The 72,089-nt window shown below is 38.7% G+C and overlaps 2 protein-coding genes and 1 long non-coding RNA gene across 6 annotated transcripts; all 3 read left to right on the forward strand.

Moving 5' to 3' along the window:
- The first annotated feature begins 5,171 nt into the window (after positions 1–5,171).
- Positions 5,172–39,391, forward strand: LOC131229577 (uncharacterized). 4 transcript variants are annotated; one of them, XM_058225577.1, is made up of 13 exons: positions 5,173–5,425; positions 8,970–9,159; positions 9,238–9,312; positions 13,014–13,120; positions 15,785–15,845; positions 19,730–19,789; positions 19,883–19,957; positions 21,852–22,004; positions 24,174–24,228; positions 25,958–26,080; positions 27,690–27,815; positions 36,849–37,087; positions 39,030–39,391. In XM_058225577.1, exons 1-13 carry the CDS (start codon positions 5,361–5,363, stop codon positions 39,051–39,053), a joined length of 1,353 nt encoding a protein of 450 aa, XP_058081560.1. In that variant the 5' UTR covers positions 5,173–5,360; the 3' UTR covers positions 39,054–39,391. The 4 variants fall into 4 exon arrangements, with proteins under 4 accessions (XP_058081562.1, XP_058081563.1, XP_058081561.1 ...); XM_058225579.1 differs by lacking the exon at positions 27,690–27,815 and having other exon boundaries at positions 5,172–5,425; XM_058225580.1 differs by lacking the exon at positions 21,852–22,004 and having other exon boundaries at positions 5,172–5,425.
- Positions 32,890–34,507, forward strand: LOC131229579 (uncharacterized). The gene is made up of 2 exons (XR_009163451.1): positions 32,890–33,755; positions 34,066–34,507. It is a non-coding gene; the product is annotated as an uncharacterized LOC131229579 (long non-coding RNA).
- A 19,867-nt stretch (positions 39,392–59,258) lies between the features above and the next one.
- Positions 59,259–60,183, forward strand: LOC131229394 (basic leucine zipper 4-like). The gene has a single exon (XM_058225335.1). The coding sequence runs from the start codon at positions 59,288–59,290 to the stop codon at positions 59,771–59,773; it is 486 nt and encodes a 161-aa protein (XP_058081318.1). The 5' UTR covers positions 59,259–59,287; the 3' UTR covers positions 59,774–60,183.
- The last annotated feature ends 11,906 nt before the right edge of the window (positions 60,184–72,089 follow it).

Genomic DNA, 72,089 nt, shown 5'->3' on the forward strand with positions numbered 1-72,089 from the left:
TTCCATCTTGCTAGACTAAGATGTTTTAGCCTGAAAACTTAATGATAGTGTAATTACCATATTACAATCCAATATAACGGGTGAAAGTGATCCAAACTGAATTACTAAATTCGAACATTGCCCCCCAGGCATTTTTGAATTCGTTCGCTCTTCAGCGCTCTCGATTGTAAGTAAATAGTATGTAGTATCTTTTATCATAACTTCTCTCTTTCCGTCAAAGTTGATCGAGGTTTCTTCTTCACAAATTTGCTTTTGCGAGGAATTCCTCAATCAACAAATCATCACCTAAAAAGCATTCATCGTTAAGATACTCGGTTGATTCTTCATTGTTAAGTGGCTGGCTCTCTTTAAGCGACTTGTGTTTCATAGCTAAATCAATTATGTTGACTGTTGTATGTTAATCTTATGGCTGTAAAATCATCGACATCAGCAATGATCATTATATTATTTTATGAGACTTTTTTCTTATAACGGTTAATTCTCTCTGTTTGGCAGTTTGTTGCCTTTGCCAAGAATGTTTATAGGTATGAGTCATCCCTTCCGATATGTCTGGAAATTTAGGGTGCCTAACTTTTCTCCAGATTCCTTCCTAAGTAGGAAGAGGTTTAACCATTCTTTGTCTTAGTGTTGGAGCCGGTCGAGGGTGGTTAGTACAGTGTTAAAATGTTTTTTGCTAACATGAATTTTTTTCTTTCATCTTTTTCTTAAGCCATGGTTTGGTTCGGTCATTCGCTTGGGTATTCAGCTGGAAAAATTGCCTGGTCAGCCGAATTGGCCTTGCGCATCGATCACATAAACATGGCTTATGGTAAATTAATGACGTTGTTTTCGGTTGTACTTTTGTGCTCATAGCTATTTACTATGTCATCTTGAATTCTCTTTTGGATCGTTATACCATATCCCGATCGTTACTGGGGCCCAAGGCCAACTTTTGTCGCATTTGAGACAACTTATAAGGATTAACCGTGGTCATGTTAATCTTCATATTAACCGAAAAATGAATAAATATCAATTAATGGAGCCTTTTTTTTTTCCAGAGGATTTTAATAATCATCAGCCAATGTTGACACATTTATTAGTATAATGAGACTGCGTTCTATGCCACTTACAATACTCAGTCCTTTTCAACTCTTCAACTGTAGGTATTCTATGATTGACAGAGATTTTAATAAACTCACCGGTCAACATTATATCAACGATCTCATCGGCATATGTGAGATCAAATGTATATGTCCTTTGATCTTTATGTGTGGTTGATGCGTCTGCTTCTGCTTTGACCAACGCTGAACAAACGAATGGCTGTTTAGCTACTAGGTCACTGCCATGTCGTAGTTAGGATTATAGTAACATATTTCGACATGTGAGTTTTTATACATTATTCCCTTCTAAAGAAGGGCTTCGTATGAAAATATCTTTCTAGTTAAATTATAAAGATTGGCAAACTCTGTCATGATAAATTTTTTTACGAAGTTTGAATTCAAGACCATCTTGGGCCAGTTGTACAAATTCGGCCTCATCGTGATTATTTTCCATCTGATTTTTGCCCTTTTAAACCAAGCGATATAATTTTTGGTGACTATTTAGGTAATTGCCGAAAATAGGCAACGTCGGCCATAGAAATCTCCATATCCCTGTAAAAGAACTGGGCATGAAACTTTTCATCCATTTCTTATCAGGTTTGAATGAAATTTGATAATAAATTAAAGACCACGTGAAAGCCACTACAATTAACGAATGACCAAATAATTGTAACTTATAATAATCATTATTAATAAGTTTACCATATTGCATGGCAAATCGACCTATATGTTATGTGGTTGATTGACTGGTATCACCTGTAAGTAGTGAAAAATTCGGTCAGTAATTCATTGATAATAAATATTACTTAATGAACGATTCAATCATGATATGGTTTATGATAAACACGAGTTGTAATACGGCCGAGAACCTCCTCGAGTAGTTGCAAAATTTCGTCACGGTCTACATAACGAGGTTCAACTATTAGAGGTGGCTCAGGACCTACCAGATATTGTTCCCCATTATGAGGAATATTCCTAAGGAAAGGCTGCCCCTCGGGTATTTTCTGATTCCTGACCTCAGGAACAAACTTCTTGTTTTCCTATTCAAACCATTTGGTCTCGACAGGAGTGGGAACATTCTGCACTTCCTACATTGGAGTAAGATGTATGTTTCGTTATAAAAGATGTGTTGTTGGTACTGGCTGTGATGGCGTTAAGTTTCTGACCGAGTTTATCTCAATAATTTGTTGAGGGGAAATTGACTAAGGCATCGTTTACTGAGGCACAGTGGGTGCTCTTTTAGCAAAAATGACTATTATCTGATTCAAGCTTTTAGTTTGATTGGTCATCGACATGTTGAAAGTTTTAGCCTGAATTCAAGACTGATCAACTTGAGTTCATAACTATTCTTCAATATGTTGAATCTCCATTTGCATATCGTGTAACCCAACCAATATTATTTCAAGAGGGTCTGTCCGAGATGAGGATGCCTTGTCCTAGTTTGGAGGATTGGGTACCGGGTTTAACAATAGCTCGGGCACTAGTTGCACCACACCTGCATTTCCTCATTTGGTGCATGAGCTTCGTTAGTGCCAGAAGCATTACGTCTTCTTTAAGTCATATTTCGCCGGTATGGATAATACAATAGCCGGTCACTAGCTATTTATGGTAACCATATAATGTTTTGTCTCACTGAGCATGCCAAAATTTGTCGGCACTTGATTTGATTTTGGTCACTTGTGGTATGTGTAGGCTTGGTAGAACTGATTGCGTGACTTGATTCAAACTGAACAACTTGACTCCAAGCGTCAAGATAGGAAAATATATTAAATGTGAGCATATATAATCAATATCTGAGAAGATTGGTTGCCTGTTCAGCTACTCGTGATGAAATTGTAAAATAATCAGGCGATATTCAGAGATTGAAATTCTTCCTTTTATGATGGGTTGCTTTTTATCTTCTGTACGAAAGGACTTTAATATAATACTACAATCGGAAAAAATGAAAATACTTATATTCGGTGGCAGGGAACAACTTTAAGAAGCTTTTCTGAAAGATGAACTTATATTATTAATGGAAACAGTCCACTGTAAAAGCATAGATTTGAATTATAGCTAAAGATTACCACTACTAGATCATTGTCACTCATAGGATAGCGCTAAATTATAATAAGGAAAGATAAAAATAATTTGTTTGGTTTGTTGGATTGATATGAAATGGTTTGTTTTGTTATTTTTTTATTCTATTTATAAGCTTCTCAGCTATGCAGATATTATGTATTTGTTTCTGTTCTTTACTTCAGCTGTTACGGCAATTGCCATGTTAGTCTTTTAGATCCTTTAATCTTTTTGTATTATTCTAATAATTTACCATCTCTTAACCGCTTTGTCCCTTGAATTTTTTTACCATGTCTTGTCACTAGGTGACGTATACTGAGTGCTCCAAAATATTGAAGATATTTTGGCATCCTATATTCTCTTTGTGCAATAACACTGTCATTTTTTAATTGACTATTTAAAAAATGTCCAAAAATAAAGTACAACACACTAAGCCTTGGAATTTTTATATTCATTTTTGGGCTTATATAATATGAAAAAAATGAATGGGCAGTGTTAATTAACCCATCCATCAAAGTAGCCCAAGAACCTTAACCTGTCTGAGCTCGGGACAAGGGCTAGTACCTAATTTGGATGCTTTTTAGGTACTGCCCGTCTTAGGACAGGATAAGACAGGGCTCTCAGGGACCATCGTGATGTATAGGTTTTATCAACATTGTTCATTTACTTTTTTTATTTTCATTCCATGTTAGGCTATCGGTCCAAAAATGTAGCATATCCATATAATGTTGATATATGTATTTTCTCTTCATCAAGGTATATATGACTTTGTGAATAGGTTAGATGGTAAATGAACATCGCAACAGGCCTTAAGAAGGTTTCAACAGTTGCCGTCATTAGCAACTCCGCTTACTATAATGTAGTCCACCTGAGCCTTTGATTTGCCTCTTTTTGGACTCCAGTTGCCCTCAAGAGCCCCAGCCTACCCGAGCTCGTAAGAGACGGGAGTGATACCTAATCCGTGTCCCGTTACGAGCGCTCTTCTCACCTTTCTCTGCGGACCCTTGCACGTGTCATCCTCCCCGCTCACATCTAACGCGAAGTATCATGCATGAGGCCCTCGAGCACCACGAGGCATGCTATCATGCTCCGGCAGAATGTCGTCTGCACGCAACGCGCTTTTTGTACAAGTGGGGCCATCCTCCACCCATCCAAACCGTTGATATTATGGACCGTACTGCAGATGGTTGATGAACCTAAAGTCTACAAGATAGGAAAATCCCAGCCCTAGAAAAGATGGCCCAAAAATAGACGGTTATGAGAAAAGATACGAAAAAGTTCACATTCAACCAACAAAGTGTGCCCAGTTCTGAGTTTGGTGCATGCCCATCTACGGTGAGGTCCATCATATTAACGGTGTGGATCACTGCTCCATGCTCCACTCCCAAAAGTAACGTCCTAAACTCCTAGCCCGAGCATTGCATAAAAAAACTCATCACGTGCATACACGTGGCTATTTCTGTTTACCAACGAAGACGAAACGAGGACGCGGCTTCAGTGGATCCTCGGATGCACCAATGTGGGTGGATCGCTATCTGTGGAGCCCACATTGATGTATGAAACTTACATCTGCTTTGTCCATCTGTTTTAATATATCATTTTAGGGGTGATACCAAAAAAATAAGAATCCAAATATTAAATGGATCACACCACAGGAAAAGTTGTGATTGAATATCCACCATTAAAAACATCCTGGAGGCCATCAGAATTTTTATTTTCCATCCAACCTGTTGATAAGGTCACAAAGAACCGGATGAAGAGACCACAAAAATATCAGCTTGATGCAAAACGTTTTTATCCCATAGAAAGTTTTTAATGGTCAATCACCACTTTTTCTTGTGGTGTGGTCGACCTGAGAATGGATATTCTTCATTGTTAAGATAATTCACTGAAATGAGCTTTTAAAACTGATGGACAGAGTGGATTCTAGTAAAATACATTGATGTGGGCTCCAAAGTCAGTGATACACACTCCTCAGTGTATCCGGGGATCCACCGAAGCCGCTCCCACGAAACCAAAGCTACACGAAACGGCAAAACAGTTTCGTTTCATCTCGTCGTTCTTCCTCTCATTTCCCCTTTCCGGCCCAGTGAGGCTTTTCATCAGTCAGTTGTAATTCCATTTATTATTATTGCACGCAGAGAATAGAAAAACCCCCACACGCGTTACAATCCAGAAATCGAAATCGATTTCGATCGCAAAATTTATAGAAAGAAGAAGAAAATGCATGGAGACGGAAGAGGAGAAATAAGCTCGTGTGAATTTCCACACGGAGAAACCCCCTCCAGGTAGCTATCCTTCTCATCTTTTTTCCCCAATTTTCTTGCATTTCTTTCTAATTGCTATTCCAATTTCATGAAATTTCGGACATGGGTCTTCGTAATTTTATAAAATAGGGGCGGAGGAAAGGAAAATGTATTGATTTAAATATAAAATTCTTAGTAACTGGGCGTAAAGTCAGAATGTTAAAGGTAATTCTTGCTAAATTAGGGCAATTTTGAAACTCTGGGCCTATCAATCAAACAAGAATTTATGAATTTTGTGAAAATGGGTAGACGAAATCTAAAATGAGTGGCAACGCATAGATGATTTTGGAGCATTGGATATTCGACTTCCTGTAGTACTTGAATCTAGTCAACAACTAATATGCTTTGGCCATAAAAGAAACTTTGTTCTGACACTATTTAAGGGGTTCAATCTTAAGGGTGGGATTAGAGGCACCGTTTTGCCATTTTTTAAATTTATTTATAGTTTTACTATCTTTAGGAATTTGGGTTTAAGATAGTTTTCTAGAAGCAATGATCACCTACGGCTGGCTACTGTGAGGATGAGATAATGGCATTTACTTATGTTGGGTGTTGGGTGTAGCTGATTCCATTCCCACTCCCATATCCATTGCTTTTCATGTCAATTTTCATATTTTGGCTCGGTTGGCTTGATATGGCCATGGGGTTATGGTGCCGGCCCTAATTCCTGCTTCAACTCGGTCCCTGGCTTGGATAAGTTGCACGAAATTCGCATTTGGATGCGAGACGAGGTATCTAGAGATGCTAGGGTGTGAGGAATGTAGGATCATGGAAATTTGTTCCCCTTCATGCATCTAGGTTCTCATTCGAGCTTCCATGGCTCTCTATCATCCATTGTAATCAGAAAAGTTTCATCATGTCTTTGCGTCAGTAGCTAGTTGCATTGCTTGGCGCTCGCACATGAACTTCACATACAACCCATCTCACATGCCAATTTGTCACATTTATAGGACATCTGAGCTATTGTAGACACCCCCAGGGCAAATAGCTGATGTGTATGCTACTAAAGCCCAAACCAAAGCCCAGACCAAAGCCCAAGCCCAAGCCCGCCTATCAGAACGACCCCAACAACCCAGAAATAAGGAGCCTAGAGGGGTAACCAGACCTCACCCAAGTTCCCGGTGAAATCTGGGCCTCATCCACCTGCCACGTGGATCACCTCGAAATTTGATCCAAGATTAGGTAGAGGAGAGAGAAACCAAACCCCACCTCGAGAGTAATCCAAGAAGCCTCAATCTACGTGATCATACGCTTTTTCGATATCCAACTTGCAAATAATATTCCTGGACCCAGATTTAAGGCTAGAGTGCAAGCATTCATTTGCTATCAGGGCACAATCGATGATTTGCCTTCCAGGAATGAAGGCACTTTGATTGCCTGAGATGATCTTGCCTATCACCTTCTTGAGCCGAGAAGTTAAAACTTTGGCGAGGATTTTGTAGGTGCCCCTTACCAGACTGATCGGCCTGAATTCTTGGAATGTGACTGCCCCAGCTTTCTTTGGAATCAGAGCTATGAATGTGGCCCCCAGCCCTGTGGACAGCTTAGATCTGCTATGAAATTCGTTGCAGAATTCCAGCAAGTCTGATTTGATGATCTCCCAAAAGTGATGAAAGAACAAAAGGGGAAATCCATCAGGGCCTGGGGCCTGTCATTCCCTAAGTCTTCAATTGCCTGCCAGATTTCCTCCACACTGAAGAGAGCTTCGAGCTGAGATTCGTCTTCAGAGGAGATGGACTCCATCGGTAGGTGATCCAGCCGAGGCCTATGCCATTGTTCTTCCTTGAGAAGCGAAGAGAAATGCGAAATGGCCTCCTTCGATATTCTGTTTTTATCTTCTATCCTTTCGCCATTGACCACGATACTGCATATTTTGTCGATTCTGGAGCGCATGTTTGCAATGTTGTGGAAGTATGGAGTGTTCCTGTCTCCCTCCTTAATCCATTTTGCTTGGGATTTTTGCTTCCAAGAAGTTTCCTTTTCGTAGGCCCTCGTAGATATGGATTGGATCAGTTGGATTCTTCTGGTCAGCATATCGGAAGACATTGGAGAGGATTCTGCTTTTGCATCGATCTTCCGCAGCTTTGATAGGAGGGAGTCTGTCTCCATTTCCTTAGCTCTGAGATCCCTCTGCTTCCACCGCTTCAAATAGGTCTTCAGCTCTTTGAGTTTGGAGGATAATTTGTAGCCTGCGAAGCCCTGAACCTGGAAACTAAACCACCAATCAGAGACCATTTGGTGAAAACCATCAATAAGCAGCCAAGAAGAGTCGAATCTGAAAGGTTTCGGGCCCCAATTCTGTTCATCAATGGAGAGAAGAACAGGATTGTGGTCTGACGTGACTCTAGGGAGGATAGACTGGAAGGTAGATGGGAAGGAGTCCTGCCAATATGGAGAGATCAGGAATCTATCTAGACGGGATTGGATAGGGGAGGCTCTCCCATTGGTCCAAGTGAATTTGGACTTGATCAACGGGAGATCTAGTAACTCGAGATCGTCGATCCTGTTTAAGAACGCAGCCATCGCAGGAGAGATCGAATTTCCCCGGGATTTTTCCTCAACGCGTCTAATGACGTTGAAGTCTCCCGCAAAGCAGCAAGGGCCAACAAAGCTCTGATGAACATGTGTCTTTTTACATCTTCTGAAGTTTCACTACAAAATTCCACCTTTTCCCCAATGTTTCCCCAACGTTTCCCTTAGGCAATGATATTTTTCCAAGTATCAACGATAATGTCGATGATACCGATACATGTTTTCATATACCCAGTCATTGTTACATGTAATGATACCGACACTCTGAGCACTGCTTTAAGGTGCTTTGAGTGAGAAGCGGATAAATCCTTGTATCCTATTATGTGGGGAGAAACACAAAAAAATGATGAGTATCCTGTGTATGAGCCCCCACTGCATACGGAATCTTTCAAAAACAAGTTTAAAAAAATTTCCAGTCCCCACAGCACCTAAGAGTTGTCAGTGTGACTACAACACATTTAACTCATAGAACTGTGTCAAGATTTAAAAATGATTTAAGCAGCTGGATCTTCTGCTCATAAACACAAATCCCAACATATTAATTTTCACATTTTTGGAGTGTTGCTCTACATATTCTAGGGGTCGATAATCATATAGTGTATAGGCGTGATACAGCCCTGCCAGGATTGAGTTAATTGACTCGTTTCTTCCTTTTTACCCCCTTGGTGAAGTATACTCTCTCTCTCTCTCTCTCTCTCTCTCTTTGTTGTAATGAGGTTGCTATCTGTTAGAGCTTGGATTATATCGCTAGCACCTTTTGTCATTATTTTTAAGATAACTATTTTTGTTTTTTGTTTTTATTAAAGATAAAAGCTGAAAGAAAGATACTAAGGGAGGGAAATGGAGGAACTAATATTGCTCGATGGAATTTACTGTCTCTTACCTCCCTCTCTTCCCTTGTCACAACTATCTTCAAAGCTTAAATATTTGCTTCATTGTAAATTTGCAAATGGATAAATTTTTTTTTTTTTTGTTTGTACTGTTTGTTTGGTAGGTATGAATTATTGAGTATGGTGAGGAAACATTCCAACTGGTTGGGGAAAATAGAAAATGAGGAGCAAGATGCTACAGATGTTGAAATGGATTCACGCTTTTGGAATGAAGTGCTGGATTTGTATTTCATTTGTGGTAGGGAGTCAAAGGGACGGCAAGATGACGATCTCATCTTTTTCGTGAGAAACACGGTACTGGTTTCTATGCCCGTCATCCCTCTGTTGCTTAAACTATCCTTACAGCTGACTTTGCGAATTATGTTCTTGCAGAATCTGCATGGATATGGCTTCAACGATAATATGGAGGGGATTCCTCCTTATTTTGTTCGCAGGTGGGCACCTAAGGTAAAACACAACGACAACGAATTTACAAGATTACTATAGATGTTTGCACTTTGGGTTTTGCACTTATTTATACTAACACCAATGGGTTTTCATTGCTCATGTCAAATCAAATCCTCACAATTTACTTCTCTGAATCATTTTCTTTTTAAGAATGTGAACATTTAGGACAAATGAAAAGCACAAATCTAATGCTGCCAAACTTCTCTTGACAATAAAGCATGATCAACCAACTTCTGATTGTACCATTCACTTCTGTGGCTTGGTGAATCCTTAAGAAATTATAGCACATACAGCTAAGAATGTCTGACCGAAAATTGAGCCTAAAATAAATTCCAGTATATGTTTTTGGATAGAAGCTTTGGGCAATGAGCTTGATGACCAGGGGTTATAGACTTATAGTTTAGAGTTTCCAGCAGGTTTCTAGCAACAATAGTAATTCAGATCTGCAATTCCAACAGCAATATTTGGTTCCCACATCTTTAGTCAACAAGGACTAGAAGAGTTCCACTTCTAGAAAGAGGATTCCTGTTGCAGGAAACAAAGAAAGAAGAACCTTTTATTCAATTTATGTCTCTTTTGCTCCATATATATATATATATATATATATATATATATATATATCTATATCTCAATGTTTTCAGAAGTGTTGTAGCGTACACTGCGCAGCGTACACAAGTAGCATAATTCCCTGGTAGCGTAAGCTACAATGCATGTAGCATGGATAGCGTAAGCTACTTGAAATCTCATTTTTTCAAGTGTTTTTTCTATGTTAGTTAAACACCTATTTTAAAATGGTAATGACTTGTACCTGTGACACATTTCACTACATTAAACTAATCCGGACCATCCAAATTGTGGTCCATATTGTAGATAGAGCACTCAAATCAATCCGGACCATCCAAATTGTGGTTTATATCATGAATTTGTGATGTTTCAATAAATAAAAAAGAAGAAGTCATACTTAGAGATGTCTAAAAGCAAAGAGAGAGAGAGAGAGAGAGAGAGAGAGAGAGAGAGAGAGAGAGAGAGAGAGAGAGAGAGAGAGAGAGAGAGAGAGAGAGAGAGAGAGAGAGAGAGAGAGAGAGAGAGAGAGAGAGAGAGAGAGAGAGAGAGAGAGAGAGAGAGAGAGAGAGAGAGGGATTTTGCATGGAAATAAGTGGTTGATGATCCAGATTCGTAGTCAAGAACTCATAGAAATTATGCATTTTGTAAAATTTATCATATGTTCTATTATTTTAATTAAAAATATTTAGGATTGTGTAGCTTACGCTACACGCTAGAGGGCCAAATGCCACGCTATACGCTACATGCTATTTAAAACTATATATATATATATATATATATATATATATATATATATATAATCTTAACTGTTGGGTCCTTAATGAAGTAACACCTTTCTAAAACAGGAAACTAAGAAACTACCTCATACATATCTCTCAAAAGAAAAAAGAAAAAGAAAACTGCCTTATACATATCTAGGAACTAGGTTGCTTTGCTAACAAGTAGTTAGAGCTTGACCCTCAAAAGAAAAAGAAAGGAGAAATGGAAACAAATTTCTCTAGAAATATCCAAATATGAAGGAGTTGAGCAATTTAAATTTGGCAGAAAGGGAAGAAAGAGAAGGCGTGAAAATAGAACATTAGTTGGTTCTTAAAAGGGAGGAGGCATCATGGAGACAAAAGTCTAGAGTGATATTGTTGAAGGAAGAGAATTTAAATGCTGTTTTTTCCCCACAAGATTGCTAACAGCAGACAAAAACAATCACTTTCACAAAATCGAAGTTAATGACACCCTTGTGGAAGATCGATCTCTCACAAAGAGATTATTGTTGATTTTTATGTTCCCTTGTATGCTAAGGAATTCTTAGACCAAGGATTGATGGCATTCAATTTAGGCAGGTCTTGATATGTCGGAGCGGTTGGAGAAAGATTTCGAGGAAGAGGAATTTCGCTTCGCTGTGAAAGGTGTTGCTAGAGACAAAGCACTGGCTGGTGGTTTTTCCATGACTTTCTTTCAAGATTTTTGGGGGATTATTAAGATGATGTCATGCGTGTCATTGAGGAGTTACAAGAAAGACCTGTCCTGAGTATTGGGATTAATGTTTTGCTCGTCCCAAAGTTGAAGATGCAGTATGCCTTTGATTTTGGTTGATAAGTCTAGTTTGAAATGTGGATGAAATAATTGCTAAACATCTATTTGGCTTAGGGAGGCAGCGAGTCAGGTGATCTCGACATCTCAAGGGACTGTTGTCAAGGAAAGGTAAATTTTGGACAGAATGTTAGTATCTAATGAGTTCATTGATTTGTGAAAGAGGTCAGGTGAGTGAACCAGGTATTTTGTGTAAGTTTGAAGTGGAGAAGTCATATAACCATGTTTTGGGATTTTTTGCTATAGTCTCTTAAGCATATGGGTTTTGGGGATGGATAAAATGGGTTTACTGATGCAATTCCTTGACTTCCTTCTCCGTGCTAATCAATGGGTCTCTCTTCCATTTCTTTTCGAGTGCTTGAGGACTGAGCAAGGAGATCCTCTCTCTCCTTTTCTGTTCTTGATAGTTCATAGTTGTGAAAGCCTAAATTGGGAAGAGCTTCTGAGTTAAGTCTCGTCAAGGGCTTTGCAGTTGGCAACTTGAGATGGTGATTAATCATCTTCAGCTTGCAAATGATACTTGGATTATGTTGTATCATCCTTTGATCAGGTGAATAATTTGAAAGGTGTCATGAGATACATTGAGGTTTTGTTTGGTCTTAGAGTTAATGTGAAAAGAAAGCACTATGATAGGTACAGTGATGGGTGATGAAGATGTTCAAGCTCTTGCAGATTGGATTGGATGTGGACTCCGAAGTTAGAACATACAATTTTTGGTAAGTTCCATGGTTGTCGTTTCTTTACACGTTTTAAGGTTTTTCAGTGTCATTGCTTGCATCAGTTTATTTATTTTGAGATTTTGATTGAGATTTTAGGTTCTATACGATTTTTACTATTTTTAGCAAATTTCCTATTTTGGGAAAATTGTTTGGTCTGGTTAAGGTTTTGGGCATGAGTTGCCTATTTAAGGTTGTCATATGTGCTTTTGAAGACATTCGATTCAATAAAAATTATCAGCTTTTTAGTTCTCATTTTAGAGGAATTTCTCTCCTTGTGGATTCAAGGATACTTGTTATGGAAGAGACTATGATCTCTTCCCTTCTCTCTGCGCAACGTTATGCTAATCAGGTTGGTCTGAACTTGTACATGTTTTACCAAAAATAAATCTGGTTCACTCAGCATGTGGGTCCCAATATTGGAAATTTGTCTAAAACTTCAGCCAAGTTTTTCAGAGCTGTACATTTGTTTTGCTAACTGTGGCCCACTTGACCAGTGGATCAACCTGATTCTTGGGATGGGGCATAAATATAGTGGTGCCATTCTGATGGGTGGATTGAATCTCGGATCTGTCATGCCATGTTGGCACATGTGTGGCATGTACATGAGCTTTATTGCACACTTTTGTGGGCCTAGCAAAGCTCTCTGATACTGTCATGATAACTTTTGGACTAAGAAACTGAATTGAGCATGCACTATAGATGCTCACACTTGTCAGTACTTATTGTTGCCAGTGTATGCTACAAAAAATGGTTTGTATCATGACAGTTCTAAACATTCGGTGGTATTCTAATAAGTTGTTTACTTTGAATCTTTGAAATTCATTCAATCAGTTGGAAAAGGTAGTTGGTGAAATTTCTGCAGACGTGGATTGGCGGCGCTCATTTTACTTGAATCTGATTGCACACACTTCATTCACGGTATCAGTTGCTATTTGCAGGTAAGTTTACCTTTTCTTTTCTGTCTTATCATATCCCTCCTATTATCTGGGATGACTGACATTTTGCAATCACAAGAGGAAATTCCAACTTGTGGGATGCATAAATAGCTACTACATCTAAAAAAAATCACTTAACAGGAAGTGAAATATATAATGGAAACTTCCTGAGAAGTGATTTTTTTTTTTTTTTGGTTCCAAAACTCTAAATACAATTAATTAAGCAATGCCCCAAACTCTGATTGCAATCCATGACTTGCCCGATCTCATATTATATTTCTAAAACTTGGTGGGTCACTTGACACTCCGCCGAGTCAACTCAAATTGCTACATTTTTGGAAACTCACTGACTAGCATGACTCAGTTGAATCTCAACAAGACTTGTCGAGTCAGCGCGAAAACTTGGCAGACTCGATGCGACTCGGCGTGACTTGACTGAGTCACTTGCTGGCCAGGATATAATTTTTATTTAAGATAAAAAGATGCTCAACCTCAATTAAGATAACTGAGCGACCCCACCAATGGAACAAGCATTATAATGTGCTTTTATTTGGCCATTTAAATACTTATATCTATTTTAAATGCTCCTCGTTATCCAAAATATCACTTGTTTATTAAATATCGAGTTCAGTCAAATGCTCAGTTTTTTTTTTTTCCTACACACACACACACACACCCCACACACTCACACTAGTGGAATTTCACCACCTATGGGTACTCGAACCCTTGACCGGAAGTTAAAACTCCTGAGAGTCTACCACCCGAGCAAGAGTCTACCCAACCTGGCTGGATATCGTGTTGAGTCAAGTTTTCGTGTTTTTGAACTGTCTCATATACTTTTTGTAATTAACGTTATTTTTTTGTGCATTGAAAATAGAGAAAATACACAAGGGGCAGGGGTGGCCGAATAGAAACATGCAATAAATGCTCCTCGTTATCCTAAATATTACTCGATAGTTTATTAATATCGTGTCAAGTCAAATAAAGACTCAGTCGAGTCTTCTTGTCTACCCAACCCAGCTGCATATCGAGTTGAGTCAAGTTTTCTTGTTTTTGAACTGTCTCCAGTGTTTTCAAAATCCTACAATTTACAATTTGAGTTGAATCTTAAGCAAAACGATTTGAATCCCACCTTTGAATCCCTTTTTATATGAATCCTTAGATTTTATGATTTGAATCCTACGATTTATGATTCAAATTGTATTTGTTTTCTTCTATTTTAAGCTTCACTTGGCTTTCATTTTATGTTTTTAAATTGGTGGGGGCTTTAAAAATCATTTAGAAAAAACCTTCAAAGAAAAAGAAAAAAGAATCGTTTAGAAAAGGTAAATTATTATTATTTATTCTTTATAAGAGATTAAATGATATATCTTCTCTTCAACATTAAATCATAAAGCTTTTAAATTATGATTTCTTACTTGGTAACTGGTTTAAACACCAAATTGATGTAAGGCTTATTTGGAATGTTTTTATGGATGGTTGTGCTCATGTTGACTTATATGGATTACAGAATAATGGTTAGAAATCAAAATATCTTTTTTCGTTGGTCTACAAAATCAAATGCCACTTTTCCAATGTGATTTTACATTCAAGAAAGGTAAGAAGAACATAAATTATTAAAGGATCCTTGCATTTTTTAGAGGAAAAATTCTTGAAATACAAACAAAAAAAGAAAAGAAGAGGAAAGATAAGAATCGTTTGACACTAACATGGCATGGTATTACTTGGTACATATTGATGTCAAAAGGATGAATGCTAAGTTTTAAATTTTTTTCATATTTTTAAGAAAATCATAAATAAAATCTTATGATTTACGATAGGATTTGCGATTTGATATGGTTCAACCCCAATTACGATTTGCAATACGATGACGATTTTGACAAACATTGACTGGCTCATATACTTCTTGTAACTAACATTTTTTTTTTTTTTTTTGGTGCAATGAAAATAGAGAAGATACACAAGGGGCAGAGGTGGCCAAATAGAAACAGGCAATGTAGCTCTTTAGGTGAAAAGAAAATCCATAGAATACATGTCTACATTGAAGTATTATCAACACAAAGATACCTTCTGTGTTCCATATTCAATGCTAAAATGTTCCTTTTCAAAATTCCACAGCCAATATTTATTGCGTTGAACCATATTCCATATGCTTCAATATTCTAAAGAATGTAGTAGTCACCAAGTGAAGGTTTCAATGGGAGAACGTACTGATTGTTTAGCCTGCAAGCTTTTCATGGTGGAAGGTCACTTTCTGCTGTTGGCCTTGCCTTTGTTTTCATCTTTTGCTTTTTTAATGGATTAGTCATCTTCTTAAAAAAAAAAAAAACTAAATCGAACTCATATTATCTCTGGAATGGTGGAACATGGTTCATGTGGCTAACTCCAGTTAGTTGGTATAAGGCTTAGATGATGATGGTGAACTCATATTGTCTCTCACATATTGTCGGAGTTTATGATAATGAATATTTTTATTGAACTATGATATTCTATAAAAATAAAATGATATTCTATTCTTCGCTGTTTAGAATTTTTACGTTCCTTTTCCTTCCTCAGTTAATTGAATACAGCACATTGTAATTGGATCCTCTCTGATAATGTAGACATATGAAAGCTTCTTTTCACAACTCAATTCCTCTGTAGTGAAGTAAGTTTTGTTATTTCTAGTATTCAGGCCCTGCGGAGACATCAAAATGATGCAGATACACCCTTATCTCCTATCTATAAGGTGCATCCTAGTGACCTAATGGATCTTTTTCTTTATTTGCAGCCTAATTTTCTGAAGCTTACATAACCAATGTGATTATATAAATATATTGAGGTATTTTTCTTGTGGGGTTTCTACTTTCACTAGCCCCTTGGGGCATTTTCTTATTTTCTACCGTCATTTGGAAAATTTCCAAAGCAATGGCATGATTTAACTAGGGTTAGAAAATTTAGAATACAATTGCATGACACAAAAATGATAAAACTTGGATTCGTAAATTAAAAAGGATATAGATGTGGAAATGCTGCTGCCACTCAGCAATTTCCAGAAAAAAATGATAGGGATTTGGATGACTGTTCTTCCAAAACTCAAGTGCAATTCACACTTTTTGTACTGATGAAATCCATTAAAATTGGCATTAGCTAAACATTCGAATAGTCATTTGAACATATTCAGACACATGGTATCCATATGTGTGGGTGTGTGCACGTGCGTGGGTGTGTGCATATGCATGTGTGTCATTTCATATTTTTATTCTATATTACTTTATTCTTTACAATACTCGGGAGGCTTGCCCCTTCAGCCTCACCACATGGCGATCCTGACCATTCATCCAGTGGGTCCCACCATGGACAACCTACATGTCAAAATCCACTCTGATTAGAGTTCCTCATTGTCCATACATGTATTGAAATCTGACGATTGTTTCTATACCTTAGCATGGATGGCGGGGGTCTCTAACTAGTGAGTTTTTTTTTTTTTTTTTTCCATGTGACCCATCCACAATGGGATCTTCTAGATGAATGTCATGTATCACCATATGTTGGGGCAGAAGGAAAAATCTTGGGGGCAATCCTCTGAGGGGCGATCCTCCCTATTATTTCTCATTTACAATATAAAACAACTATACAATCTATAATGATTTATAAATATGTTCTACTACAAAATAAATTTCAAAAGTAACAGGATATAACCAATGTTTTCTGTATCGTTATTGCGTAATGTATCTCACCCTAGGGATATGGATGCATATCGGTTATCGCACAGGATATATCTGTTGTATCGTGTAATTTATTGCTGTTTTTGGGAAACATTGGGAAATTGGTCGAATTTTTCAATGAAACTTTAGGGATTGTTAAAAAAGACACTAATACACACTTAGAAATGAAAAAATCACAAAAAACAAGTGCACATAATAGGTTTACTTTGTATATTAGGGTCCTAATCTATGTGCTATTTGACTGAACTGATGCAACTATATTTGAAGTCAAATTCATAAAATTTATTAACGCAAGAAGATGTATGGAAACACACATTACATTCAAAAGCAAAATAAGTAGAAAACTAGAAATATACTTGTGAATTTGAACAAAAAATTATTTAGTAAATATTTTTTTTGAAAAATTCCCAAAATTGTCAAGAATGTGTATATACATATTTGATTCCGTGTTTTGACACTAATATTGCAACTGATTTGACAAAAAAATTTGAGGAATTTCGATTTTTCCTCATATTTCTGCAACTCAGCCCATCTCCCCCAAATATCAAAATTGAAACTCTAAATCCATAATTTTTCATGTAAAACATGAAGAATCGTGGATTTCTTACAATTTAAAACTATTTACAACATACAAAAATGAAAAAAAAAAAATCAAAACTAAAAAATACGCACCTTTTAGAATCCGGCTCCAAGAAGCTTTCAATCATGGTTTTGGAGAAGTTTTGAAGATTTTTTTTTTCCCTAACAAATTAGAATGGACTGGTTGAAATCACTTTACAATGTATTAGGAAGTTTTTTTTTTTTTTTTTGGCACAAAAAATCGAATTTTGTGAATTTTTGAGGATTTTCCAGACAAAACAACGCCGATTTCCTTTTATCTCATTCGATATTGCATTCAGTATGATATATTGCATGATACATTAAGAATTTATAAAGGGGGATTGTGGATATACCACACGATATCGTGGTATCCACAATATATTGTGATATCCTGTGATATATTGTACGATACCATAAAAAATGGATATTAAAACTGGGTTTTGTATTGCCCAGCTGGGATAACCGATGTATCCTGGGATAGATGGCTGATATCACAAAATACTGAAAACATTGGATATGACTACAACTGTATCTTGCATCTTTGTTTGTCTAGATACTGGTAATACATGCATGTCCAGGTATCTGGATGTCTAGTAAAAGATATGGCTTTACAAAGTTGTGTATTGGTGATTTAAATAATGATAGTAACTATTGGTATTGCACCTGGGTGATACGAAACTGGTTGGAAGTTCACTTTCTCGTAGTATCGTGCGATATTTCTCCCAAAACATCGCAATGTATAGCCGAAATATCGATACATTTCAATATTTTGTAAATATCAGAATTATAATTACAATGAATCATCGATACATATTGACAATACATTAGCGACGTTAATCCCCTTGGAAATTAAAAAAAAAAAAAAGAGCCAAAAATCCCCAAAAAGTATTTTGCTGAAATTTGTTGCTTCTATTACCTTCCTAAGTTGATCTGGACCATTTCTTTCAATAAATTGGAGAGAAAAGGGGATTGGGGTGTGGAAATTGAGATCGGAGAGCAAGTGGGCCGAAAACGAAATCAAAGAGTTTTTGTGAATTTAAACACTTTTGTCTCCTTTAAATCACTTGGAATCAGTGGAATGGAGTTCATAATCCATGCTTTTGCATGTTTGACATACTCATGTATTTTGACCTCTGATTTGCGAATTTGGGGAAAGTGGGGAAGATCCAAAATTCCCCCTGTTCAGCCATTTAAGATGCAATTAGATCGTGGAAAAATCACATTTAGAGTTCTTGGAGGCTGTTCTACAGATTCATGGAACTTTTTGGAAATTTTGATATTTTTTATTTATTTAAAAATATAAAGAATTAATTTTAAAATATATTTGGAAAGGAGATTCACCAGAAGTTATTTAGGCCTAATATATATATATTTTTTATGAGTGTATGCTGATCTTAACAACAACGACACCTATTTATTTATTCTCAAAAATAAATTTATTTATTTTGAATATACACCATTCATTGTAGAAAGATTTAGTGCCAGTATTTAGTACATTGAATGTGCTAATAAATGATATGAATTATAGAAACATTAGTGATTTCCTTATTTATCGGGCTTTCCGAAATCAGAGTTGTTTAGCGAATGTTGTCCTTAATCAGGTGTTCACCCGTTTTTTTGTCTGGTCGCCTTGATTTGGTTGGGGCAGGGGTGTAGGGCATGGGTTGTATTTTGTTTTCTTTTTTCTTTTTCCTTGTAGTTTGGTCTCTTCTGTCGTGTCTATTTTATTTTTTGGCCTTTGGCCCTAATAAATTTGCATCATTCAAAAACCCTAATAAAGTTGCATCATCTTAAAAAAAATTTTAAAATAATTATAAGTTGTGAAATCAAGATGATATTACTTGCACAAATGCACAGATGTGTTGAGGGCGCAAAACAGGTCATTATTATTATTATTTTTTTGGGGGGGGTGCTTTTGAAGGTATTGGTTGTGTTTTCATACATGTCTCTATGATTATAAATCATATGAATTGATTTTTTAATATAGTTGCATCATTTCTGTTGCATAGCGCATGGTTTAGGACTCTATACAAAGGAAACTTAGTATTTGTACTTATTTTTTTGTTATCTTTTGAGTTCTATGTGTGTAATGATGTCTTTTTTAACATCCCTTGAAGTTACATTGAAAAATTCCACCTATTTCCCAATGTTTCCCAAACAACAGCGATACATAATGCGATGCATGCGATATTTCCCTTGCAGTATTGACATGTTTCTGTATCCCAAGTCATTGATAGTGATATTTAAGTCACTACTGTGTACAGCTTATTGACTGCTGATATAAACAGTGTGCATTTCTCTACAGGTTGTTAAGACTGTCTATGCATCTCCAAGTCGTGTTGATTTCCAATTGGACTCCAGAAAGGCCAGTCCTCGTGTTTCAGTTTGATTCATTTGTTCTCATATGGTTTAAATTCATTAGTTTCTATCTGACATCAAGTCATTGGCATATTTTCAGGCATCAGAGACACTTCCTGCATATCCAAATATTTGTTTTGCAATTGATGATTTTGATTCCACTTTTGATGCAGTGGTAAGATGCCTGTTTTATGTTATTTGATAATATTTAGCAAGTGGATCCAATATGATTGCTTTTCTTTTGGTATCATCATCATCATCATCTTAGCCTTCCAACAATTTCGGGTTGGCTTCTAAAAGGTAGAGATTGGCATTTGGCATAAGTTTTATGATCAGCTTCTCAGCAAACATCAACCCTCCTCCTTTACCTGGGCTCCTGGGATTGGCCGTGGTAGAGACTCGCTTTGGCCCCACTCGCATGCCCATGTCCCAAAGGGCGATCAAGCAAAGCAGGGTCATGGAGGGGCAGTTCCCAGGCAAACCCCTAAGCATGAAGGCACCCAATTATACCACGATTTTACGAAAAATGGAAGTTGGAAGGACATGCTCATGTGGCTCTAGGGAATAGTAGAGAGCACAAATTCATGTTTACCAAATACCACTCACATGCCAATACAATCATTGCTCTGTACTGCATTAGAGCCTAATTAGTGCGCTCCAGAAAGGAAATCTGTGAACAGTTAATTTTCTCTACGATGCGATGCAAGACAAGCACACTAGGAATGATTTGCATCATATGCCCTGTGGCTATTTCACCATATAAAATAGGCAGCAAATGGTCGGCGATTGCTTTGGTGGTTTCTTCAAGGAATTACTACTAACATTACAAAGTCACATACACAGGTTTATATATAATCTGATAGAAGTTTTGACCATAGAACATTGGGAATTGAAGCCTATGAGATCTAGAACATCTGTTCTGGAAGCCCTAAAACCCACCTGATGTGACTTAAGGAACAGAACAGTTGAGGACATTTATTTTATGTGTTTGCTTCTAATTATGTATTCAAATGCAGTAATTATGTATTCTCATTTTTGTTTAGTTCATTGTGATGCACAATAATGGGGACAACATTTTCCAAGTCTATTTTTGTGATCTTAATTAATGATTTCTAACTAGGCCTTATCTACTCATTTTAGATCATGAGCAATTTGGAGTGAGTGATGATAACAACACTATAATCCCTTCAGGGTCTAGATACAAGTTCAATAAATGTTCCAAGTATTTTGAGCTAAAAAGTGGTATATAAGTAATGCAGGGGCATTTTCACACCGGGCTTGAGTGGGGTGGCCTGTGGGATGCAGGAGTACACTCGGGGTGGGTGGCTCGTGTGAGGCGGGCCTTACCCGTGTAAGGCGGAACCCATGTGATATGGAGTCCACGAGGGGGGTTCGGCTGAGGACCTTAGCCATGGGATACGTGGCCTGGGCTATGAGATAAATGGATTGATTCGCCATGCTCTATCAGTTCGAGCTTTCAGAGCAACTGGTTAGTTGTCCTGAATCAATAAGCATATAACTAATGGAACTATGAATTTCAATGCTAGTTATTTGCATACCATTATGTTTGTTCATGCTGAAGGTCCTTCATATATTATCTTCAACCTCTTATTTTCTCAATTGCACTGATCAATTAGGGCTAGCTTTTCCACATACTTTCATTGAGAAAGGCATCTCATGACATGTAGAAATTAGAAGTATATTAACAGCAGGTCTTGCATAGATGTTCACGTTTTGACAAAATTTTCACATCTTCGCCAATCGGTATTTTAGTAATTTGAAAGGGGAATTGTAGAGTCCTAGTGTCCTGCACCCATTCCTTAGAAGTGGATCCCATGGCCTGGTGGTCCAGAGTGTTGATCTTATGCCAACATAGCTGATGATGGATGGCTCAAAGTTTTTTCCAGATTAGAAGATGTTAGACATCGAATCTCTGGCCGTTTCTTTCTATATTTTTCTCAATAAACAGTTACCTTTCAAAAAAAAAAAAAAAAACTCTTTACCACCTCAGTCTATGTCACCAATCTTAAATGATGTAACAACTGCCCATTATCTGAACATGTTTGCAGGTTTTGACAGAAACGGATCATTGTTTCTGTGTTATTCTCAATGCACATGATGGAGCAGCTTTTCCTACCGAAAAAGCGGCAGATGATGGCAGCTCTAGTAAGAATTCCTCCTTGAGAGTTGACACTGATTCTGGGCGGGCCAAGCTTTCTAAGGTTTGAGCTGATCTCCAGTTGTTTATCTATGAGAGTTGCGAGAAGTTAGCTTTAGTGATCTATTGGCATCCTGTAACTTTGTGGGGTGTGTGTGTGTGTGTGGCACATAAGATGTCTTACTCTCATGCATATACATCTGACACAATAATTTAATGGAAAACTGTTTTTCTCATCTAAAATTCCAAAATTTTAGTCTATTTTCGCCTTCCCTTGATCCATGTTTTCCTCTTTTTATGCTTTGATCAACAAATCTGTTCTTTATTTGATGGTAGAGGTAAGAGGAGAAAATAAAAGAAAGAGTTCTGGATTTGTTTCTTTCAATCAATCGAGGGCCGAGAAGAGCCATTAACTATTTGTTTGAGGGCCAGGATTCGTCCTGCAATGCTTGGCCCATGTCGTGCTTGGGCTCCTCCCCCCCCCCCCCCCCCCCTCTTGATGTCTTGAATGGTAAGACCTTAGATGAATTTATTAAAAGAACCGGGAGAGATATAATAGGGGGACCCTATGAGGAGCATGGTTTTAAAAATCATCAAATACAACTTGGTTTGGTCCAAGTCGTATAATTTCAGTCCGAAATAAAATGAATCACCTGATTGAAACAAGACCTAAGCAGACTGTATGGGGGGAGTTGTGCCAGTTTCTTTCCCCTGGCAAGTCCCACTCTGTAACTGCTGTTTAAGTTCATGATGAGGAACAAAAGTCTTAAGTATTCCCGCCTGAGCTAGGTAGTCAGTTTCAAAATTCCCTTGCCTAACATGAGAAGCTTGAAAAGAACGAATAGAGCGAATCTACTGGATTTCCTCAATCTAGGCTACCATAATAATGGCAGGGCCATGTGGGATCTGATGAGCTCTTTGATCCCTGTCCAAAGTGCTCTAATCTTGGCCTCAGTGATATCATAGGTACCATCTGGCCCTGGAAATGCCCTCTTGACTGCTGCCGAGTTATCCCGAATGAGGTCGGCAATACCAACAGAGCTCGGCTTCCCTCTCTAGCAGTTGTCAGAGGATGTGAAATTATGCAGATATTTTTCTGCAAAGAAAATTCAACTGAGCAACTTGTAACTTAGATCAAACCTCCAAAGCAATTGGTTTCATAACTGTTCCTTTTTTCTGAAGAGTAACTGGAAATTTATAAGGAAACAAGAACACTTTACAACAGGATCAAGAGAGGAGCAGATGATGCAGAATCTCCCCCCACACTAATGGAAGATGACTCATTGAGCCTAATATTTACACAGTTACAATTCAAGAGTGATTCAATGCTGGAAGTCCATTCGTGAATCCTCCCCTTGACTTTCTCGATAGCCAGCCCCGGGCTTCGGAACTATTATTGAAATTCTTATTATTATTATTTTTTATTAGCTTGTTAGTATACCCACTGTCCGTTCACACTTCACTGTTAGCCACGCCCACTAGGGATCGATACCAATACCTGAGTGTTGAAACGAGGTATCTTTCACTCAGTCTACCACTTGAGCTATTGAAATTCTGTTTGCACTGCATTCCTTGCAAACTGATTTTGTCCTTACATCCCTAAAAGTTTGACTTTATCAACATGCTATAATTTTCTTGTTTATTTATTTATTTATGTTTTTGCCAAATGAAGCCACTTCTGTTAAGTAGGGAGCTTCGAAATTTTCTGTGTCATACTACAACACTCAAGTCTCATCTTTAGTTTTTTTTGGTCTGGCAACTTTCTAGTTTCAAAAGACACTGATACATTGAAGAGATTCCAACAGGATTTTGGTATTCCTGGTAATTTCATAAATATACAATTGTAAGTTCTGCTAGTTCAAAATATCTGATTTCATTCTTCTACAAAAAAAAAAAAAACCATGTTCTAGTTATCTTCTCAGTTTGCACCATTCCTCTCTATGACACTGGATGCTATCTTGCTAAATTGAGATTCTTGCAGCTTGGAATTTGTTTTGCTGAATAACATTTTATAGGGAACCCAACATCTGAATGTACCCCTAAGAAAACCAATATAGTTGTCTGCCATTTGCTACTAAATTTCTAAGCAGTTTTATCAGTTAAGATTGTAATGTTTGTAGGCTGATTGCTCCCCTTGATCATCATTCTGTTAGTTTTACAAAAGACAAGGGGAACATCCACTGAACAACAATATGTGGTGGCATCAGTTGATAGTGGGTTTGTATATTTGCAGCTCACTCTCTTCTCGGGATTTGTTAGCTATCAAATGGTTCGAGAAGCATATGATGGTATGTCTCTCCAGTACTGCACTTCGCCTAACTCCTTTTGTTTTATGTTTCTAGCACGAGAATTGTTTGCTTCGACTAGATAATCATACTTGCACGACAAATTGACTTCATTGTTGTCTGAATTAAGTTGGATATTGAAGGAAAACTATTTCTTGACGTCCAATTTACGTAACTGGCAAGTAGTGATCTAAATATTGGTATCGAAGCATGAATCGCACCCCTAGGATGGAATTCTATCTGTATTGCATGGGAAATATCTCATGTATTGGGGAATATATCATTGTTTGAGGGAAATGTAGGGAAATGATGCATTTTTAAATAAACTTCGGGATATGTTGAAAGAGACATGATTACACACTTGGAACTCAAAAGATAACAAAAACCAAGTATGCATGACAAGTTCTTTTGTATAGGATCCTAAATTATCCGCTGTTTGACAAAAGTGATTCAATTATATCCAAATGAGTTCATATAATTCATAAATCATACAATACAAGTATGAAAATAGATTCCCCAAACAAATAGGGAGAAAATGATTCTTGTAGGCTTTTTTTTTTTTTTTTTTTTTTTTTTTGAGTTTCTGGTTGGGGAATGCATCTTCAATGTATCGCCAATGCATATTGCAATGTATCAATGTTATGGGGGAATTTTATGAAGGGTTTTTGGCAAAATATTGCAATGAATCAATATATCGGTGATACATTGTACGTTGCAAGATTTTATGCGATACAATATAATTTCATAACTCCACCTGTATATTGTATTGGCCACATGCGATGATACTATTGATATTTAAATCTCTGCTAGCAAGAATAAATCACCAGAAGCCTTTCATAAGTTAAATAGAATTCAGAAATATGACTCTGCAGTCAGCATGAAGTTGATAGACAATGGGGTAACCATATCAGAGGATGGATCGGTTCTTTGGATATTTGATAATGCAGTACTCAATCAACACCAAAAAGAAAAAAAAAAAAGAATTGCTGGGAGGAGATGAGTTGTGGCCTAGCCACCAAGGATTGAAGAGCCACCCGAGTCCAGTTGACTTGTCCAAGGAGACTAGTTTTTGAACAACTGCGTCGGAATAAATATGAGAACCATTTATCAACCAGAGTAAGAATAAATCAGTTTTTTTCATCTATTTTCATATCACCCAAGTAGCACATTGTATTGGATGAGTTGCATGTATGATTTTCTTTCACTCAAAACAGAAATAAACCATTCTTTCCCATTTTCCTTCAGTTCTTTCAGTAGTTTGCTCACATTTTGAAGTTTCTCTTGAATTATGAATGGAACTGAAAATTTATTTATTTTTTGTATGTATGTCTAATTTAGGCTTTCCTTTGCCCTTTTTTTTTTCCGTTCGTTGTTCTTTATCATTTTATTGCTGGAAGTCACGTTCTTAGTTCTGTCATATCATGCAACATTTGATCTTGTAAGATGTATTTTATGGGCAATGGCAACACGAGAATGCTAAATAACTTCTTTCACCTTTTGGTGCCTTTCTCAATATAATATATTTTATCTTTCAAAAAAAAAAAAAATGTTTTACTTCTTTAGCTATGACCATCACTTTGCATCGATTGCACCTTTTCCAAGTCAATCCTTTTCAGGTTTTTTTTTTTTTTTTATAAATCCGTTGTCCTTTATCGATGTAATGAGGCTATATTTTGGTGTTAAACTATCTATATATGGTTTTAGTATTTATTCATCTTTTTCTCATCTACAGCTGGGAAGTCTAGATTTGGGAGCCTTCTATCAATTGGTCACAGTTCTCCTAAAACAGACAGGCTTTACATGAGAGGTCCTGGAGGCCGTGGGGAAGTCGAGGTTGCTGTTTCTGGCATTGCAGGTCAACAAGAAACTTCTTATTGGTCCTTTTTTTTTTTGTACTTTTTTGTACTTAAGTCTGCTGACTTTTTTAAGGTTTGCATTGTGTTTCTAACTGTATATGATTTTACATTAAATAAGACTATCTTGAGGACATGGAGGGATTGTTTAGAACCTAGAGGGCAGTCAACAATTTTGAACCAATAGTTGAAAGCAAGGTTTCAAAGTTCGAATTTGGAAGAAATTAACCAAGTCAGTTTTTTGTTAAAAGATACATGTTTATGAGTGTGTTGAATAGGTTGATAGTAGAGTTGAATAACTTCCTGAATGTAGTCGAATAACGAGTAAAATTGTAAATGTGTTGAGCCAACCCATGTAGTAGGGCCCGAGGCCCATATATGGTCTCTACACGGATTGCCTCATTGTAAATATATGAGAAGAGAGTTTGGGATTTTTACTTAGAGGAGAAACAAATCATAATTTTGTTGACTTCTTTTCTTTTTCTTTTCTTTTCCTTTTTTCTGTGGGGGGTTCTTCGAACAATTGAATAATTTTATTATTATGAAAGAAAACCCTGCAGGTAATTGGCATTTTTTTCTTCAAAAAATTGTAGAGTTCTGTAACTCTGGGAAGGAGTTGCAGATCACATGTGGTGAAATTCGGTGAGAACACACCGTGTTTTGTAGCAAAAATTATAAAAGCTAATAGCCGCATCCTTGAGGCTCATTTGAAAAAGGAGTAAAGTCCATAGGATTAAGTTTTAAGGAATTCCCATTTTAGGTCAGGGTTAGGGCTTGGATAGAAGATGAGCTAAGATGAATAGAAGGAAGACAGGTTTTGGGGGAAGAACTATTGATTGCTGACCCTTAGCAAATGGATTAGTTTGTGATGTCGTCCACATGGGGCCAATGCTTTAATTATCTAGCCCATTGACCTGATGGGCCCTAGGGTGGATGGCGGAAAGTCCCAAAAATCTCCAGGATTGGATAACCCATCAATAAGTGGCCTAAATAGATGCCTAAAAAAAATAAATACAGCAACAATCCCCGTTAAACAAAAATTGGCCAAAAATCAAAGGATTATGATCTTCCAATCTGTGAGATATTTGAGGCATCCCTCATCCATGGTGGACCCATCAGATTCAGAGATATGTATCACCAAACCATGGGCTTGCATGTATGGACTCACATGTCTTGGGAAACTATATATTTATGTAGGCTCAGGACCTTATGATTGCTATTTGTATTTAATGTTGTAATAATGAATCAGCTGCAACCGGTTGTAGGTTAACCTACATCCTTTTTAATTTTTAATTTTTTTTTTAATAAATTTATTTATTAAATGAGCATTTTGCCTTCAAAATTGGAAGCCAAAATGCTGAAGGCATAAAAAAAACAGGGTTGTAGCTTGTAGCTGGTTGGTGGGGTTTAGTTCTTCATTGCCCTTATGACAATGTACAATGAAATCATACATAGTCATTGAATACATCATATAGTTTGTTACTGTAGCAATATGCAATTTTTTTTGTATCTATTTTGATTTCTTTACTTAATTAGGACGAACATGTGGTTTTCATGGTTTGTGGAATGATATTGAGTTGCTGAATGTCCCTTTTTTCCCCTTTAATGAAGGCCTGGGATTATCAACCAGTACTGGTGCTCTGGGAGAGGGTGCTTCTGCCGAGGATCTGGATAATGAAGGTGACTGGGTCCTAGTGGAGAAGGGAAGTAAGAAAGGTCTATTCAGTATTTTTGTAGGTAATATCCCCTATTCTTCCTTGGTGAAAGATATGCAAGATGTTTTCAATTGATTTGGGATGAACAAGGATGTCTTTATCCCTTCGAGTCTAGGTTTGGGGAGAGAATAGAGCTTCACCTTTGTATGTTTCCAATACAAAAACCATGCTTCAAAGGCTCTGGAGGTCATGGATGGTAGAAGATTTGATGGGAGAATAATTCGTGTTTCTGTCGCTAGGTTGAAAATAATTCGTGTTTCGATTGCTAGGTTCGAAATGTTCGAGCGGGACCTAAACCTTAGTTTGGGGGGGGGGGGGGGGGGGTTCTGTTGGTGCCCAGGAGTAGAGTCGGTTGTTCAGAGAAGCTCTTATTTCCCCTCAAGTTTCTCACGTGTCTTCCAATTTATTATCAAGGTCCTCAAATTGATAGTAGAGAATAGATTGAGGGTCCTAGGATGTAGTGTGGTAGGATTGGTGTATTTGCTGGCAATTTATTTTGTGGAAATCATTGATGTGTTGAGATCCTCTGCTTTTGGGGTTTTTAGGGTTTTAGTCAACAGGTTGGCCTAGCAGTCTTCATTTCTCTTTTCGCTCTCTGGAGGCATGGTTTTCTCTAAGGATTACTCTCATCACAAAAGAATATCCCTAGCTAAAGTGGTCCAATGGTGTCCCTTTGAGGTCCTGCTGAATTAGGGCTTGTGGATCAGGTTGTTTGGAATCCCAGCTCATGCATGGTCCAATGCAGTTCTTGAGGAGGCCAACTCTGGCTTCAGCTAGGTATTAGAGATCTACCCCTTGGCTATGGACGCATCCTGTTTATATATATATATATATATATATATATATATATATATATATATATATATATATATATATATATATATATATATATATTTTAATGTATGTATGCCTGTATTAGAGTTCTTCTTTGCTAGGAGGTGGAGCTCGGGACAATCTTGGACCCAGAAATTGCATGAGTTTCTTTTCCTGTATGTAACTGTTGAGGCTCTCTCTGTTTTGAGGGCTACCCATGCTCCCCTTAACCTCCCTATGAGGTCATCCGGGGAGTCCTTTACTACGAGCAGGTACAACCTTCTTGGTTGTGCATTGTTCTGCAATGATTCTCTAGTAGGGAAGGGCTATTTGGTTGTCTGGTGGGGAGGTTTGGGGGACAATGGTCAATGTGGAAAGTCGTACGGTCAGGTAAGTGTCGGGATGGATGTTTTGCTACTCTCAATATCTGTCTTAAGTGGTCAGGGGTGTTAGCACCATCGTTGCCAACGTTGGGGATGAATTGTAGTTTGAGGTGGTGGATGGACTTGATGGGATTTTAATTCTGAATCCAAATCAATCCTCTTGCAGTCCGAGATACAATCCATTCAAATCCCGCCCTTGGACAAGTGCTATCAAACCTAGGCCCATAATTGTTCCCTAAAGTGGCTGCATGCTGTTTGAGGTTGGATGAGCGTAAGAGCAACAGGTGCAGCTGCAAGGTTTCTCTTCCTTACAACTCATGTCAGAATCTTGGTTTGCCTTGGATTTGGTAGTCTCCATCTAGATCATTGATTCCCATCCTTGGTTTCAATGGAACAAATTATCCTTCTATTTTGGGTTCTCCCTCTCACCAAATTGTCTATGCTCCTCTCCCTCTTCTATTCACATGCCATTACTTGCGGTTCCTTTTTGCCTGAGACTTGAGATGTGGAGATTCTTACGGGGGACCTTCTTAATCACCTAATAGATTAGCTTGTGGCATAACTATGCGGGTTGAGTCATGGGAGTGCAGCTTAGGGACTGCTACTCCGGAAGGAAGGATAGAGGGGGAAATTTGCAGGGCTCTGTAAGTTGGAGATCGGGAGGATGAAAACTCTTGTTTAGTATCAGGTGTAGGGGATTTATGTTCCTTGTCCTAGGGAGTGATCTTATGTTGCTGTTGGGTGGTGGGAACAACGATCATGATCTCCTGCTTACTTGGTTTGTGTGCCTAGACTGGGTGGGGCCCTATAAAGTTGAGGCCATAGGGAATTGTGAGACAGTTGATTCACCATGGGCCAAGAGTAGGTTGGAAAATTGGCCAAGGTGATAGTTGTTAGTGTCAAAGGTGAAGTTGGAAATTTCATTGAAATCTTGAAGTGTATTGAGTCTTTGGGTCAATATGATTGTGGGGTCCCTTAAATCTTCTGGCAAAAGACAGAAAGGCATGCGGGAGCTGATGAGCTTGAAGTCATCAATGAACCATGATGGTATGGGGTTCAGTGGGAAACAGGATGTTCGAAAATGGTTACGTTTTGGCTATAATGGCCGATATGTAACGGTAACGGTCATGACCGTTACGCGTTACAGGGTCGTAATGACCACCGCCTCTTTTTTGTACCCGTAACGGCCGTTACGGGGCTGTAACAATTGTTATAGGCCTAAAGAAAATAGGAAAAAAAGAAAAAAAAAGAAAAGAAAAAAAAAACTTACTTTTTTTTTTTTTTTTTCTTTCCTTCTTCTTCTTCTTCTTCTCGGGCTGCGGCCTTGCTACAGCTGCCCCTCTCATTTTCTCCTTCTCTCTCGTTTTCCCTTTCTTTCGCTCTCATTTTCTTCTTCTCTCTCATTTTCCCTTTCTTTCCCTCTCGTTTTTTCTTTTTTCCCGTCATTTCTCTCTCCCTCTCTCTCGGTCTGGAAAAAAATGAACACCTTATTTTTTTAAGTGGTCTGTGGCGCATGCTGCTTAGCACACTTGCACTGTTTTAGTGCCTGCGGCCCACCTTGATTTATGTATTGTATTATATATCCATGCCACTTATCAGTTTTTCCTGATCATTTCAAGGTATGGTTTCTAAAATGAAGTAGATCTAGATCTCAAGTGGACCGCATAGTAGGATTGAATGCCCACTGTGCACTTGCATTGTTTTAGTGCATGTGGCTCACCTTGATTTATGTGTTGTATTATATATCCATGCCACCCATCAATTTTTCTTGATCATTTCAAGGCATGGTCCCTAAAATGAAGCAGATCCAGATCTCAAGTGGACCACACAATAGGATTGAATGCCTATCGTGCACTTGCATTGTTTTAGTGCATGCGGCCCACCTTGATTTATGTATTGTATTATGTAACCCATCAGTTTTTCCTGATCATTTCAAGGCATGGTCCCTAAAATGATGCAGATCCAGATCTCAAGTGGACCTCACAGTAGGATTGAATGCCCACTATTAAAAACTTATTTTGGTCCACTTTAATGTTTATTTACCATTGAAACTACTGATAAGGTTGCATGGACCTGGATCAAGGAAAACAAAAATCGCAGCTTAAAAAAAAATAAAAAAAAAATAATAATAATGAAAAAAAGTAATAAAAGTTTTAATTGTGGGAATTCAATCCCTATTGCGTGGTCCGCTAAAGATTTGGATTTGCCTCATTTTTTGGACCATGCCCTAAAATGAGTTGGCAAAAAGGATGGACAACATGGATATACAACAAATGCATCAAGGATTCAAGGTGGGTCTTACGTTCAGGGCGTCATTCACTAGCGGTCCACCTAAGGTTTAAATCTGCCTGTTTTTTTGGATCATGCTTTAAAATGAGCTGGCAAAATAGATTGACGACTCGGATATACAAATACATTAAGGTGGACCCCAATTTCAAGGCCTGATCCACTAGTGGTCCACCTTAGATATGGATCTACCTCATGTTTGGACCATGCCTTAAAATGATTTGATAAAACGGATGGATGTCATTGATATACAATACATACATCGTGGTGGGCCCTATGTACATGGCAGTAAAAATTGTCCATGAGGCATATATTAACGCAAAATTAATAAATTAAATTATGACACTATTCTTGCCATGTCACAATTCCAAAATTAAATAATTTAAATGATTTTCACCGTTAATTTGCAAACACTTGTTTTTCTGAAATAGGATCATTTTATATTTTTCATTCTTCATTGTTCAATAAATATCCACCAATCCATTAGTGAGATAAGTGCTAATAGATTGCATGAATTTAACGTTGATTTAGGGCATCAAATGGTCCACCAAATCAGCTCTAAATCGACAACACTATTTACTTGAATATAATTTCAAATTTTTTCTTAAGATTTAATGGGAAAAATTATATTAATTTGTTAGGTATATGAATTTTATAATTGGACATAAAAGTCCCTAGATTGTATGTTGAAATAAAATGTACACAAGTCACAAGGTATGTAATACATCAATACCTACAAATATGAGATATTTTGGTATTAGATTCATTCTAATTAATTCATATTGATATTATATAGTTAGATAATTAAATATAAAAGATCTATAGCTAATACTAGGTTGTCAGGTTCATAAATTCATTAGGCAGTCCGATACAACTTCTCACCAAAGAGTGGACCGTTACACTACCATAAACATGTTTCAAATTATAAATGAATGCATATTTGGAATATTTAGAATATTCCGGATTTAGTGGACATTTTTCCATAATTTTTTGATGAAAAAAAAATTGCACCGTTATGGCCCCGTATCGGCCGATATGGGGCGTATCCGCATAGGTAACGGTGGGCACCGTTACGCCCACCGATACCAATACGGAATACCTTAGTGGGAAAGGTGCTAAGATGAAGTCCGGTCAATTGGTGGTTATCTAATGAATATATTATCTTGGGACATCTTGGGTTTGGCTCACTTTGGGATTTAGATCCTAAGAAGCTAGCAGTGAAGGAGATTCCAAGGCTGAGTAGGGATGATGTGGTAATGATTTAAGATTCTAAAATCTTCTGTGAATGCTGTGCAAATATGCTCTAGGGCAAAAGAATGGGTTTATATCAATGTAGTCGGTAAATCTATGGAGTGCTAATAGTGTGGGATCCTTTTGTGCTCAACAAAGTTAACTGTGTGGAAGTTAAATGATCTCTTGCGATTATCTTAGCTCTGGTTGGAGGTGGGGATCCATGGGCTCTAGTGTCCATATATGGCCAGAATGATAATTGTTTGAGGGGGGAATTCTCAAAGGAGCTTGACAGGATTCAGAGGAGGTAAGTGTGTTCCCTGGCGTTTGGGTGGGGATTTTAATTTTACCAGGTTTGGCCATGGGAAGTCGGGGAGATGCATGAAGAGCTTCAATGATTTCATGGATGATTGGTGGTTGATCGATATCCCAATGCAAGTTACGAAGTTCACCTGGTTAAACAAACAAGATTGCCTTGTTATGTGCTGTTTATATAGATTTTTGGTCTTAACCTTGTGGGAAGCAGTGTTTCATGATGTGAACCTCAAGATCCGGCTCAATCATATGTCTGATCATAAGCCTCTTTGCCTTTCTTCCCACTTGGAATCCTGTGACTTCAAACCTTTCCCATCCAAGTCAATGTGGTTTAACATCCCTCCTTTGCCTTGGCAGTTCAGGGATGGTAGGAGTCCTGTGAATGTTCACGGATCAATGCCTTGGGGCCTTGGAGGCAAGCTTAGGAACCTCAAAGGCCATTTGAAGGGATGGGCAAAGATATTTTTGGGACAAAAGGGTGGCGAAAAGTCAAGTGAGTTGGTGCAGTTGAACCAGGAGGCAGAAGGCCCAAGGGTCTTCCCCAGCAGATGCTGGAGCCTTTAAGAAAGGAGGAGATTGCTGATGAATTGAAGTCTCTAGAGGAGAGGAGTTCTTCTGGATGCAAGAATCCAGAGACAGATGAGTGAAGGTAAATAGAGAATCTTCCTATTTCCGTAGGGTGGCCAGTGCCAGGAGGACAAATCGGATCACCGCTATTAAAATTGGGATGGTTTGCTGCTGTGTAAGGAAGAAATCTGTGACCACTTCATTAAAATTTTCCAGGCAGCCTTCGCTGAGGATACCCTTTCGAGACCATTGCTTAGTGGTCCTTCTTTCGATCAGAACTCTTACCTCAGCTTTGCAGCTTGAAGAGGCCTTTTCCCTTGAAGAGGTTGAGGCAACAATCCTTGATGTAGATGGAGATACGACCCTGGGTATTGCTCATTGGATGAGCTGGTAGAGACAATGTAGTGTGTGTGAGTGATCCAGGGTTCAATCTCTAGTAGCGTTTCCTTCTAAAAAAAAAAAAACGAGTTCTGGAAGTTTTTCATGAACATGATATGGTAGTGTTTCAAGAATTCCACAAAATGCAGTTATTAACAGTCTCGGGGACCTATTTTATTGCTTTGGTGCCCTGGAAGGCCGGTGTTGAAGCTATCTCAATATTTGGCCAATTAGTCTCTTTGGCAATATCTTCAAGATGATCGCTAAGGTTCTGGCAGCGAGAATGAAAAAGGTAATTAGCAAGGGGGACTAGATTGCAAGCAGCTTGACCTCATCCCGGTTTTGTTTTTCTGAAAGGACATGGGCATGGAAATTAAAATTTTACGTTGACATGTCAACAATTGATCACGCCACGAGTGCGAAAATAGGATTTCTGCTCTTGCATGATGCCAAAATGACATAATCTTTCCCTTACCTTGACTTTCTGAGCTACCTAATCACCTCCTCACTTATTTTTATTCGCGCCCCCCCCCCCTTTTTTTTTAAGTGATGTGTCCCCCATGCACCTTCACCCTTAAAAGTCTTCAAAATTACCAACAAAGTCATCCCAAGGTCTTATGGGGCTGTGCATGGGTCCCTAAGCACCAAAGGTCCTACGGAGTTGTTCCATGTGTCCTAATGTACCTTTGCCCTAAAACTAACCTAAATTTACCCAAAGTCCTCTCTCAATTCTGTAAACAAAGACCCTTTGCATCTAATCAAAAGGCCTTTGACTCTAGTCCCTCTCTACACTCTACATTCTCTAGGCTCCTTTCTACCCTCTTGCTTCCAAAATAATAAATAAATAAATAAATAAAACCTAGTGAGAAAGAGTTGAGGAACATCAAAGATGTCAATTAAAGGAGCTGGGTAAAGAGAATCTAAGCTCCATAATCTTCTCTTAAGACATTGGTAAAGGGGCATGCCTCAATCCTACAGGGTTTCAAGAAATGGCTTCCTAGCCATTGTGGTGGAGAGAATTTTGAGGTTCTTCTTTCCTCTCCTAATCTCCAGTCAAGGCCCTCCACACAACTGAAATAGTTCAAGACAAATTTTGGTCATTTATCTTGCTGGATGTCCCTCCTACAATCCACTTCTTGCTTGTTTACTTCTTTTTATTATCTCATTGGGGTGAGGGATTTTGCTTAAATATGTAATCTTAAAAAGTTTGATTCCTATTAAGTAGAGGCTGTTTGTACCTACACACAGAGAAAGTGCCTGACACCTCCATAATCGAGGCCCTTGGATTTTTGGAAGGTTGGTCTGTATTGGTGTTATTCGATAAAACATTATTAATCTTAACCCTTCTGATATTTGGCTCTATGCATTCTAGCCTATCGTAGATTCTGAAAATATTGGGCAAGTAGTGTCTCCTTTTTGCCAAAATTTTGGCAGCAGATCTTGCCATTTTGATCCACGGAATTAGACATATCAGTACGACTAATTTGGCACTCTTGGGGAAGAGGAGGATGGAAAGTAGTGAGACATCTCTTCTGAGGTCTATTTTAGCTGCTAAAGATGGTGTAGATGAGAATGGATGGAACATCCAGGTGGCTTCTATTGAATTGGGATCCCCATCTTGGAGAGTTATGTCCTGGGTGAAGATCTTATGCTCAGGTTATGTGTGATTTAGGGTTAGCAAAGGCGATTGGGTCAGATTCTGGAGGATTGATGTTGTTTTGAAGTCCCTTTAGCAGATCTTTTTGACAACTAACAGGGGCTTGTCGGTGTCTCATTTCTTTTCAGAGTGGCAACACAGTTGTATGGTGTCCATCTTTTCACAGAGATCTAAAAGATGAGTTTGAAAGCCTTCTGAAGTTGCTCTCCACACTTCAGGGATATTACATCTCGTGGTCTGAGGCTGATTCTAGGGTGTGGGAGCTGGAGGCTAATGGTAGTTTCTGGGCAAACTTTGGAGCTGCTCCTGTTTCCAATAAGATTCGGGCTTCCAGGGTTCCCGTAACGATCAGGGCTTTTTTGTGGGTGGTTTGCTATGAGAAAATCTTCACCATTACTAATCTTAAACGTAGAGGCATGGTTCTTGTCAACTGTTGTATTCTGTGTTGCCATCATGAATAGTCTGTGAACCGTCTCCTCCATTGTCTGCTTCCTTCCAAAATATTGGCAACTGTTCTCTAAAGATTTGGGATGGTTTTGGCAATTCCCAGCTCTGTTTCTGGGATGATCAATGGGTGGTCAGCCGGGGCCTGGGGCGTAAATGGGTGTTTTTTGTCGGACATGATGGTGTTTGCTGTAATTTAGGTGGTTTGGCTGGAAAAGAAATAGCTGAGCTTCTGAAGGTACAGTGTGCTTGTGGAGGTCTCTGATTAGGAAGACCTTCATATGGGTCATTGCTTGGGCTAGAGTGCTGCCTTCTTTCATGGGGATTGTGGGGCCTCTTTGTCCCTGGGTCTCTGGAAGCCCCCCTTCGATGGGCTGCCTCAAACTAAACTTTGCTGGTGTTCCTGGGATAATTCAGGTGCTGCGGGGATGGGGGAACTTATTCATGATTCAAATGGTGGCATTATCATTGATTTTTTGGGGCACATTGGAATCAGGGATTTCAATCATGCAGAAGCTGTAGCCACCTTCAAGCTTGTAGGATTGCAGTCGAGGTTGGCCGTAGCCCCATTCTTTTTCAAATGGGATTCCCAGAATGCGATTTCTTGGTCCAATGGTGGGCCTATGCTGTGGGAAAATTGTGTACATTTTGGCCGAAGTTAGAGACTTGTTCATCGGTCGGGACTTTCACTTTTGTCCACATCCCCTGGGAGGCGAACTCAGAAGCAGATTCCTTGGCAAAGGGGCTTGCAGGAATGGCTTAGCGATCATTAGAAACTAGCTGAGTGGACATTTCTCAGTTGATAGTTGGGTGCAGCTTTTCGCTGTGTTGGGCCCCATTATTTTATATTTCTTTGTTGTTCTTGGTTTTCCAACTGCTCAAAAAAAAAAAAAAAACCTCTTTACCTTTTTCTTGTGAGATGAAATGTGCTCCAGAGATTATGTTGGCGAGTGATTGAAATGATTGTTTTACTCCATCGCAGATCAAAGCGAGCAGGATTCAGGACCTCCTTCCCCACTTCAGATATCCAAGAAAGGACTTGGGATTGGTCTGGGTACAATCGTCCGTAAAGCAGCATCAGCTGCATCTTTGGCGGCAAAGCATGCTTATGCCGCTGCCGCTGCCACCAGGAGATCCGATGAAGATATGTTGCCACTCAAGTGCTGCTTAATGTCCATATCTTTGCCTTGGGAGCACATTGCACATGATCTTTTGTTCAAGGTTAGTCCTTACATTCATGCATTCTGATAAGAACCCTTTTGGTTTATGTTGATTGTGTAAGAATTAATGCTGTTGGAGTGAGTAGAAAAACCTAGATTATTTGCATGACTCCGTCCCTCCTTTTTTCATTTTCTAGTGAATGACTGATTTTGTTGGGCTGTTAGGACATTCTTCAAACATCCTTGATTATAACAGTGACCAAAATACCATTTTCTGTTTGCCTGTGATCTTGATCCACAATATTCAATGGAGGAAAAGTACCTTTATTTTCCATAATCAGGAGACTTTCCTTTTTGTTTGCACAGCCCAATGGTTCTTTCTGGAAAGACTGTGATCTGGGTTTTAGCACCATAGTACTTTTGGTATTGAGAACTGATAGGGTAGGGCCAAAGGAGCCAGAATAATGGTAGAGCCCTCTTTGATAGTACATGTGGCAGGAGCAAGGTATTCCGTAACGGTAACGGAGGCCGTAATGGTCACTGCCGTTACCTTTACGATATGGAGTGTAATGGCCGTTACAGTCTCTGTCACTCTCTCTCTCTCTCTCTCTCTCTCTCTCACTCACACACACACACACACACACACATTGGAAAAAGTTCAAAAAACTTGTATCGGCCCCATAATGGACCGTTACTACCTTTAAGGGTGGCGTAACGGGCCATTACAGGGGCTGAAGTGGCCTTTACCGGTCATTTTTTGTTGTAACGGCCGTTACGGCCATTACGACCCTCTAACGTATAACGGTTGCCACCGTTGCCTTTACATAACAGCCTTTACGGCACACCATGGGCGGGAGTTGATATCAACCATGATTGTCAATCAGCAGAGTCCGACTTATCACGGAGACCCACACCCACAGACAGTCCAAATCATCATCGACTGATCACAGAGACCCACACCTACAGACAGTCCAAATCATCATTCTTCTGCACTTTTCCACATTCAATATGGACTATCATTTTCATTTTCCATCATGGCTTTCGATACCACTGGCCGGAAAAGAGCTAGGATCCTCTAATCCATGTCGCTTTTGAACCATTCTCCATGTGTACCATGGAGAAAGGTCATCTTGCATATTTATGTTCTACTGGCTCTACCGTAGCTTTCCATTTAGATCTCTCAGTGATTCCCTATACAAATAGGCTATTGACACACACACACACACACACACACACACACACACACATATAGGGAAAAGGTACTATGCGCTTGATCTCACGAGTCCGTCCCACGAGGTCGAGCTGTGTGGGCCCCACCGTGATGCGTTTAGAACATCTACCCCATCACTCAGATGCACCATTCCATCGTGGGCCTAGGTCTCAAAAATCAAGTCAATCTGTGACTTGTTGGGCCACACCACATACAGAAGTGGGGAGGGGCCGTGCACCATTAAAACATTCATAATCATTTTTTGGGCCCACCGAGATGTGGTTTGCAAATCCAGCCCATCCATTATGTGTGTACCACTTGTATGAGGGTTGAGACCAAGTTTCAGCAGCATTCAGAACTCAGGTGGGCCCCACCAAGTGCTTTTATATGTTTTAACGGTGTCTTCACATGATTTTAGATGGTATGGCCCACCTGAGTTCCGTATACGGCTGATTTTTGGGATATCTCATAATTTAGAGGGCACCCATCAAATGCACAGTGTTGATGGTCGACGCGCATCACGGTGGGGCCCACACAGGTCGACCTCACGGGAGCTTATCGTGAGGTCGAGCGCATAGTACCTTTTCCCATATATATATAATAATAATAATAATAATAATAATAATAATAATAATAATAATAACAACTTTATAAAATCTATGCCGAGTTGTCTTGTTTTCGACCTGAACCGACTGGTATGAGGTGAGTTCTGCTGTTTTTAGTCTCCCGACGTCGCACTTGAAACCACCATTTAAATCCATGGTATTGACTTATTTATATATGCTTTACGCAGGGAAGCCCTCCGGTGAATTTGTGACCAATCATCTTTGCTAGCCCATATTGGAGCCTTGGGATCAATTAAGACATGGCCATGCCACTGGTATCAAGGCATGGAGTTGGAGAATGTGTGTATAGTATGTTAGGTATGGAGATACTTGTGTATATGGTCTTTTGTTCAAATTCTTCAGTATAGTGTAGATTTGAGTACTAATTTGAATGAATCAGTGAGTTGTGTGGTGGTAAAAGAGAAATGGGAAATGGGCTCGAAAACAGGTTATATAGTAAATGTTTATTTTTAAATTTTCACTTTTATGATGCATGCATTGTGCAAAATCTAGATTGGAACATTGAAATCCAGCTGTCCTCTTGGTTTCATGTCTTGCTCCCAAATGCTTGTTGGAATGGATGAGAAAATCCTAGACGCCCACTGGTGTGTGCGTGTGGTTCTGTCACAAATCTGTTTGGCCTGTAATTTGGGTGCATCATCCAAACATGTGGGTAGCAGCATCCTCTAGTGAGTTAGAATATTGGGCAAGTTTGGATTTTTCTTATTACAAAGTGAGGAAAAAAAATCATCCTTGAAGGCTTTCGGTTATTTATATTATTTAGGGAATCAGTATTCACTCAAAGGGTAGCATTGTGTTACCCAAGGATTTACTACTCGTCTGGAGTCGATGCAATTGAAGCGCATCTCAGTTGAGTCCGAACTGGTCTGGCATTATGAGCCAGGATAGAGAAGGAGACTAGTGTTACACAGCAGGTCTTTCCCAAGCTTATTTGGGTTGGGTTCCTGGCTCCTTTGCCCAGCCTCTAGGTCTTTCTTGGATCTCATATGATATGATTAGTAAAGCTACTAATGTAAGGATTATGATTTCCTTTTGGTGTGGGTCTAATATTGATGGGCTCAGTTCGTACTTGAGCCTGAGTTCGGGTCCATGAGTAAAGTCTAAGGCCCTATTTGGTAGAACCCAAAAAAATGAGTTTTATCTCATTTTGTTTAACAGTAATTATTATTGGAGATGTAGATCTGATGTGACAGAAAGGCCGAGTGATTTTCCATGACCTCTTTCACATGGTTAGGATTGTCTTATGACTGTGAGGGCTGGTCCATTTTTGTAGCCTTGTGATGAATGGATGACCTGGATCACACTTGTGTATGGTGTAGATGAAAGAGAGGTGGGCTGGTTGTTGTTTGCTTTAATTATAAATAGGGAGGTGGCACATGTGATGTACATAGAGATAGAAGTGGGAGAGAAATTGGGGAGGTTGTTTTAGAGAGAGAGAGAGAGAAATAGGGTAGGTTCGGGTTGAGGAGAGTTAAATGGTAGGTGATCCATCCCCTTTCATCTTCTATAGCCTACTTTGAGTGCCTAATCCAGGTCATTTTTTGGGTTGGTATCTTAACATAAGCTTACACAATATATTTATGAAGTGGACACGATAGATTTACAGAGCAGATCAGTCTTCATGGTGGGCCAACAGCGTCTTTGTTGCGTAGGCTCCCTAATATACATCTTCTGTGTAGTCTAGAGCAAGTAAAGAGGAGAGATGGCTGCGGGCTAATTGTAGGAAGGAACTAAGAGGACAAAAAGTCTTTTAAAAAAACAAGAAGTAAAATTCTTCGTATATTAATTGCAATGATAAATTGTATTGCGACCTGCCCTCACCTGGATGATAGTCCGTCCAGGCAGGGATCTGTGGGGTCCACCATGATGACTGGGTTTTATCCACGCCGTCCAACCATTTTTCCAGGACTGCACAGCTGGGATTGAACTCCCACCATTAAAACTTACTGTGAGCAGCAGAAGTTTTGGATCAATCTGATGTGTGTTTTCCCTTCATCTGAGCCTAAATGACCTTATGAACAGGTTGGATGGCAGGCAAACATCACGATGGCCCTTAGGAAGAATCCAACGGCGAGTTTTATTATCGCTGCTGCTTCTTGTGGGTGCGTTCCAATTGCATTGGACCTTTCAAATTTTTAGATTCATACCCTAAAATGATATGAAAAAAATGGATTGGATAGCGTGGGTTAAAAACCATACATCACGGTGGCCCCACATATCCCACAATCCGCTAAACACTGCTTGTTTGCAAGCTTTTTGCTCATCTGACTCATGCATGGACAGTAGCTACATTTTCAGTGCCTGAAATAACCCGACCCTTCAAAATGTTTTTTCCTATAAATATTAAAGTTCACCTTATGCAAGCTAATTGTGGGAGTAAAATTGGGCAGAGGAAGCTAATCGTGGGAGAAAAATTGTCCAAAACACTCTAGATTGCTTTTTAACATTTTATCAAATCAGACCGGATTGGATGCAACTATTGCTTAAGCCTTACTAATTGATTTGATTTTCCTGCAAAAGCCTTTGGCATGAAGTTCCTGTGCTGGGATGCTAGGTGGGGCCCACTGTGATGTTTGTGAGAAATCCACTCTGTCAATCCGTTTTCAAAACTCAAGATGGCCATATGAGAGGAAACAGTAGGAATTCGATGACCACCGTTGAAACATTTGTATGTTCACAAAAGTTTCATATCAAGCTAAGTTTTTTGTATTTTCACTTCATCCCAATGGGAATTACCTTTGTGAGTCCAACACTCAGCTAGTTGCATGAAATACACATTTACAAGTGCAGAGGATCTGGCCTTTTGTTATAGATTTCTGTTTTTCTTTCGAATTAAGATTGACCTCCCCCCCCCTCTCTCTCTCAAATGGGATCGTCGTAACTATCTGCACTCAGTATTTGACCGATAAATCCGTTCCATCCATCAGTTATGCAAGACCGTACATATCACAGTGATTGCGTATCGATAGTTCTGATAGGCCACCTCGTGGGTCTCAATTACTCCAAACGTGTGCCATTTGCACTGAATTGTGGTGACCGAGATTGATGCTGCTGATGAGGTTTCATGCTTTATTGTGACGAATGAATGAAAGAGAAATAAAAGTTAAGAGTAATGTGACGAATGAATGAAAGAGAAATAAAAGTTAAGAGTATTGTGAGAAATGGATGAAGGACAAACAAAAGAGAATTTCAAAAAAGAAAAGCAAAACCTAATCTCATGATATTGGTGGACCGCCGATTGTCCTCGATTCGCTTTCAGTTTCTATTTTTACCACAGATGGGCATCGTCCATGCGTTCGTGATAATACGGGAAACACGAGAAGATTGAGATTTATTTGCTAAATAAGCTGTCAATGAGGTGACAGAATAGTGTAAGTTGGTCCAAGAGATCTTAGATATATTTTTGATTGCTAACAAGAATACCTCAATCAGTACAAGAAACCTTTAATCCAAGAGTATATAAGCGGGCTCAGATTCTTTATATAAAGGATGATTGAAGAACTTGCTGAAGCTTTTTTATTTCAGTTGTGTCATTACCAGTTAAGAGCAAATCATTAACATAAATTATTAAAATTATAATACAATGGGATTAAGACTATGTGAATAAGGAGGGATCATAACCATTTTGAGTAAAACCAACTCCAATCATAGTTGTGGAACCATTGGAACTAAGCACAAAGTACTTGTTGGAGCCGATATAAAGCTTTTCGAAGTCTTGCATACCAATTTTTTTGACCTATTTTAGAACAAGGAGGTTGAGTCATGTACACAATTTAATGTAAATATCCATGAATAAATGCATTCTTAACGTCTATATGTCCAATAGATCAATTACCAATAATAACAACTGTAATAAGCATTTGAACAATCTTCTTCTAGGCCACTAGGGCAAAGGTCTCCTAATAGTTAATGCCATACTACTACTTATAGCCTTGGTACATGAGACAAGCTTTGTACTGATCAAGTGATCTGTCCGATTTTAGCTTGATAAAATACACCAATTTACTACCAATAACTTGTTGACCAACTGGGCAAGCAATGGATTCCATGCGTAATGATGTGCTAGTGCTTGTAACTCTGTTGTCATAGTATTCCTACAACATTGATGTGGAAAAGCCTGAGAATAAAAGGTACGAAAGTAGGAACAGAGACATGCTTTAGATTGATGTAGAGCGGGTTGCAAACAGTTACATGGCTAAGATGGATCAGAAAAGGCCCGGTCGACGACAGAAGTGATCCAGACCATCGGACCTTAAATTGGGCGTATCTCACAATCCAAAATGAGTTATCTGACGTAAAATATATGATTTTGGGGTAGAACGAGCTACTTTAGCCAACCAACCCTGCTATGCCAGGTTGCCCAAGCCGGATTTGAGAAATACCGTCATATTGATGGTCGTTTCCTTATTTTAATTTCGTTTTTACTATAAATAGTAAGTTTTAGTTTGATTATAACTCTTCATCCGTTAGGCTTTAGGAGTTGCGTCCAACGTGAAAAGATCTTAGAAAACTTAGGAGAACAGTTTGGTGAAGCCAAATAGGACACTTACTATGTTTGGCCGAAAACCTTGCGCACTAGTAGACATCACGACCATCTATAAATAGTAAGTTTACTATTTATAGTAAGTTTACTATTTATAGTAAGTCGCGAATTCTAGGAGTTTTAGTTGTAGTTTGATTCTGATTTCTTTCCCATTGCTTGGTACCCCTATTTAAAGGGTTGTGAACTCGTTTTTATTCATTCATTAATCAATTTTGAATTTATTAGAATTTATTTCTATTTTCTGCTTTCTTTCCTTGTGGATTCGAGAAGTCTCTGTGAGGAGTCTAGAGAAGTTCCGTGGATTTGGAATAGTTATCCTCTTAAGGAAGACAGTGCTCGGCCTCACGTCCTTCCCTGCATCACAGACCAAGAACATAGAGTAAATGAAGTTTGTTAGAAGTATGTGATGTATGAATATATCGACACACCTTTAAAAAAAAAGGACCGACTGTAGGTTGAACAACAGGAGGAGGAGGCATCTCTCTCTCTCTCTCTCTCTCTCTCTACCTTTATGTTGAGAAACTTGTAAAGTAGTTGGAGTCACACTTAAATCAGGAAGTATATCGGAAAACCAGGTTAACCAATATAAATTGTAGGACTAATGATCGAAGGTGGTGGAAGTTGAGCATGAAATTGCACATGTTCTAAGAAAATATTTCTTGAGACATGAACTCGACGAGCATAAGGACCATAGCTCGTTGACTTTGGGGATACTCTTTATTGCATTCACGTGAAGAAATATGAATATAACAAAACACATTAAAAAGTGCAAAATAATAAGTTAGTAGGTAGAGAACTGAATAGAACAAAATAAGAACAAATATTACCATGAAGTTTGGTGGGGATGTTAGCTATGAGATAGAAAAAGTGTAGCATCACCTTTGCTTAGAATTTTCACGGAACAAAAGTTCATGTCATAAAGGTGGTGGTCGTCGCGATAATGTGTCAGTTATTTTGTTTAGCAGTACTATTTTGCTAGGGTGTATTTGGACAAGTCTTTTCATGAATAATTCATTGATTACATAAATATGCGTCAAATTCTAAAGAGATGTACTCTCCTCTTGAATATGAGTGGAGAATTTTAATCATTTTCTTAAACCATGTAACAACCATATATAGTGGAAAATTGTGAAAGCTTTTGAACAACTGTGACTTAGAGCACCTGGAATATATCTATGTATGTTTGGAGAAATCATTCATAAATATTACATACTACCACATGCTAAATATGGATAAAAAAGGGGGATGACCCCAAAATATCAATATATACAATTGTAAAAGGAACAATAGATAGAGAAGTACTAAGAGAAAAAAACAAACATTTACTCTTTGATGAATAACATGAAGAACAAATAATATCAAAATATAATTTATTTATTTACATTTTGTCAAATATATTTGAGAAAAATAGGAGATAACCTATCCAAATGAAGATGACCAATGTGACAATGCTAAAGTTCTACACCTTATTTGCATGACTAATGTCATCAAAAGAATGAGAAAAAAAAACAAGAAGTTGGTATAATAGAGCTATCAAATTTAGTAAGAAGAGCTACCCTTTCCTCCCACCTCTCCTAACTACTTTATTTATTAATTATTATTTTTAGATCTTATATAAATACTGACCAAGAAAGAATATTACAAAGCTTCAGTTTTTTTATTAACTGACCGACAAGTACAAGATTATTAAATAATTTACGGATATGAAAGATATCAATTAGAGTAGACGTACAGTGTTAATAAGGAGAAAAGAATGATGAGCCAATAGATGAAATGGGTTAACAAGCTCCATCTACTATAAAGATGATTTAGTTGCCTATATACGACTTAACTGTTGGGTTTATGGTATACATGTGCAATGAAATTGTATACAAAACAATTTAGGTCAAGGGACCCTTTTTAAGATACCTCGATCACAATAATATTAAGTTTCTATATATTTAGCAATATAAGAATGGTCATGATCATACTTAATTAAAGACAAAGCATGTGAAGATGATGTGGATTTATTGATGCCGATCTCCTAAACTAAAAAGTCTCTTCTTGATTTATCACAAATGAAGAAAGCTTGAGAAGAGAACATGTCAATCCCTAATAGGGGCCAAGGATGTATGCTAACCATCTACTGAAATGGACTACAAAGAGAAGTAAGGGTGAAGATGTAAGTGTGAAGGGAGTGGATATCTCTCTCACTTTTCTCCTCTCTCAAAGGTTGTGGACGTCCAAGCTCTCTCTCTCTCTCTCTCTCTCTCTCTCTCTCTCTCTCTCTCTCTCTCTCTCCCCTATAGGGATTTTTCTCTACAAGATAATCTATAAATAGGGAGAGGTTAGGGTTTTAAGATGTACACTCAGTATGGTGCTACACCTTATAGACTTTGGTGTACTCTATTGTGAAGGACTTCTATCAAACTGCCTTTGTCATGTACATATTCATAATCTAATCCCTCCATTATCAAGGCCATCTACCTATGATTTGGATCTCACGCTAATCATGAAGTGGACCATCGGATTTGGGCCATTAGATATCATCAGGTTTTGACCAAAAATGGTGAAAATTGTCTAGTGACCAAATTGAATTAAATTTCATCTTTCTTGATAAATCGATGACTAGGTTCGATCGATTGAAAGTGACCAAAAGTGTCCAGAGACTTAAGTTGTAAAATTCAAACTTTCTCAATCTATGTTCATCGAAGGGATCGATTGAGGGTCATTAAGCCATCTCGATCGATAGATAAAACCTTGTGTTAATCTATCAGATTAAAAAATGTGACAATTGGATCGTTATGTTATAAGGAACTCATATAATATTAGATAAAGTACAAATGGACTAATGGTAGTAGGGCATCTTGAATTAATCAAAGGTGCACCCCACTGGATGGAATAGTTGGATTAAATTCATGATTTATTTAAATTACGTATTAGGGATTGTAGTCTCAAACCTGTACGACTGTTCAATGTTATCTCTACTAAGTACAGGTGAGTGAATCCTAACATGTCTCATATCTATACAATTAATATATGTTGTTGTGATTGCTATGAATAATATGTTTACTGTATTACCATGCTGAGTTGATTTGTTGATAAATAATGATTTTATTGAATGTTTATTACTAAGCATTGTATGTATATGAGAATTTTGTATATTATTACAATCATGAATTCATTGTTTCCACTTGTATAGAGAGATGTATATGACGATTGGTATGTCGATGACTCGTGCATTGAACATGCATTACATGCATCCATAGTGCTCATATGTTGATTGCTAAAGGCCCGCTCTAAATGACCACATGGATACCTTGTGTGTAGGTTCCTAGGGGATCTCGCTAGATGGTTTTCTAGTAGATTCGTTACCAGATGCCTACGATTAGTGGAAGCCTTTTCAAGGAGTGGATGCGGACTTTGGCCATGCCTACCTATGGTAGAAGTCTGCTAGGTGTAGATGCAGGTTGACAGTAATCTAACTCAAGCAAGCGGATGATTATTCCACTTGACATGCGTTTCATGACATCTCTGTATCCATACTCATACTTGCATATATGTAATTGAATGATGCTCATACTATCTTACTTGTGTTGTATATGAATCATGATGGGTTCACTCACTAGTCTAGCCGGCTAATGTTGTTTGAATGACAATCGTATAGAGAAAATCGAGACAAAATCTAAATCAGGTGTTAGATAATGAGGCCCAGATGATGGATGATACTCAGGATCAATAGTCATATTTAGCGTAAGATGAATTAGTTGTGCTGAATTAATGGAATGTTAATATGAATTGCTGTTTAGGAAATTAGATTCTTCCTGATAGATATGATAGTTAAACGCTAGTAAGTTTCATATTTCTTAACTATTCTATTAGATGGTAATGATATTATGATTTACTAAAGTCCCAAATGAGTAGACTTAGTTTATTTTGTATTAAATGGTGTAGTTTTGGAAATGTGGTGGTGAAATTTTGTGAGATTGTATGACATGTGTGGGTGGATGGACAAATGTTGAATTCCAAAATGAACTTGGAATGCATTTAAACTGTCTTTTTGCAACATATGATTGAACGTTTTAGGTACACTTGGGGCCCGTTTGGCCAGGCGAATTGGAAGGGATTGGATGGTATTGGAAGGGATATGAAGTTAAATCCCGGGATTGGTCAGGCGTACCAAATAGACTGGCTGATCTAATCCCGGGATATAGCAATCGCATAGATCTTAAGACAATCCACTGATAACACCATCATTACCTTTAAATCCCATCCAATCCACCCTAATCCGTTCAAATTTGCCTAGGACGTGTTTGGTTTGAGGGATTGGAAGGGATGGGAAGGTTTAATCCTGTGATTGGCCGGGCGTGCCAAACAAACTCGATATAGCAATCCCATGGATCTTAAGACAATCCATTGACAACACCATCATTACCTTGAAATCCATGCCATCCACCCTAATACCATTCAATCCCTTCCAATCCACCCGGCCAAACGGGTCCTTGGTGTATAAGTTATGGACTGTAACTCAGGTTTGAGGGTGTAAATTCTATATCTGAACTGGGGCGTTATATTCCTAACCTGATTGATTGACGCTTGCTTGTTGAAATAAGACCACGATTGACGCTTGGTTGTTGAAATAAGACTATCAGGTGTTTTCATTTTTCAAACGGCCTATAAATGCCCGTAGAAATTATTTTGTTCACGATAGACTTGTGCGCTTTGCATGCAATGTCTACGTATTTCTAAGTGCATGCTGATCATTCATTACATCAGCCAAAGCGTAGAAAGTTTGTTTGTTGTTTGTTTGTTTTTTTTTTTTTTTTTTCAAAATAAAAAATGTGTTGAACTGCATTTTCAGTGACAAACAAACAGGGGGAAAACTCATTTTAGCCTTCCTTGTGTCACTTTCCTTCTCCGTTTCAGTTTCTTTTTCTATTTTCTTCAGCCCCCGAAACAAAACAAATAACAGAAGGGCAATGGAGTGGTGAAAGTACTAGATTGGCACATTTAAAAAAAAAAAAAAAACTACATTGTGACATGATGGTATATTAATTTCAATATTAGACGTAAGCGTTGTGTACTTGTATATTTAAAATATACATAAGAAATATTATATAGAGTGGAGTCAGGTGCAGTTTCTAACTGCCAACTTCCATGATCTCAAAGGAGCAACTACCTCGACTTATCTCTTGATTTTATTTATTTATTTATTTATTTTCTTTTTCTCAATTTATTGAGACTAGCTGCGTTTGGGACCCACCCTGCCGTTGTATATGACTTCCAACCTGTCCATTATCCCACTGTGAAAATGGGACATCCGATAATTTAGAGTGATCCTATATCAGGTGGGTCCCACCATCATATAAAACAAATGAAGACCACCCAAAAGCCTCTAAATTCATATGGTGTCCCAACTCGTGGTTGGATTTTTCTGATTTTTGTAGTATCTAATATTCATTATGAGGCAACCATGATGGACGGATTGGATTCAATATATCGCAGCACATACAGTGGGGCTCCACGATTTTCTCACGTACAAAAAGCTGCAGGTGAGACATTTTTAGAGTGAGAGTATCCATCCCAATCACATGCAGGCGTTTGCAATATTCGAGCATTAGATACGGTGGGGGACAACCACTAATGGATATGAGGTCGATTAGTTCATCAAGTGCCTTACACATGCGTATAAAAAATGAACAGTTAGAAATGACTGATTCGATATTCCTAATTCGACGTTCATATATATGGCCCACTTGATGACCAGACCATCTGGATTTTTGGGCCATCATAACATATACATTGGGAAGTCTTCTAAGATATGCTAGGATGTCCGACTGCATCCCGCACGTGTGCGTGAATAGGACTGAGATGGATGCCAGAGAGAGAGAGAGAGAGCTAGTAGCCTACAATCCCAAAAATGCATGTGTGCAAGATCCAGGCCGTTCATCTGGTGAACCCACCACTTAATTGCTGCTGCACAAAAACCAGGTTGGTAACATCATCATGTGGGCTAGACACGTCTTGTGCACCACCTGATGGCCAGACTTACCTATTTTTCTGACCATCTGACAGGTAAATGGTGAGAGATGAATGGCCCAGATACTGCACAGTGCACAAGAGTGACCCATGCTTGGCTTTAGGTAGGATTAGATGGGTGCTAGAGAGGCCTGGGTTTGATATTCCTGGCATAAAAATGTTCCATCCATGGGCAGCCACGAACAAGAAAGCAGCCAATGCCGACCGACACGAAAGAGAGAGAGAGAGAGGGAAAAGAGCCAAAAAGCAGGAAAAAGTAAAGTCGTCCACATTTTCTAATACTAAAGTATAGGGAAGCTAGAAAAGCCATACCAGTTTTACTATTTCAAAACCATCCCTTGTCCAAATTTCGATTCCACCCTTACCTTTCTTGCCGACCTCATGTGACCACACGAAATGGGCCACCCTTGCTTTACCTCATGGCATGCTCCCATGTGTTACATTTCTTCTCTCTAGACCTTGCACACGTGTATGAAATTAGGACCCCTCATCATATGGGTCCACCCGAAAATCAAGATTGTTCATCAAGTGCCAAGCTCCTATTTTGATCCAAAGAGAATGATACTTCAATGTTGCTTTTATTTTTCATTATGTAGTGGGTGCATGATGGGAATGGGAGGACATCACCATTTTCTTTCTGTATGATCATATACTTCGAATTCACACAGGTAACCTGAAGTCGTGAGGCAAAAAATTTCTAAAATATAAAATACTATTAAAAATAATGAATAAAGTCTGCTTATAAAGCTATTGATATGGTTTATATAGTCTTAAATATTTCTAATTATTGAATATAGTAAATGACTTTTAAATTGATTAATATCCTTTTTCTAATACAAAAACACTTTAGAATTAATTAAAACTGCGACTTATTAAAAATAGTAAAATTTAACTTTAAACTCGAAATCAACTCCTAAAATAAACTTATTTTGACAAACCATTTGGGGATCAGTTACCTTTAGCATTGGATAGGGTGTTGAGCTCATCAATTGCTTTCCTATGACATACTATACACGAGGAATGGATAATCATTTGTAAAGTTATGGTTGTATGAAGATATAGTGGACCATTGATCCAAATTTCTTTTGGCCAGATTTCTTTCCATTCTAGATTATCCATGATTTTGTCCTACAACATACCCCTCTATTTGAAAAATTAAACTCATCTCAAGTTTAGAATGATAATAACCTATCCTGATGACCTGCCATTGTAGCGTCTTCTTTGGTACATCAACAAATGATGTTGAATGCCTACACGTCAGGTCAACGTTTTGTTCATAAGAAAGAACTTCATAAAACAATTTGTTACCCTTTGTTTCTTTACAATCCTATGTTTGGGATGTCAATTTTCGCCTCTTTTGTAACAATGAATTTGTAACTAGAAATTATCCGAATATTAATTCTGGCTCCATTTATTGCTATTGATTTTTGTTCGTTGGCCATGTGTTGCCATTGTCACTGCTGGCCTTCGATCCATGCACTTTGTTTCTAGTTGAGAATTATGATGATGCTGATTTTCATAGAGCTTAACGTGATTATTATGAAAGTGTCAATCTCCTTAGCCATCAAGTTGTTTTTACCCATTGATCCATTGATTGTTTCTGGTGGGCCATTTATCTGATTCAATCTTTTTCAAGCTCAAATATTAATCCATCAGATAATCCATCTATAGATCCATCAAGTAATTCGACAGTGGATTCCTCAAGAGGCGCTTCATTTGTTTAGCTTCACTCTTCTTCTTTATTGGTGGATTAATTTTAAGAGGTACTTGTTGATCTTCTTAATATATATAAATCTAGTCTTCTTCTTTAATATCTGATTGGCTAAAATTATTGGCTCCTTGAATTAGCCTTGTCTCAATAAGATTGTGACCTATGATTTGGCATGGGTGTTATATTTGTTGGAACCTACCACAAATTGCTTCGACAATAGTGAGTTGTTCGTTGCCACAAATATATTTGTGATCCATGGCCTTTATCAACTGATCAACAAATTAATCCTCACCTGTATCTCCTTATTTAAACAATATGATTTCTTATATAAGGTCACGAACTTTGTGCTCTTCAATGCTTGCTTCTCTAGAGCACACCAATAAGATCGTTACTGTCTAATCTACTCTTGGAAGCCATCGACCCAATGAAAGACATCACTTTGATACCAACTGCCATAACGGGTGTATGGTGTAGAAGGAAAGGAGAAGATCATCTTCTTTCGCTGCCATAAACCTCTAATACACAAGGAAACCTTAAATACACAAGAAAATAAAAATAAAAATCTCTAAAAGAGAATATTTTTGAGAATAATAAATAAAGCCGGTTTACAAAGTCATTGATATGAATAAGCCCTGCGCCTTAAATTCATAAAATTTTCAAAATGGTAAACTTTCTAAAAATTGTAAATGACTTTTAAACTAACTCAAAACTCTTTTACATAACTCGAACAAGGAAATTAAGCATTGGTGAACTTCTTCGAATCCTAAAAATTATAAAAATAGTAAAATCCATAACTTACCAAGATGGTAAAATTTAATTTTCAACTTAAAATTAACCCTTGAAATAACCTTATTTTGAAAAGTCATTCAAGAGCCAATTGCCTGTGGCATTGACAGAGACTTAAAGCTTGTCAATAGCTATCTAAAGATATATTATATACACAAAATAGATAACTAATCGTAAACTTAATAATCATTGGAAGCTGTAATGCACGCTAGACCCTTGGATTGAATTTCTAGCCCTATTTCTTTCAATCCTAACTTTATCCTACACAATCCTTTGCAAACACATTCCATTTTGTTCAATATTAGTTCACTTTGTGAAATGTTTAGCCAACATAAAAAAAAAACTGTTTGAACTTCAAATTAGTTAAGTCTGTGCATGGATGCACTACTATTGAACTGAGTTGCAACAATAAAGGCAAGGACATTCTTTAGTGAGCACTCTTTATTATTCAAAATGGAATATTAATATATGATTGTTGGGGGTTAGAAAGAAAAAAGAAGAAGGATAGAACTCATTTTTCCTAAAAATGTAATTGGGCCATCGGATATGACAACAATTTGCACACATGCAAACACATTGCACCTATATGGCATACGGACCACACATCTATGTGCAATGTTTTGTAGTACTCAAACCTTAAAATAAGAATATTGGGTTTTGTATGTGCACCACGGTTGGATAAATCCAAACCATATATTAAGTTTGTTGATATGCTAAGGTCCTGTAGAATAATGCTAATAACTAGAGTAAATTTTGTTAAACAAAAACAAAAGACATTAGTTTTTTCATCTAAGTGAAGTTTGGAGAACCCAGACTTAATATGGATAAACCAAATTCTCCGTGCTTTCATATCTCTCGACATACCATTTTCTCAAAACCATTAGTTCTTTCTCGATTTTCCTTTTCAAAATGTCTCCAGAGTACCCAAAACCATTAGTGTTTTCCCATATTTCTTTTTCCAAATCATTTTTTGATCCATCATTTTTAGCATTTCAACATTTTTTTCCCCATTAGTAACTTCCCAAAGACCATATATAACCTTAGCAATACACACGTACTTTGGTTCACGAAGTCCTATAATTAGCTAATGCTAGCTTCTCCACCCCAACTGAGATAAATATATTTAACAGTACTTCTACAAAGAACAATCTCCAATATCTCTTTTATAGCACCTAAAAAGCTACTGTGTACTCATGCCAAACTTCTGCAAAACACTTCCTTTCACCTTGCCTCTTTTTCACAAAAAATCTTTTTCGCCATAACTTTGATACCACTTGTGAGGTATGGAAAACTCAAACTCAATCCTCACCATTTCTATGGCAACTTTAAACCAATGAGCAAACAACATATCTTTAAGGAACCTTTAGCACAAGCAAATACACGAGCTCATAAGCTAAAGATTAAAAAAATAAAAATAAAAATTTATTGCAATCTCAACTCTCTACTACTATATGGAGAAGGGTGAATACATGATCAAGTCTATGCCTTGCTCAGAGGAGGCTAATCACTATTGACTCTTGTTTCACAATGTCTAAAAATAATTCCAAAACGAACCAAACTGCTAATACTTAGAATGATTCTCCATATGTTAATTCAAGTGTAACTATAATTCCAACAACTTAAACCAATGCTTAGGTTGCATTTGGCAGTGCTGAAATCAACATTTGGTTGATTCTGATTGTGGGTTAATCTAGTTATGCAATCAGGGTCATACAGAAAATGAAACCCAAGTAAGCATTTGCCCACTGATAAACTCCACTCATCTCAAATGGGGTATCCATAATAAAAGATGGATGGTCAGGTTTAGATTCCCAACATACTTCCAAGCATAACCTTAGGCCCTGATTGGGACTAAGGAAATGAGAGTGTGAATTTAGTAAATCTATGAACCTATTAAATTCATGAACTTGCATTGGATTTGGATTTTGTGAAACTTAAATTCTACCATTTGAAAATTAAACTACAAACTCATAGATTTAGAAATATTTATTGTAATGTTAGAGCATTTTATTGTAACATGATTATTAGAAGGATCTCTTCTCAACCATACTCATAACAACATTAGAATCAAAAGAAAGCGGAAAGAGATGCAAACCACAACACATAAATTTACGTGATTTTTCTTCAGGTATGTTCATGGATTCAGGCCAATCCATCACGCTCAAAGGAAAAAAAGAAGATGAAACTCTCAATACAGTGATCTATATCTCTCTCTCTCTCTCTCTCTCTCTCTCTCTCTCTCATGGCCGATTGACTATATATATTATACCATATAAATTGAGGTTTACATGAAACTCTATGTAAAAGTACTAAACAATACACCTTTAGTAATTGGGCTCTATAGATACTAACGATGATAACTTATATAGTCTTTCATTCCGTGGATTTATAAAGTTTTTAGTTCTATGGAGAGCTTTTCTTTTTTTTTTTTTCCATATGCACGCATAGTCACGCCATGCCAGGATTTCACCACCTATGGCTACCCGAACCCTTGATCTGGTGTTGAAACTCTTGTGAGTCTACCACTGGGGTAAGGATCCATTTCTGGAGAGCTAGAGTTGCCACAAAATCACGTATTCACAGGGATGTGAACTTGAAAAATTCAATAAATTGGCAAATTCCCAACAACAAACATTATGAACATTCAATCATATTCACGATGTAGTTAGATTTCTTAGGAGTCAAGCTTCAAAGTAAGAATATCACAACTTGGAGTCACCTGATATGAATACCAACGTTACTATTGTGAGTCAAGTCAGGTGGTCCATCCAAACGCAGACATCTTGCCGGTGTCTTGGAAGGCACTCAAAGTGGATTTCATGGCCTTTTGAGGAATTTTGCGTTGTATAGACCCAATGTATTGCCCATCTTCTTCATTGAACCCTAAAAAACATTAAGCACCAGAGTAGACCTCTATTTATAGAAAAAAAACTTAAAAAGATAAAAATATCCTTACTTTTTTCAACTACTTTACCTTAATAGACATGAACATTTTCGTCAAAAAAACTAACATCCATATGCTAAAAATCGCGTTTAGTGATATAAGTTACCTGGCCTTTTGAGGGTGTGTTTTACAATCTAGCATGGAGTACGGCTAGTTTGGGTTTGGGGTCACGTTACAATTATCCAAACCGTTTATAGTATAGCCCTCATAATGGATGGGGGATAAATAAATAATAAAAATATGGGAATATTTAAACACCCTTTTATTACTAATATGGATCATCTCCTTTAACCGTTTCTTAGTGGGCCATCAATAGGATCTTGCATTCTAGAAATTTTTTTATATCATATGTACACCATCCAGGGTGAGGCCAATCGTGTGAATGGTTGAGATCGTTGCATAATAACCTCATATCCAATGGATAAAGTCCCAAGGTACTAAATAAAAAGGATGTACTGTAGCAAATCTCTTTAGAAAAGCAAGACATCGCTCTCCGTAACCTTTTCTTTAAAATTTCGCAAATACCGAAAAAGCCCTCAAGGCTTATGAATTGTGAGGAGGAATGCTAAGTGCATTGAGGTGCACCATTTGAATGCCACGGCGCACGTGGTAACGAGGCATGCGTGTGAAAGATCTGAGCTACTCATGGCTCGGTCTTCGCGTAATGGATGAGGGGGATCTGAAAAGATGGTGGGCCATACATGATGATAAAATGCGAAGAAAGTGGTAATATTCTATTAACCGTTCGTTTGTTACAGTTTATTTGCTTGTACATGTGTGGGACACCTGATGATCAGATAGGCTTCTTTCTCTAGAAGACGCTAGAACGTGGGGTTTTCCTGATGAACGGATCTAATCTTTCACATGTGTGACTTGTTGACACGTGTGAGGAAAGTTTAAGAAAAGTGTACCAGCTAGAGTGCCCTTGGTATTCACCTTCCCCGGACTTATAAGATGCCACGGCTGCAAACAAACAAGAGATGGGAACGACCTACAAAATCAAATTATTCAGGGAATGATCCAATACATACAAATGCATGGGGCCCACTAGTGATGTACATTTGGAATCCAAACCGTGCATCTGGTGAAACTCCTCATGTTCACTATATATCCCACGAGTCATCCCGACCCAAAGCTCATGTAGGACACACCACAGGGAGCAATGTGAAATAATACCTAAAAACTTCTATATTCACTTGTTGTGGACGACCTTAGATTTGAAATATACTGAATTTTGGGAATTACCTTGATCCTGGCGGGGAACACCTGATGATTGGGTTGGATGACACGTAAACAACAAGGTGGACCCCAATTTCCCTCTAGAAGTTTCTATGGCGAGGGTTGCCCTACCCCTTTTTCCATGACCTAAGTCATAGATTAGGCTAGATTATGGTATCTCAGCCTACCATGGAGGCCGCATCTAATTGACGGGTTGGATGGTGGACATATATAACAGTGGGCCCCAGAGAGCTCCAACCTATGGTAATTACCATAAGTTGGGAACGCATGCGGTCATTCTCCAGACTAATCAAGGGTAAAAGAAAAGGTAGCCCACTAACCACCTCAATCAGAGCCCCGCTCCAATCTCCACCGCACATACACCCACACAGGTTAGACGGTTCCAATCATCAGTCACTTAGTCCCCACTTGATGAAAGGCAGATATCAGCTGGTGGGCCACCAAATAAACCCTCTACTTATTAATTAAATAGATACCTCTCATGTGGCTCGCATCACCAAGATTATTTTAAATCTTAAAAGGATCTCTAGTATTCAATGGTGATATGTGCGTGAGCACTTAAGAATCGTGTCCATGTTACGTTAATAAATAAATCATTCTTTTATTATAAATAAAAACCATAGGTTAATAATACTATTTTACAGTCGGAAGCGGCTGGTGACATCACTCATTACCAAACCCTTTTTGGGATCTTGTGTACAACTGAGTACCACTTATTAAATGGTAATAAATCAACGGATGTCCCTTCTAACTCTTTCCAGATGGATCAAGACAGTCCAATCGGTGGACCACTGTATTCATAAGGTATGACCGAAAAATAGCTGAGATTGAAAGTTTATGATTATCTAATCCAATAACAATAATTTGATGGTCATCAAAGAATGGCTACAAATGGATCATCGATGCAACTCCCTTTTTAATAAGATCAGTGATTATTGATGTAATTCCTTTTACCAAGATCAGATCCATTCGGTGGATTATTAGTTGTACGGTTCGGATTGAATAAGAAAGCTTTCACTGTTTTGATATGGTGTTGGGTGTTGGTAATGGTACGAAATGGCACTCGACGTGCTCGAGATTCAGCTTCCTCCACAAACACCCACTCCCAAGCAATCGGAACCTCGCCCCGTGCGGATCGCACTTCCATCTCAGCCCGCGTCGAACCGGCGCGGCCACGGCACGTGCTTCCACGTGTGCGGCACATCACCCTCTGGAGATATTTGAGGGTCTGAAAGAAATATCTACTCCGCCCATCATTCGCGCCTAGTAAGTTTAGGAAGCGATCCCAAAAATCAGGCTGATCTAGAACTCGATTGGACCACACAACAGGGAACAGTAAGGATGAGATGGCCCACAATTGAAACCTTCCTTGGCCCACCGAAGTCTTGATCAGGCTGATATTTGATTTTTCTGTTCATCCTAGTGGTACTCAACTTATGAACGGATTGAATGACATATAAACATCACGGTGGGCTCCGGGAGGTTTCAACGGTGGTCGTCTCAATTCCCACATATCCATATCTTGTGGTCCACTTGCGTTTCCAACATGACGTGGGAGGAACCGATGGACCGGTGGATGTAACACATGGATGACAGCTAGCACCAAAGAGGTTTTGGTTTCACGGTCTTGAAAGGTGTTGCAAGCGTTGCACACGGAACCGGTAGAACCGGTAAACTCGACCGGAACCTACCAAATCCCACCAATTCTGAAGGGCACCGGTTAGTTTGGTTTAGTTCTCGGTTCGGCATTATTTAAAACCTAACCTATAAAACTGAACTTTAAACTAGACTGTAGAACCGAACTTGGAATTGAAACTGAAACTGAACCGTGATTATTATGTTTAATTGGACTTGTTTTAAAAATATTTTATGAGTTTATAATGTATTTTAGTTGTCTATTTAACTCATGATTTATTATTTATAATGCATCATTTGATTGTTTCCATAAATATCCTTTTACATACCTTGTAGAACTGAACTTGGAATAGAACCTGAAACCGGACTGTGATTATTATGTTTAACTGGACTTCTTTTAAAACTATTTAATGAGTTTATAATGGATTTTAGTTGCCTATTTAACTCATAATTTATAGTTTATAATGCACTATTTAATTGTTTTTGTAAATGTTTGTTTATATACCTTATATAATATTTATGCTATTCATTAAATATATTACAATATGAATGGACATAGGCTGGATTAAAAAAAAAAAAAAAACATGCAATTAGACAAGATTACAAAAAGCCCACAACAGTAAAATTGGATTGGAGCTGAACTGATATTTACGTTCAATTCCTATTTGGTTCTATGGTGCCAGTGGTTTGGTTTCGGTTATGGTTCGGCTGCAGTTTCACCCCAGAATCAGATTGAACCTAACCGCGTGCACCCCTAAGCGTTGCCCATAGGGGTGTCAATGGGCCGGGCTCGGGCCTTAATAATTATATTTTTGAGTTAAGCCAGACTGACGGCCCGCTCGAAACTGTTCAAAATCCGAGCCAAGACCTAAACCAGGCCCGGCCTGTTGACAGTTCTAGTTGTACGGAATTCCAGTTCATTTTCAAGTGCAGCCAAAAGTAACTTGTGCGCGAGTACTGGCAGCCACACGTGCCGACAAACCCATCCGCTCAACAGTGGGACCCACCTTTTGCCCTTAGGTCAAGAACGAGGTTGATACGTTCGTCCGTTGGTCTAGAGAAGTACGTCGACTATGGAGTGTTGGACATTTTTTTGTGCCGTCCATTTAATGTGGGCCACCAAATGAGGAGCTGATTCACGGCCCAGAGAGTATCCCGCACGTGTGGCGGCCTGGACACCAGAAAGTGAGGTTGCGCAAGTGTACTTCACCATTATTCCGAGCCCTTCATCGACCAACACGTAAACCTCAAGTGGGGCCCACCTTGTATTCCTTCGTAATTAAGCTAATCCGGCAGTGGGCCCCACCGACTAATGTCACAACAAAAGCAGAAACCCAACTTAGTGCCAAACGACTCAAAAGCCTCCAACCGTACACACGAAAAGCGGCCCCCACATACGATCAACGTACCAAATACACCCACGTCATCAAGCTTTATGACTTATGTGGGCCCCATACCCCACTCCCATGCGTCTATAAATACTGCCCGACTCCGCTTCTACTCCTCCCTTTCCCCCACCCCCCATCCTCCCTTAAACGGTTTCCCAGCCATGATGTCGCCGGAGCTAGCCTGCGGAAAACCGCTCTCGGTTCTCGATAGCGGTTTCTGCGAACCCTACGACCTCTTCTCCTTACTCGAGCAACTAAACCCGAACCTGAACCCGAGCCCGAACCCGGCCGGATCCAACTCCGGGTCCGACGAAGCGAACCGGGTTCCCTCCCCCGCCGATGAGCGGAAGCGCCGACGGATGATCTCGAACCGAGAATCTGCCCGTAGATCTCGTATGCGAAAACAGAGGCATTTGGAAGACCTCCGGAACCAGGTGAACCGGCTGCGTGCCGAGAACCGTGAGGCATCGAACCGGCTCGGGCTCGTTTTGCACCACTATCATGCCTTCCGGAGAGAGAACGACCGGCTTCTTGCGGAATCCGCCGGTTTACGGCAGCGGTTGTTGGATATTCACCGGATCCTTGTTTTCCGGCAGCTGCAACATCTCGTCTCGTCGAACGAACAAATTCCTCAATTAATCGCGTAATTAGCAGATAATAAACGGGATTATCATCATTAATTGGTAAAAATGAGGAAAGAAAGCAATTGCTCATTCGCTCGTGTGTATATTAAAAGCAGGAAAAGCCAGGAAACCGCTAGTAGTTTTGAAAAGTGGTTTGGAAAAAAAAAATGGCGGTTTTGGTGAAAGCCAGATTATGTAAAATTACCTATTTTTTTCCTTTTCTTTTCCTTTTTTCTATGTTTGTTTGAATTTTGCAATTGGGAATTTGGGTTTCAAAATCAGATGTGTTCTAATTACATTCTCCCGAGAATTTGAAATATCACCTTCATATCAGCAATATCGGCAAGAGAACCATGAATATACCACAAGACATTGCATGAATTGAACAAAGCATCGCTATAAAATATAAAGAGAAAGACGAGTCGGTTGATTAATACCTGAGAAATTGAAATTGAAATTGAGAACGGGTTGAATGCCAGAATTTCATCCTTTTGGAATGAGGGAAGATTCCAGAGCTCTGTTTTAAAAGCTAAAGAGAGTTTGAATAAAGTAAAAGAAGATGGGTTAGCTTTTTATTATTGTGGGATGGTTTCTAATATAATTAAACTTGCTAAGTGCTCTACCTTTTCATATATCCATAAAGTAAGCGTACATGTTCGCAAGCCGATTGTGGGCCCCACCGTACCCGAATATTGTAGATCATCTCAACCATCGATTTTTATATGTGAGAATTTTTAGTGGTGATGGATTTCAATATTCGTAGGGTTAGGATGGTATTATTAGCATGGATTTTGATCTGCATGCATGCCACGTTACGGTGGGGCCCGTAGGTCACGTGACATTATGGATATGAGGTGCCACGTATATGGTCCCCACCTGTGATATAAGACAACGTGGTCCAATTAAATCCTGCCAAGGCATGTCAGTACCAGTTCATACAAACGTTGTTAGGTAGAGCACGTACACACGTACTCCACCAAGCTTCATCTCTATTATCTAACAGTCACATGGCCCAATCAAATTCTATGGAAGTTAGTGGTGGCACGGTCAACACTCAGTCCGGAGGCTATATGGGCCGACCATGATGTATGTGATTTATTGGGGGCGAGGCTGTGGTTGATACTGGGATCCAATGAGGTAGACTGTGGAGCCACCGTTGTGTATGTGCTTTATATCTATACCGTCCATTTATTCAGAAAGAACCTTTTATAAAATGATCTTCAAAATGAAGTAGATAAAAATCTGAAGTGTACCACACCACAGGAAAGATTGGTGACTAGACATTAAAAACTTCTTGTTGGCCACAAAAGTTTTGGATCGAGATGATGATATATATGTGGTCTCTTCATACAGGTCTTTGCAAAATTATAAATAGTTTGGATGGAAAATAAAGTCCCATGGCCTCGAAGGATTTTTAAATATTCCCAAGGCCTCCAAAAAAATTTATTGGTAGAATTCATTCACCATTGTTTCATGTTATATGGTCCACCTAAGATTTGAATCTGCTTCAATTTTTTAAGTCATATACTAAAATAATCTTTCAAACTAGCTGAGCAGTGTGGATGTACACAACATGCATCAGAGTGGGCCCGTAGTCAGGGATCCATTGACCTTTTGGATCCGAAGGCGCTCTGTGTACTACACTTTAATCCACGTTACTAAAATAATTCAAAACTTATGTGGACTACTAAAATAATCCACGTTGTCTATCATTTTGTCGGATCATTTAAGAGCATGAGCAAAAAAATAAAGAAATTCAAAACTTAAGTGGACAACACCTTAAGAAAACTTCTTGGGGCTACGATACTTTTGTATGCAAGTTGGGGCTCTAAGAGGCCGCTGTGATGTATGGCTTTTATCAACACCATCCATTTATAAGCTCAAAAATAATGTGAGTTTATGGCTCAAGTGGACCACACCACGGGAAGCAGTGGTGCTACTGGTGTCATCATTGAAACCTTCTTAGGGTTGCTGTGATGTTTATTTTCCATCCAACCTATTCATGAGGTCATATAAATGTAGATGAAGGGAAAATACAAATATCATCTTGATCTAAAACTTCTGTACCCAAAGAGGCTTTCATTGTTAGGCATTTAATCCTCATTGTGTGGTTCACTTACGACTTGGGTATACCTAATTTTTTAAATTATAAACTGAAAATAACATAGAAAACTATATGGATGGTATCGATACAATCCATTCATCACAGTATCCCTTAGAGCCCCAACCTATCCTGAGTTCGGGACAGGCTAGTGGTACCCAAACCGCTTCTAAAAGTTTTGAATAAACCTAGAATTGTATTTTCCCTTCATCTCGTGACCTTATAAATAGGCAGGATGGTTCTGCATGTGGGTACTTTATACCAATGTTTTTTTTATAGCGGGGTCCACTTAAACTTTAGATCTACTTCATTTTTTAAAGGTTCATGCCCTAAAATGTGCTGGCAAAACAGACAGATGACATGGATATAAAAGACATACATCATGGTTAGCGCTACAGTGCCTGCCACAGGGGCATGTTCATCAGGCAATCTGCTTCCTAAGCTGACAAAGTATAACAATCTGTACACATCCACGTGGCCAATATAATAATCCATGCGCATGGCATGGTCCAAATCATAGGCCCCACATAGCCCTAAAGTCAGACGAATTGGATGATTATTTTTAGTGTGTATTTTAAATTTGGACCGATTCAACAGTCATCAGCAGGAATGCGTGATAGCTAGCTTGGAAACGGATTGCATGATGTGTGGTGTGTTAACATGGCAAAGTTATGTGGGCCCACTATGATTTATGAGTTATATGCAAACCGTTTATGCTTAAATAAAAAAAAAAAAAAAAAAAATCATTTTGGGACATTAGATAAAAAATGAGGTAGATTTAGACCTCAAGTAGACCACCCTACTACGTAAAGTAGTAGGGATTGAACAACTACCATTGAAAACTTTGTTACTTAATACAAGTTTTGGATCCAGCTATATTTGTGTTTTCCCTTCATCCAAGTTTTAGACCTCATAAATAGGTTGGATGACATGGTGGGCCCTGAGAAGGTTTCAACTATGGGCATCATTGTTCCTACTACCTTCTATAGTAGGTCCACTTGAGGTTTGGATCTACCTCATATTTTGGTTCATGCTCTAAAATGATCTCATAGAATAGATGGAGGGTGTGGATATAATAGGCAGATTGCCTACTAACACACTACCAACAACAAATAGTTAGCGGCCAAGGCCCTGTGCGCCTTCCATGATTTATGTGTTTTATACACACTGTCTATTCATTTTTACAGCTTATTTTAAGGCATCAGCCAAAAAATGATGCAGATCAAAATCTCAGGTAGACCAGTCCACCAGACTGGTGATTCAACGCCTATCATTAAAAACTTCTTGGTGGCCACAAAAGATTTGGATTAAGCTGATATTTGTATTTTCCCTTCATTTAATTCTTTGTAGCCTAGTCAACAGGATGGATGGCAAATAAACATTAATTTAAGTGTTCAATTACCATTATTTTCATTTGATAGTCCACCTTAGATTCAGATCAACCTTAGTTTTTTCTCATGAAATAAAGTAACGATTGAAGGCCTGGATAAAACACATACATCGTTGTAGAACCACTTAGCACCGTCCAGCAGCCGTTTACCTATTGGCAGTTCAGCAGTAATCTTCGTCTGATGTAATACATACACCATGGTCGGATCCACGGAGCTTTGCCACGTCAACATACTTTACCACGTCAACACACAAACAAGGTCGGTGGTTTGTGCCTCAACACGCAATCCCACTTCCAGTTCAGTGAAACTTTGGACGGACCATACGCGCTGTTACCTGAAATGGTTAGGTTGAGCTAAATGCATCCGCGTGTACAATGGCTGTGCGCACATGCACTTAGAATCGGAAACGGATTGGCTACTCCCCCTGACACCAGCTCCCTGGCTGGTGGTCGGTGCTCTGTGGGCCCCACCATGATGTATGTATTTCATCCATTCCGTTCATCCATTTTTACAAATCATTTTATTGCTTGATCCCAAAAATGAGAGAGATATAAATCTCAGGTGGACCACACAATAGTGATTGGATATCAATCATTAAAATCCTCTCATGGCCCACTATACTGTTTATTTGACATCCAATCTTTTGATTAGGTCATACAGGCCCAGATGAAGAGAAAAACAAATATAAACTTGATCCAAAACTTTTATGGCCCCCAAAATGTTTTTAATGGTCGAACCTCATTCAACACAGTTTCCTATAATGTGGTCCACTAGAGATAATGGATATATCTCATTTTTATACTTACACTGTAAAATGATTTGTAAAAACAGATGGATGGAATGGATGAAACACATACATCATGGTGTGGCCCACATAGCACCGACCACCAGCCATTGGCTGGTGTTGGGGGAGTAGCCAATCCGTTCCCCCTAGAATCATTCTGTGCCCGCGTACGCGCATCAATCGACTCTCCTAATTAATTAACGCATTACACTAATTAAAGATCATTAAGGTGAAGCGAATATTCTTTGCATATAATCTTTTACTTTAGTTAAGGGTAGAAGGTGGCACTAAAGCCAGGATCAAGGGGATTCAAACAGACACCTTTTATTTCTTTTTCTTTGTTTTTTGTTTTGTTTGGAGGGATTTGTCGTCTTTTGTTTGAGAAGCTACCTGAGGTATGAAGGCGTGTCTCCATCCTTACCATAAAATTAGTTAGTTGTGAATCTAGATGTCCTGATCTATTGGCAAATCCATAATACATTGGCCCACTTCGGTGAATCAACGGCTTTGACAAGAACATCTTATCCTCTATTTTTTTTACCATCTCTGAAATAGTTGATTAGCAAAAAACATGCGTCGTTGCATTAAATATATAGCATTGGAAAATTCTTTGAAGATATTTGGAGTGCTTTCTATGCAAGTACAATTAGTGTGGAGTTGAATGATACACGTCGACTGATAACATATTGTGATCAAGAAGTTCAAAAAAGAATCATTATAGGAACATAGAGAAATAGAAGGATCTGGAAGACTGATATGACAACGATTTAGCTAGCATAGCGGCCGCGATATATAATAAAAATGACAAGGAAGCTTATAAATAAAAAGAAAAATCAACATAACAAATTGTCTCATACCAACTAAACAAACCAATTACATTATCTTTCCTTCTCATTACTTTAGTTCTTTTTTAAGAGTAGCGATAATCTTTAGTGGCAATCTTTAGCCGTAATCCAAGTCTATGCCCTTACGCTATATTATTTCTGTTTCAATGTAAACAATTTTTCATTAAAAAAGGCTCTTTACAATCTCGTCGTATAGTCGATTGTAAGTATTCTCTTTCTACATGATTGTTTCTGATTTTCTGGTATACTAAAAATCATTTCGTACGGAAGGTAAACAACTCATTTTGAGAGGAATAACCCCACCGTCTGACAATCGCCTTATATCTTATAACAATATTGTCTGTATGGCTGAATAGGAGACTGATCTTCTCAGGTCTCGATTATATATGAACGTATCTGCTTATCTATACTTGGGGTCAAAGTTGTTCGGTTTGAATTGAGTCGCACAATTGGTTCTAGTACACTCACACACTACATGTGATAAAAAATAAACTGAGAAATTCCTATGATCGGAATTATATGGGGCCTACAGAGATTCTCATAACAAATCTACTCCATTCATCAATTTTCAAAAGTCAAAATGGGAAGTAATCCAAAAATAAGTTTCAAAATTCAGGTGGGTCATACCACATGAAAGAGTGAGAATGAAAACGTCCATAATTGAAACATTCCTTAAGCTGACCATGATGTTTATATGCCATCCAAGCCGTTCATGGGATTTTTACCACTCATAAAATGTAGGCTAAAATATCATCTAATACAAAACTTGTGTGGCCCCCACAAAATTTCCAATGGTGAATGTTAATCCATGTTATTTCATGTGGTGTGGCTCACTTCTTGATTTTTCATTCCTGTCCTATTCTAATATTTAGAAACTGATGGACGAAGTAAATTTGTGATGATATCTCTGTGCAACCCACATGTCTTACAACCACAACAACTTCCTCCGGCCAGGGGCACATGCAATTTGCTTCTTGATAATAATTAGCGTACCTCACTATAGATACCCTGCTCTAAGTTGATAAACCGATTGATTAGGAATTGATGGATGGACAACCGAACTCCAATTCTAAATCCTAACCCTATAAGCGTAAACTCTAGGAACCACATTCGTAAACCCTAAACTCAGCCCATTTAACCCAGTCAACCCGGTCAGCCTAACTCTAAACCCTAAGAACCTAAAACCTTAGAGCCTTAAGTTAACTTGGCGAGTTAACTCACCCAATTAACTTATTGAATTAACTCACCCGGTCAACCTACCCAACCCGACAACTCAGTTAACTCACATATTTAAGTCCAAAAGCAAGCCCAAACCCATACTCAAAAGTAAACCCAATTGGAGAAATGGTCAAAACTTCAAGACAACAACCCTCACAGTATAGCCTCCACAAGCTTAGAGGATGTTGCTTGCAAATGGAGGGAGTCCACATGGCACTCGCCCTTTTTAGGATAGCATCCCTCAAGCACGTGGAACTCTCATTTTCCGAGTCTTAAGCATGCGGTTGAGGTGCGTTTACTCTGATGCTCAGCTCCTTACCCAAAATTACCCTTTTACCACATCATCCAATCTATAAGATGATGCCATGTGAAAATCTCCAATCCCAGCCATTAATCACCTTTTGCCCCTATGATTACCAGGAATTACAAGAAAACTAGGTTGGAGGCTATAAATATCCCCATTCCATTCTCATTTCAAAAAGACACCCAAGCATCTAGAAGCATCAAAGTGCATCCCTTCTCACCCAGAGATCCCTCAGCCCTAACCATCTAGCCATCCCTCTACCAAGGAGAGTGAGGGTGGGAGAGAGAGAGAACTCAACCCTGGTCTAGCCTAGCATAGCTAGAGCCCAAGCCTCCTGAGCCACATAACCTTAGATTTTAGTCACTCAATCTAGCATTGCGGCACTACTATTCATCCAACCATTCAAGGCTAAATCAATTTCATTGAATCAATGCATTAACATCGTACAACATTTATTCCCTTCTCATCCCATCTGCTTCTCATATTCATCAACATCATAATGTATTTTCATTGTTTTCATGCATCTGACTGGTGGGTGTATGCTTTGAGGCTTACCGATATTTTTATACAAACATACTTTACACACCGCACTTGATCATTTCAAATGTATACTCTGCGGCTCGCCGATAAGGGTGCACACGGGTCGGTTCAGTCTGATTCTAGGGTGAAACCAGAACTGAACCGTTCCTAACGGTTCCAAGAAATCAAAACTAGAATCGGACTGTTTGCACCCTAGAATCGAATCGGAACCAGACCGTAAAAACCGTTTCAGTTCCGAATCGATTATACGGTTCTAGGCTTTTTATAATCTAGAGAGAGAGAGAGAGAGAGAGAGAGAGAGAGAGAGAGAGAGATGAGATTGGAATGGAGGCAACAGGGGCGGCGTGAAGAGAATCAAGAGATTATGACTTTTATTTTTATTTTTAAAAATATTTATTACTTCAATGGTTCGGTTCCAAGTTTGGTTCTAAGGTCGATTTCACAGTTCAGTTCGGTCCTATATAACCCCAAATCGAGAGCCAAAACGAATTAATCAATTCTTTGATTTTCGGAACTGGAACTGGTGTACTTTAGAATCAGACCAAACTATGCAGTTTGGTTGGTTCCAGTCCGATTTATCAGTTCCATGTGCACCCTTACTTGCCGATATTGTCAACTTTTGTCCATCAGAAATTCAGATTGGTTAATTAGTATTGTTATTGTATTGCATTACATTTCATGCACGTAAGAACTAATCTTATTATTCAGAATTAGTCAAATCTTGTGAAGTAAGACCGTACATTCGTATGGACATAGTGGGTGCCTAACACATTTTCTCTCTATAACCGCGATCCCTTGAAAATTCTGGAGCATAAGCTCATGAGTCATCTTAAGGTTAAGGGCATTTGGATTCTCAATCTTAAGCATTTATATGAGATTTAACTGTCTGTAAAATTGTAATAATTGATTAGTAATGACTTTAGTAAAATATAACTCTTTTATCTCGATCTAGCTAAACAGTGGAAAGAAGAGTATCGATCTCCCGTCGTCTCAGAAAATCTGCCCTCTCCACACTCGCTAACCTTGCCTAGGTACCCAAGCTAACATAATGAACCTAGATATTCATCGAATCCACACTGTCCATCAGGTTTGAGGCCTCATTTACATCTGCGACCCAAAAATAATGATGATCTAAAATTCCAGTAGGCCACACAGTAGGAACCAGTATTGGAGGCCCACCGTGCTATTCACATGCTATCTACTTCAGTCATATTGTGTGCCTCATCGGGATGAAAGGATTTCTTCAGCCCTCGGTTTTGAAAACTGAAGAGTGCCATCTCACGAGAATTTAATGGTTCCTGTACAATTTCAACTGTGTGAGCGTCAAATCAGCCTTGCTTTTAGTATCAAGGCCAACAGAAGGGTGGTCTACCTGATGTACAGGTAGATTCGATGCGCGTTAAATCATTTCACCACGTTGGAGAACGTTACCCTGTTTGGTAACTACGGCGAAGCACGCAAGGGTTCCTTTACCTTTGCTAAGCTCACACACGTTTGTAAGCCGGTACACGCAACAGATGACAACATGTCAGGTACGAACGGGATCCCATCCATCCACAAGTGGGGTACCACTATCTTGATAATCTAGCCCAAGTATTAGGTCTGAAAGGCATTCAGGTGGGCCGCAGTAATTTTCCAAACAAACGTATGGCTGATGAAAACTTAGCTGAAGTTTTCTACCCCATCCTTCTTTTTCTAATAGAGTGGCCCACCTACTGATTGGATCAGCCTCAGTTTTGTTTGGGTGAGTAGATTTATACGATCAGACCCACTAATGAATGGCTTAGATATTGCACCTTTCTGCAAGGCTGGCACGTATGGAGGCGTTTAGATGGCATGCGGTGTACACGCGTGTGGGCTTCGCAAAGCTCATAATCCAAAGGCGAGTTATTTGATACGCCGGATGCATGTCATGCTTGATACGCAGTCACTCAGAAATTGTAAAATTCACATAAATTAACTCAAATCAAACCGACTAAATTGTAGAAATCACTGTTGAAAATGCAAAATCAGTTTCATTTAATAATCCTAATCTCTTTTTCGTAGACACTTGTTCGTTGGAGCAGGATCATGGGATGTTTTTTATTTTTGAACCATCCAATAGTCGTCCACTGATTCGATTGGCAAATAATCAAATAGGCCTAACTTTCGGCCATGATATATTTAGATTGGGACAGTTTGAAGTAGACAGTTAGAAGTGTACTTGTACTTTAAGTGTGCAATTTCTGAGTAATATTTAAGTGCCTGCGTATCATCCATCAGACTCTGCCAGATTACCAAAGATTTTCTCTAATCTGTTAGTTGCACGCGGCCTCTCCATACCCGGCCACCTAGCCTTCCGAGGACTGGAGTCCTCTGCAACGCCTCCTGTTTTACAGAGCGGATAAAAGCCAAATTCTGTGGGGTCCACCATGTTGAATATGCAAAATCCACTCCGTCTGTCAGGTTTTATCCAGATATTAGTCTCTATAAAAAAACTCACAATTCAGGTAGGCATACCACATGGATGGGGATGAGATGCCAACCACAGGCCTGTGTGTGCGGCCTCCATGATGTTTATCTTTCACATGCATGGCTCGATAGATAAAGCAAATCACCCCATTATTTTAGCTCATCCCGACCGAGGAGCTCTGTACACCTACCATCAACCCAAAAATGAGGTAGGTCCAAATCTCAAGTGGACCACATCACACGAAACCATGTTGATTGAATTACCACTGTCGAACAAAATTTAGGACCACGAAAGCTTTGAATCAAGCTAATATTTGTTTTTTTTTTTTTTTTCATCCATGCCTGTATGACCTATGTCAAATAAACATTACAGTGGCCCCTCATGAGGTTTTTAACGGTAGACATTCAATCACTACTGTTTTTCGGTGGTGTGGTCCACCTGAGATTTACATCTACCTCCTTTTTTAGTTCAGGCCTTGAAATGATATGGAAAAATAGATGGACGGCTCAGGTAAAATACATACATCATGGTGGGCCCGCAGAGCACCTACCGCTGTCCACCTGGCCAGTGGCAGAGTCACTAGCCAAACCACGTCCGGATAGGCTCGTCCGGGTGGGGAACGGATTGGCTGCTCCCCCCGAGACGCCAGCGAATGGCTGATGGTCGGTGCTCTGTGGGGCCCACCATGATGTATGTGTTTCATCCATGCCGTCCATCTAGCATGATACCAAAAATGAGGTATATCACAATCTTAAATGGACCACATTACAGGAAACAGTATTGAATGAGCTTCAACCATTAAAAACATTTTGGGGGTCATAAAAGTTTTGGATTCAGATGATTTTTGTTTTTCCCCTTCATCTGGGCCTGTATGACCTAATAAACAGATTTGATGTCAAATAAACAGTACAGTGGCCTTAGGAGGATTTTAATGATAGATATCCAATCACTATTGTTTTCATTTGGTGTGGTCCACCTGAGAATTATATACCTCTCATTTTTGAAATAAATCCCTAAAATGATCTTTAAAAATGGATGAACGTAATGGATGAAGTACATACATCATGGTGGGCCCACAGAGCACCGACCATCAGCCACGGGGAGTAGCCTATCCGTTTCGGTCCAGGTGCAAACTCGCCTTTCCTGCTGCTGCCACGTGTGTGGTCGTGAATTCGGAAGAGAAAAGGACATCGTGAGATCTTCGACGAAGAAATGGTCCCGCATGATCCAAGCGCTTCTCGAAATTCGAGCAGTCAGAGGACACGTGTCTACTTCCAAACGGAACGACGGCCATTGTGTGGGTCCCGTGCAAAGGACGCAATTGGCTTTGTTCTGCACGTTGACGTGAAATCCTCGTTTGTGTGGAAGCATCTGTCAGTGTAACCTTCCAAAATAAAATCGGACCCTAGAAACCTTCATCCAATTCACTTCTCCCGTCTGCATATAGGTCCGTGGATTCATTTGCATTGGCAAAAGTGCACTTTGGTCACGACCAGGACTTCGCACATGTGGGACCCATAATTCAGAGTTGATCCCGACCGTGCATGGAGCGAGCCCACGGTGGATGTTTTGCAGATCGAAAACTCATACGTTGAATATGGATCGTTGGTCATGCAAGAATGGACTGTCTGAGTTCAGGGTCCTCAGAAACATCTTCACGAGTTCCTTTATGAAGGGGAAGATTTTCGACACGTGTGGTGCGCTGGTCTTTGGCACGTGCAAATGCGTACATGCAACTCAATAACTTGAGCTTTTGGGAAACAGATTGTGACCCGAGGATATGTACTGTGTCCTCGGATTCTCGGTTTAGACGAGTGGGGCCCATTGTTCAGTGGTTCGGTACATTGGCACTTTGGTGCCCTTTCCATCGAGAGGATAATTGATTTTTAAATCCGTCCCTTCAAAATAGACGGTTAAGAAGAGAGATGCAGCAATTGTCCAGATTCAACTGACAAAATGACAGAAAATTGGAGACTTCTTCCAATTTGGGCTTTTGTGGGTGTGGTCTATCCATTTGGGCTCGCAAACCAATGGTCTGGATCACTGGACCATGGACCCACTCGTCCAAAGAGTATATTATACAAATGTTTACCCGAGCGTGCAGGCACAATCGTACGAAGAACATATAATATAGATAGAAGTAGCCTCTTGGAGTGATTGATGTAGGAGAAGTTAAGACAAATCTCTCGAAATGATTAAGCATCAAGGGAAGTGGGTTAAAAATTTGTGTAATGATTAAAAGTGCGCCGTATCTTCTAACACCCATGACTTTACCACTAGTTATCATGCATTATAAGTATAATGTTAAAAAGCCGTGGATGAGCACCACGTTTGGTCCTGTCATTCTAAAAAAATCGATTATTTTAAGAGTTATAATAAGATTTTAAATTAAAATTTACGGTTGAAAATATCTAGGTGGACATAGAAGTTGATGATCAATGAATAAGAAGTTGAATGGGAGAGATGGGTATGATAAAGTTCGGGGAGAGGGAAGGAGGGATAGACAGAGTTATAACCACTAATTCCATGTACATATTGTTGTAAGTTTGATTTACAGTTTTTGTCACGTGATAAGTGCGAGTGTGCTGTAATTGAATGTGCGACTCAATTCAAACATAACGATTATCGCCCCAAGCACTAAGATAAGTAGATATGTAGTATGTGATTAAGATCGAATAAGATCCGTAACTTATTCAGCCACTCGT

The sequence above is a fragment of the Magnolia sinica genome, chromosome 16 (genome assembly GCF_029962835.1).
Source record: "Magnolia sinica isolate HGM2019 chromosome 16, MsV1, whole genome shotgun sequence".
NCBI lineage: Eukaryota > Viridiplantae > Streptophyta > Magnoliopsida > Magnoliales > Magnoliaceae > Magnolia > Magnolia sinica.

Coding starts and splice junctions, on each gene's coding strand:
- LOC131229577 (XM_058225577.1), top strand. CDS start 5,361: ATGCATGGAGACGGAAGAGGAGAAATAAGCTCGTGTGAATTTCCACAC. Junction 15,846..19,729: donor CCTTATCTCCTATCTATAAG/GTGCATCCTAGT, acceptor ATTTCTCTACAG/GTTGTTAAGACTGTCTATGC. Junction 24,229..25,957: donor GGTTCGAGAAGCATATGATG/GTATGTCTCTCC, acceptor TCTCATCTACAG/CTGGGAAGTCTAGATTTGGG.
- LOC131229394 (XM_058225335.1), top strand. CDS start 59,288: ATGATGTCGCCGGAGCTAGCCTGCGGAAAACCGCTCTCGGTTCTCGAT.